The sequence below is a fragment of the Arvicanthis niloticus genome, chromosome 6, assembly GCF_011762505.2.
Source record: "Arvicanthis niloticus isolate mArvNil1 chromosome 6, mArvNil1.pat.X, whole genome shotgun sequence".
In the NCBI taxonomy this organism is placed as follows: Eukaryota; Metazoa; Chordata; class Mammalia; order Rodentia; family Muridae; genus Arvicanthis; species Arvicanthis niloticus.
Genome location: NC_047663.1, coordinates 47,802,525 through 47,874,613, shown reverse-complemented (window position 1 = coordinate 47,874,613; position 72,089 = coordinate 47,802,525). Strand labels below are relative to the sequence as shown.

The 72,089-nt window shown below is 39.0% G+C and overlaps 3 protein-coding genes and 2 pseudogenes across 4 annotated transcripts; 2 read left to right on the top strand and 3 right to left on the bottom strand.

Annotated features, from left to right (window-relative positions):
- The first annotated feature begins 2,227 nt into the window (after positions 1-2,227).
- Positions 2,228-3,154, top strand: LOC117710947 (olfactory receptor 1468-like; annotated as a pseudogene).
- A 6,410-nt stretch (positions 3,155-9,564) lies between these two features.
- LOC117710272 (olfactory receptor 1468-like) lies at positions 9,565-10,189 on the bottom strand (annotated as a pseudogene).
- Positions 10,190-25,258: 15,069 nt separating this feature from the next.
- LOC117710910 (olfactory receptor 1468-like) lies at positions 25,259-30,209 on the bottom strand. Its single transcript, XM_076936351.1, has 2 exons — positions 30,053-30,209; positions 25,259-27,676 (listed from the first exon to the last, which is right to left on the bottom strand). Exons 1-2 carry the CDS (start codon positions 30,085-30,087, stop codon positions 26,704-26,706), a joined length of 1,008 nt encoding a protein of 335 aa, XP_076792466.1. The 5' UTR covers positions 30,088-30,209; the 3' UTR covers positions 25,259-26,703.
- Positions 30,210-48,474: 18,265 nt separating this feature from the next.
- On the top strand, positions 48,475-54,554 carry LOC117710897 (olfactory receptor 1496-like). The gene is made up of 2 exons (XM_076935238.1): positions 48,475-48,632; positions 52,300-54,554. The coding sequence occupies exon 2, from the start codon at positions 52,320-52,322 to the stop codon at positions 53,250-53,252; it is 933 nt and encodes a 310-aa protein (XP_076791353.1). The 5' UTR covers positions 48,475-48,632; positions 52,300-52,319; the 3' UTR covers positions 53,253-54,554.
- Positions 54,555-57,505: 2,951 nt separating this feature from the next.
- Positions 57,506-62,818, bottom strand: LOC117710917 (olfactory receptor 1500). Of its 2 annotated transcripts, none has more exons than XM_076936349.1 (2): positions 62,665-62,818; positions 57,506-59,920 (listed from the first exon to the last, which is right to left on the bottom strand). In XM_076936349.1, exon 2 carries the CDS (start codon positions 59,902-59,904, stop codon positions 58,966-58,968), a length of 939 nt encoding a protein of 312 aa, XP_076792464.1. In that variant the 5' UTR covers positions 59,905-59,920; positions 62,665-62,818; the 3' UTR covers positions 57,506-58,965. The 2 variants fall into 2 exon arrangements, with proteins under 2 accessions (XP_076792464.1, XP_076792465.1); XM_076936350.1 differs by having other exon boundaries at positions 57,506-59,840.
- Between the last annotated feature and the right edge of the window lie 9,271 nt (positions 62,819-72,089).

Here is a 72,089-nt window from a genome sequence, read left to right as displayed (position 1 = left end):
CACTAGGTTGTAGCATTTTTGAGAAAGTTGTTTAGATCCCTTGATGTTTATTCTGTTTTGTCAGCTTTGAGACCTGTGATAGATTCAATAGCCAGTGATATCCAGAATCACAGGATGATGATGGTGATGATGATGATAGTGTGTGTGTGTGTGTGTGTGTGTGTGTGTGTGTGTGTGTGTGTACCTTCCCATACAAGTGACTAGGATACAGACTGCCCAGTGTTACAGACTGAACAGGGGAATATTTGAAGAACTGCCTAGAATATTGGAGACACTTAGAAGAGTAGATATTATACAATTATATTTAAGGCAGGAAATGCAACCTTTTCTATACTGAATTGTCCTTTCTCCCAAATTCCTTCATCTGAATGCATAAAGCTCACTCTGTGGTATAATGTTAGTTACTTACTGAAAGTCTACAGATTTTGATGACATTTAGAGAATATCTACATAGCAGCTAGTATGATCAAAATCAGTATCAGAGTTTCACCCACTTGATGCATAAGTTAACTATCAGATACAGCATAGTCATATAAGAAATAACTGATGTGATTTTTCCAAAGTAACTGTTCCTTTTAAAAATCATTTATAACATTCTTCATCCTCTCTGTTTTCTGTACCAACATCAATGACATTTTTGAGTATTAAAGCATGTGGATATGATTTGGAAACATCATTATCACTGTGGAGTGATACAGATGATTAATGCTAACAGTGCAGAAATACAGCATTAGATCTCTGATTAACACTGTAGAGTTTAAAGCTTAGTGCTAAGTGTTTAAATCTTCTATTTAAATGGGATTTTTCTACCTTTGATAATAAAGAAATATGATTCATTTTGAGCAACAAGTAGAAAACATCCATCAGCCAAATTAGTGTATCATAACATTTATTGGCCCTACTTGGTAAATAGGAATACTTTTAAACTCCCAAAGAAAATGAAGAAATATGTGACCTTTTCTATATATACTTTCCAAATGATGAGAATATAGATTAAGGCAGTGATCAAATATTAAGTGCATGGGATATGAATATGATGCTATAAAACATAGCTGAAGGTATCAGTTAGCATGGGAAGATGGAGTAAATTTAGCTGAGTATGTGATAATCACTATCCCTGACTTATAAGTGAGGATGAACCAGATGAAGGGGAAACAGAGATGTGATAGGAAAGAGAATGAGCAACTCTAAACTGAAGGAGGTGAAGAGTCCTAATCCCCACATTGATGAAGAAAGACATCAAAGTGTCACTATGAGATGATGGGATGTGACACTGGCGCATGTGAGATAAGGAAACAACATTTATGTCCTTGGAGGAGTTTTGTACATATCATTAGAGCAATAGTGGTAATCTGAAAAATAAATTAAAAATGTTATGGAACTATACTGTTAGAATGGAACAGTGTAAAAGAAGCATGTTGAAAGAGAAGAGAAAGGTAAAAAGACACTAGAACATGGACAGGAAATAAGTCTGCATCTGTATTCTAGACAAGAGAAGCAGTGGTCCTGATACAATGATAAAAATCTCACAGAAAGAAATGGATAAAATACTAGGAGAATGAAGTAGAGACTGTGGATAATATATGACAGCAGGTCAATATAAAAATAATGGATATAAATTTACAGATACCAGACTAGAACCTGAATGTCTTCCTATGAAAGATGGGAAAGGTAGGAGAATGAGGAATGACACAACAAAAATTCACTTGGAGCTTTTGAGCTACTGATGCCTGTTATAAAGTAATAGAATGAAGATGATTAGTTTATAGTGAAGGAAAAAAATCTCTATGTAACACAGTCATTTGGGTAATTTAATATGTAAGAGTATGTGAGTTTTTCTGGACATATATATATTATGATAAAGGTAGGCAAATTCTTCAAGAACATCAATATATGAAATAATATAGATCAAATTGCAAATAAACAAACACCAGTCACTCAGGATGAGCAGGTAGCAGGAGAGAGAAGCATTAATTCATTTTTTATTTCAGTAGAAACAGCATATAAATGCCTAGGAAAAACAAGGAGATTGAGACCTATTAAAGAGAAGTTGAGAAAGAATATTAATAACTGTAATGATTAGAGACAGTTGGAGTTTTGAAGTTGTAATTACCATGATGACTATAAGAGCAATTGGTGTACAATATATTTCCTGGATATATATTCATTTTTATTTTGAATTTTCAGTGACCCTGATGTATTCTCATTAGAATACTGGAGAGTCAGAATGGTAATGAACAACCAAACTATCATCTCCCAGTTCCTACTCCTGGGACTACCCATCCCCCCAGAGCACCAGCACCTGTTCTATGCCCTGTTCCTGGCCATGTACCTCACCACTGTTGTGGGAAACCTCCTCCTCATCATCCTCATTATACTGGACTCCCATCTCCACACACCCATGTATTTGTTTCTCAGCAACTTGTCCTTCACTGACCTCTGCTTTTCCTCTGTCACCATGCCCAAGTTGCTGCTGAACATGCATAGCCAGGACACATCCATCTCATATGTTGGTTGTCTGACACAAATGTACTTTTTAATGGCTTTTTCAAACATGGAGAACTTTCTTCTTGTTGTCATGGCCTATGACCGCTATGTGGCCATCTGCTTCCCTCTGCATTACACCAGCATCATGAGTTCCAGGCTCTGTGTGTGTCTGGTGCTGCTGTCCTGGGTATTTACTGTGCTGTATTCTATGTTGCACACCCTACTCTTGGCTAGATTGTCATTCTGTGAGGACAACGTGATCACCCATTTTTTCTGTGACATATCTGCTCTGCTCAAGTTGGCATGCTCTGACATTTATATTAATGAACTAATGATATTTATCTTGGGAGGACTCGATATTATCATCCCATTCTTACTAATTGTTGTATCCTATGTATGAATTGTCTCTTCCATCCTAAAGGTTTCATCTACTCAGGGCATACACAAGGTCTTTTCCACCTGTGGCTCCCATTTATCTGTAGTTTCACTGTTTTATGGGACAATTATTGGTATCTACATATGTCCATCAGCCAATAACTCTACAGTGAGGGAGACTGTCATGGCCCTGATGTACACAGTGGTGACTCCCATGTTGAACCCTTTCATCTACAGCCTGAGGAACAGAGACATGAAGGGGGCCCTGATCAGAGTCTCTTGCAAGAAGTAAATCTCTTTATAATGGCAATGGTGGAGTTTTAAACTTAAAATTATCTAGTAATATATAGATATTACCCTTACTAAATGTATTGTTACAATGAAACATACGACATAACACTTTCATCTATAAACTCATTGTTGGAGTCCCATTAAAACACAAAGCTCAAATCCCTAATCTGTACTCAAAGGACCTGGTGCAGAAACATGCAAACCAAGTGAATGCCATTTTAGTCTTGTGAAACTATGTGAGTTTTGCTTAGTTGATATGGCAGGCTATATTCTTCTGATGTTCTCTCCCTTCTCTGACTCCTAGGAGTCCTCACTTGGGTCACCCTCATAGATTACTGGAAGTTTTCAGTGTACTAGTTTCCCACCAATCCCCAAATATTTCAACCTAATTCAAGCTGTATTTTTCTGTACTCTATCCCTCCATTTCTCCCTTGCCACTAGATCCTTCTCACTTCTATCTACATCTGTCCCAAGTCTACTCTCATAATAAATTCTAATCCCCCTTTCCATGGAGATCTATGCTTCCCCAGTATAACCATCCTCTTTACGTATCCTCTTGGACTTTGTGGATTATAGCTTGATTATGACATACTTAAGAGATAATATACCCTTACAAATAAATGCATACCATATTTGTCTTTCTGGATCTGGGTTACCTCACTCAGGATGATTTAATTTTCTATTTACACCCATTCGTCTGTAACTTTCACAGTGTCATTTTTAATAGCTGAGTACTATTCAATTGCACTAATGTACTACATTTTCTTTATCTTTTCTTTGACTGAGGGACATCTAGGTTATTTCCATTTCCCATTATAAAAAAAAAAACACAATAAATACTGTTGAGCAAGTATCATTTTGGTAGGATGGAATATCCTTTAAATATATACCTAGGAGTGGTATATCTGGTCTTGAAGTAGATTAATGGACACATTTTTCAATATTTTTTATTTTATCCAAATTTCTGCACTTACTAAAGTATAATTTTAAATATATGTAAATAATACATTACAATTCTAGGCCGATGATCTATAACATCCAAATATCTCAAACCCAATCTTTTTCTAATGTCTCCTACACATTACTAGAGGAGAAAAGTAAATACCAACTCATTTTTAAAGACTTTGTCTACAATGGTGACATGCTCACATGATACACTGCTCCAACAGTGGCACAAAACCTGTGGAAGTAACAAACCTGATAGGATTTAAGGTCCACTCCATGAGATGGATCACATGTCTGACACTACTCAGGTGAAAAAGAACCTGGAACTAGATAGGCCATGGGCTAGGAGAAAAATCAAATACTATTGTTCTGCTAAAGAAATGTAGCAATATAATGACTCTTAATGGCATGCTTTTATATCCATAGAGCATGGTCATACTCAGTCATCATCAGAGAAGCTTCCTCCTTCAGTAGATGGAAACAATACAGAGGGCCACAACTGAAAGATGTACAGAAGGCAAAAGACCTTGGAATACCCAGTCCTATGTGGAATGTTTACATCAAACCCCTCTCCTCATGGGTCCAGGAAATTTGTGGAAGAGGGAGAGAAAAAATTATAAGAATCAGTAGGAACGGAAGGCTCCAAGGAAGCAATGCTTCCAGACTCAATGGGACTGGTGTACATATCAACTCCCAGATATGGTGGCTGCATGCTCAGGACCTGCTCACGTCCAGGATGGTGTCCCAGTATTGAGAAGGGGAAGTGGACATGTTCTCCCATCCCTAACCCAGAAACTACCTCTAATTGACCACTCACAAAGGAGAATTTCTTTTTCTCCAAACAGTCTCACTGGGCATACAAATTACATCAATGGGCAGGCCCCATGCCCAGTCACAGACAACAAATTGAAACTCAGTGGTATTTTTTGGAGATTTTTTTCTCTTATAGTACTTTCTCCAAACATTTTTATATTATTGGTCTTCTGCTTATATTTTATGGTTTCATATTTTGTCTTTTTATGGTTTTATGTATGTATTTTTGTGTGATTTTTGTAATTAGTGTAGGGAAAATAGTAGGAGACATTATAAAATGTGTTTGAGATAACTGGATGATATGAAGCATGAGCTTAGGATCATGATATATCATTTATTAACAGTTTAATATTATACTATAGTCAACACAGAAATTTGGATAAAATAAAATAATTCTCAGGAAAATTGAGAATCAATATAGCCCAAGACCTAGCTACATCAGTTTTGGGCATATTCCCAAAGGATACTCTATTCTACATCAAGGACACTTGCTCAACTATGTTCATTGCGGCTTTATTCACAATAGCCAGAAACTAGAAATAACCTAAATGTCCCTAAGCTGAAGAATAAATGAAGAAAACACAGTACATTTATACAATGGAGTATAAGTCAACATTTAAAAAAGACTGACATCATGAAATTTGCATGCAAATGATTGCAACTAGAAAATTTCATCCTCAGTGAGGTATCCCAGTCCAGAAAGACAAATGTGGCATGCATTTACTTATGAATAAATATTAACTGTTAAATAAACAAAAAACAAACCATAATCTGCAGACCCAGAGAGGTTATGTAAAGAGGAGTGCTATATGGGGGAGGATAGATTTCCCTGCATAGGGGAAATAAAAAACTGACTCTGTAGGTAGACTGGGGACTGTTAGTATAAATTTATGTGTTGCAATTTTTCTCTTAACCTAGCTAGCTCCCAAATAATTGATACTGGAATATTGTATTTATTTAACAACAACTTAACAATTTAACAACAATTTAAGATACAACAACTGAGTAGCATTAATCTATTCTAATCCTCCAAGCTTAGTTGGCTACCTCCCTGCCCACAAGCCCACAGGTAGAGGGCATGACTACAGGCAATGGAGCCCCAAGACAGATATCCATATTAATGAGGTACCTAAAGGCCAGGGGGCATAGCCAATTAAACATTCCTTCCCAGACCCTCCTCCTTGCAAAAGGTATTTAACTTCAGGCCTGCCCCGGGGGAACTTGAGTATAGTTTTCATCTACTTTCCACCATTGACAATGAATATCTTAAGGCCATGGACTGTTTCTCTTCTTTGGGACCTGCCATGGGGAACAGTGGAGAACGTTTTCAGCTACACAGCTGCTGTCTAATGCCCCGCAGATGACCTCTCTGAGTTCCCAGCCATGGAGACCCAGTCACCCAAGAAAGCAGCCTAACCCAGCCAAGCAAGACTCTCATCCCTGTGGGACCAGCCAGAGCACTGTCTCCCGCTCCCCCTTCCACTGTGGGCAAATCTAGCCCCATTTCCTTCTCAGTCATTCCATGACCCTCCAGTGGCATCTGGGGGCCCAAAAACCTGAGAACTAGCTGGTTCTAGGCTGCCTTTTGGCCCAGGGACCCCCAAGCCAAGAGCTTCAGCTCCCCATGGGACTTCAGATTGCACTCCCCCAACCCGAGCAGGGTCCCCCAGCTTTTCATAGCCCAATGCCTGCCATGCACCATCATGGGGAGAGCACAGTCAACTTCTCTTATCCTGCCTCTGTCCTTCACTGGTCGCCCTAGCCCCGTTGGGGTGGGGGGTAGGGCAGATGGGAGACCCACACATCAAACCATGCACACCACAACCCAACATTTTCTCATGTTGTCTTCTGGACCTTCATCCCTATTGTGAACCCCCACTTCCTCTCTCCCACTCTGCCTCTGCTGGCTGGGAGAAAGCTTATCCCTATTCATTCCTCTGTTCAGACATTGGCTGATCAGCTTCTTTATAGACCAGTCAGGGAATAAATTAGAAGAAATGTTTCCACAACATTGAGATGGGAGATTCTCAGAATAAGGATTGCAACCAGATATAGAAGCACAAAAATCAGCATTAGAATAATGCCTTACATTATTCTACAAAAGTTACAAGGATAACTTTTACACCATGCATAATAGCATGCCTACAGGGGACAGGTGAGTACAGGAGCAGGAGGAATGAGGTAGAGGGGAAGCAATTGAAGGAGAAAGTAGAGGAAGAAATAGCTGGAAATAAGGGAGCATTTTGGGAGCTGTGAGAGAAAGGGCAGTGGAAACTTTCTGGAATCTGTGTGGGTGACCTTAGTGAGGACTTCTACCACTGGGAGATGCAGGGTCTGAAGTGGCCATCTTTTCTAGCCAGATAAGGATGCCAGTGATGATATTTCATTACATTGGGTTGAGTTGTTAGCCTAGGAGTTCCCACAGAGATTCCTAAATAACCCAGGCTGATGCTAGGACAGAGGTTAGCTCTCTGATAACTACTGACAGTATTGAGGACATCTATACATCTCATTGAACATAGAGAGGTCAAACTAGTGTGGGCTTGGAGATTTCAACCCTATATTCTAATCTCCTTGACAAGGAGAGGTAATCTGAAGGTCTCAGAAAATAAAACCTGGCCACCTATCCAGCCATGAAACCCTCATCTACAATCTCTTCTGCTTTCAAGATGTGCCAGGGCAATGGTGATGTGGCCATGTGGGAGTGGCCAACTAATATTTAGTTTAACCTGAGGCCCAGTTCAAAAGATGGACCCCATGTGCTACACTGCCTGAGTTGGCCGAGACTAGGGATTGGATGGCCCAAAGACCTAAGTTAGAACCAACCACAACAGGGAAAAAATTTTTAAAAATCCAAATGATATTCTGCTATAATTATAAATAGATTTCCTGCCCAGTAATCAAAAAAGTTCCATTGGGCAGAGGATTGGAGCAGTTGTAGAAACCAAAACCCAAACTTTATGTAGAAAGGAGTCTATTTTGGAGGTCTCATTCAGTGTACCATCTTAGATATTAGCGAAGGGGACAGGGGAAACAGATTGTAGGTATCAGAAGGAACACACCAGGAGAACACTGGCTGGAGAACATCTGATTGACTAAGCAAGACTCACTTGGGCTTACAGAGATCTAAATGGCAAGCACACGGCTTTTATAGGTCTATACCAGGTCCTCTGAGTATACAATAGGACAGTTAGATTGGTTTTAGTGTGTGTGTGTGTGTGTGTGTGTGTGTGTGTGTGTGTGTGTATACTCCTAACACTTGGAATGGGCATATCTCTGATGCTTTTTCCTGCTCTTCAGACTCCTTTCTTTCTACAAGGTTGCTTTGTCTCAATATGAGAGGTTTGTTCATGTCTTACTGTATCTTGTTCTCTCCTGTTTGGCTGTTATTACTTGGAGGCCTGCCCTTCTCTAAAGAGCAAATGAAAGGAAAGTAGCTCTCAAGGAGGAGCATTGTTGGGAGCTAAAAGGAGTAGAGGGAGGGGAATCTGAACACTCTATTTTCAATACCAAAAGAACTATAAGGGATGGAACTGTGATAAGGTAGTGGCTCTTACCTAATGATTTTCTAAACTTACATGTCCAAAGCAGAGGATGGCACCACAAAATTACTAAGGGTTTCTTCTCTTACTGAACTACTTTGCAAAACTCTCTTTTGAAATGTGTTGTGGCCCTAGCTGCCCCACGCTTGGGGGCCAGAAATGTTGAGAACTGCACTACCCCACATTTGGGGTCCAAAATGTCTTGGACTGTTCTGTCAATATTAGAACCCGCACTGCCAAAAGCCTTGGGGGCTAAGTTGTTAGAGCTCACACTGCCCCAAGCTTTTCCAGTCTATGGGTCGGGGGTTCAGCAAGAGAGAGAGTGAGGATGGACCTGAGGAATGGAGACCAGACAGAGTGTGATTCAATCCCATTTATTCTTCAGTCTGTCTTCTTAGTCTAAGTCCCAGTCTTGAGTCCCTAGTCCCTAGTCCTTAATCCTAGTTCCAGTTGCTAGTCTCTTTCCACGTTCCAAGTTCTTTCTCCAACTTGTACTGTAAATTGTACTTTTTTTCTTTTTCTTTTTCTTTTTTTTGGTTTTTCGAGACAGGGTTTCTCTGTATAGCCCGGGCTGTCCTGGAACTCACTCTGTAGACCAGGCTGGTCTCAAACTCAGAAATCCACCTGCCTCTGCCTCCCAAGTGCTGGGATTAAAGGTGTGTGCCACCACTGCCCGGCATAAATTGTACTTTTAATGCCTAATTCCTACTGATTTCTTCTGTCTGCCTCTCGCTTTTATATGTCTCACTTCTAAGCCACACCTTCAAGTCACGCCTTTAAGTCATGCCCTTAGGTCTTGTCTCTAAATCTGATCTCTAAATCATGCCCTTAAGTCACACACCTTTAAGACTCACACACCCAAGGAAAAATCCTGGCTATCTAAAACAAGATGTTATCAGAGTGTGCTCAGCTGTTGTAGGCTATTGTAATCAAATCTCTTATCAGGGTATATGGCTCAAGATGGCTGCAAGGATGATAGCCGCTTTCTGTCATCTCCCCACACAAATGGGAATATTATGTACTGTATTCCTGTATACCATACAGGGATACATCTTATAATATTACTATCAACATATTTACTAGATAAATTTAAGTAAATATCTCAATGTCATTATGATGTTATTTTCTTCTTGCAAAGGACTCTGATCAGGGCCTCTTTAATATCTCTGTTCCTCAGGCTGTAGATGAAGAGATTTAGCATGAGAGTCACCACAGTGCACATCACAGCCATGGAAGCCTCTTTCATTGTAGAGTTATTAGCTGATAGACATAAATACAGACCAATAATTGTCCCATAGAATAGTGAGACAACAGATAGGGGGAGCTACAAGTGGAGAAGACCTTGTGTATACCCCAAGTGGATGAAACCTTTAGGGTGGAAGAGACAATTCGTACATAGGACACAACAATGAGTAAGAATGGAATAACAATAACAAGTCTTCCCAAGATAAATATCATTAGTTCATTAATATAAATGTCAGAGCATGCCAATTTGAGCAGGGCAGACATGTCACAGAAAAAAATGGAGGCTCATGTTTTCCTCACAGAATGATAGTCTGACCAGGAGTAGAGCGTGTAACATGGAGCACAACACAGTAAGTACCTAGAATAGTACCACCACACACACAGAGCTTGGGGCTCATGGTACTCATGGAATGAAGAGGGAAGCAGATGGCCACATAGTGGTCATAGGCCATGGCCACAAGAAGAAAGTTTTCCATGTCTGCAAAAACCATGTTTGCAGATATTCTCTAAATGTCATTAAGATATGTATAATTTCAGTAGGTAACTAACACTCTACCACAGAGTGAGCTTCGTGCATTTAGATGAAGGAATTAGGAGAGGACAGGTCAGTGTAGAAAAATGTTGCATCTTCTGCCTTAGATAAAAGTTTGTAACATCCACTATTCTCAGTGACTCCAATGTTGTAGATAGTTCTCCAGATGTTCCCTTTGTCAGACTCTAACACTATGCAGTCTGTGTTCTAGTCACATGCATGGGCACACACACACACACACACACACACACACACACACACACATTACTGTGTGATTCTGGACAACAGTGCAACAGTGTCCAGAATCCAGTTTATTACATGTCTCAATGACAAAATATGGCAAACATCAAGAGATTTAAGCAAGTTTCTCTGAAATGCTATAACCTAGTCTCACTGCTTGTACCTTCCCAGACTTACAATGTTTACTACAGCTACATTCAAAGTTTTCTCACATAGACATTATGCATTACAGATTAACATTACAGAGGGAAAATCATGTAGGAAAAAAATCATGCATCATTTAAAAAGATATTCCCTTTATATATCTAAGACTGGTCTCAAACATACAATACTCCAGCATCTGTATCCTGAGCACTGGTATGACAGGCATGTGAAACCATGCCCATTTTTTTGCTCCTCCTGCAAATGAACAGTACTCTTTCTTTTATGGAGGCATATGTGGAAAGATCATAAACCAGAGAAATTACCATTAACCATTGCCAGTGACAGGTCAATGAACTTCCTACCTTCTCTAGGTTAAGACTGTAGTTCTCAAATTAAACAGCACATAAAAATCACAAGGGATACATTTCTTACATTTGGCACCTGCATATCACCTTGGATTCTGTAGTATCACTGTGTTTGATTGTGTAGCTCTCATTTTATGTTTACATGAGCATCTAGTTGATATTACTGCCACTCTTGATGGACTGCCCTTGGGAACAATCACATAGAATGTGAGTAAAACAGAGATTTGTGGACTTGTGCAAATAAAAATAGATCATCTTTTCAGAAAATACATTGTTCAAAGTTTTTAAGAGCTTACAAGTTAAAGTGTAGCAAACATCCCTTCAGCCCTACAACACTGAAGTGCATTTCACTGGGCTGCTCTTGTGTCAAGCTGTAAGATATTGAGAGAAAAATTACATAATGAGTAATTAGAATAAATCCGTCAATATGAAAAGGTTAAATGATGACCATGAAACAAATAATAGGAGAATATAGGGAAGTCTTGGAAATCAGAGAGAAGAAGAAAGTCATCATACCTAAAACACTGTGCTGCTGTAAAACCCAAATGAAAAGGACCTCACCGATCCGTGGAGAACTGCAGACGCACCCCAAATCACTCACGAGAAACACAACTTGATGCAATCGCAAGAGGTTTACTGGCTAGCCAGGGCTGTCTCTCCAAAAGCCCACGCAGGGGCAGAGCAATTCAGCCCAGAACAAAAGAAGTTTACAGCTTTTAAGGGTGAATCTACAAACCAGGTGGGGGTGGAGTTAGGGAAGGGGGAAGGAGGGGGAACAGGTCACTAGGTCATCGATACATTTGATCTCAAATTCCTAAGATGTGTCACTTTATAATTGGCTATTTCGAACTAGTTTCACACTATATATCATGAGCTCCAGTTCAAGGGGGTCAGGCTTATCTCAAACTTTTAGCATCCTGGCACCAACTGTCTCAGGGCTGTTAGTTCAAAGCCCGGCCAGGCTAATCTCGGGCCCATAGCATCCTGACACCATGAATCTTAAGGTTTGTTTAGTTAGGGCCATCTGTTCAAATGGTCAGCTAATTTCCTGGGACTGAGGCAACACAGTGTTTGACTTTGTCTTTTAAGAGTAGGGTTTTAATGTCTTTGCTTTTAAGAGTAGGGTTCAGGGGATCAACTTATGATTTTTCTATCTTTCACTGCATAACACAAGTATTTCAATTGACAGCAAGACACCAACATATTTTCTTGAATGTACCCAGCAAGCTGAGTCATAGTTTCTGGATCAAGATCCTGCTCATCTTCAATTCCCTTGCAGACATAAGAACTAGCAGCCTTGGTACTCATCCACTAACTGAACCATCTCTATTCACATTACCCCTGGTACCATCCCTGGCCCTTATGGGCTTTGCATCCCAGAGGACCTCAGATCCTGTATAACTCATTAAAGGCATAGTAGTTACCCAGGACCTTTCTAGGACAAATGTACTTCAGGGATCTCTAGTGGGGATCAATTATCGTCACCAATTACTATTCACTACAGTAAGGAGAAGGTAGAATTTAAAGAACAAGAACAAACAAAACTTGCCCCATCCAGCAGGACAGTGAACAGGGTCCAGGGTGTGGAGAGCCGTGCCCAGAAGATGGCACCTGGCAGGCAGCCAGGCAAAAGCTTGTACCTGTAAAAACAAGCCTTATTAGGAATATGTAAACAATTTGAAGCTTTCGATAGTAGAGTGCCCATAGTATTATGCCACGTGGCTGAGAATTGTTGGCTGGCCTTAAGGGGATATAAGCCGGACGCGGAAGGGGAGAGTATGCTATTTTTGTATCATAAAGTGTGAATAAACTGCTTGGAGAAGAAACTTGGTGTTGCCGTGATTTATTTCTGCTGGTCAGAGAGGAGCAACAGCGACATCTGGCGACATCCAATGTGGCCACGTATGGAGAACGTTCCGATACGGTCGAGTTTCAGAACTCCAAGTAGGCAGGCAGGAGAGTCCAGACTCAAGCAAGTAAGTGCCCGGGTATATAAAAATAAAATAAAGAAAAAAAGAAAGAAAAAGAAAAAAAAAGGGGGGGGGTCCAATAAGTTAAGTTCTCGGAAGAAGACAATATAAAGTCCGTGGTGTAATGGCGATTTGCAAGTCCATGGTATAACGGCAATTTATCTGTCAGCAGTAAAACGTCGGGGAAGAGATAAGATTTAGAAAAAAATAAAAAATAAAAAAAAAATGGGAAATTCTCAGTCTAACCCTGTTTTTGTAGCTCTCCAGGAGCTGCTGAAGGCAAAAGGGTTAAAAATGAAGAGGCAAGTGATTACAACCTTTTTGGAGGAAGTAGATACGGTTGCTCCCTGGTTTGCAGTCTCAGGCCATTTAACACTGGCGAGCTGGGATAAATTGGGAAAAGATTTGGATTTTGCTTGGGATCAAGGGAGTTTAAAAGGAGGTGTTCGGGGTGTTTGGAAACTAGTTAGAAGTTGTTTGGGTGATAAGAGATGCAGTCCAGCAATTGAAAAGGGGTCAGATGCCTTAGTACAATTAAGAGAAGAAAGATCAGTAAACTTGAGTAATCGAGAAACTTCTGAGAGTAACTCTGAGTCAGAGGAGGAGGAGCTAGAAAAGCTAGAAGAGGATTTGGAAGCTTTATTAGCCAAAATAAAATTTCTAACAGCTCAGAAGAAAAATAAGAAAGGGGGAGGGAAGAAGAAGGAGGAGGCTGTCTTGCGTGAAAAACTCTGCCCCCCCCCCCCCCCCCCGCCCCTCCTGCTCGGCTGCAGCTGCCTGCACCTCCTCTGTATGTCAAGCCTGGAGGAGGAGGAGGAGGGGGAGAGGGGAGAGGCGAGTCTTTTTGCCCAGGAGTATGGAAAGAAGTTCAAACAGCCTTTCCAGTTTTTCAGGACGCTAATGCTCAGAGGTATCATGAACCTTTGGATTTAAGGTCCTTAAAAACCTTGCTGAGTCAGTGAGAGCTTATGGCATTAATGCCTCCTTCACAGTGGCACAGCTTGGTATCTTAGCAGCCATTGTATGACTCTTAGTGGTTGGATGAGTACAGTAAGGGCTTGCCTGTCAACGGGGCAGTATTTGGATTGGAAAGTTTTTTATCAAGAGTACGCCCAGCAGCAAGCAAATCTAAATAGACAAACAGGCAGTGCTGTTTGGGATGTAGATATACTTATGGGACATGGGCATTTTGCAGGAAATCAGACAGGGTATCCTATCCAGGTGTATGAGCAAATTAATAACCTGGCCATATGTGCCTGGAAAGCTCTCCCAAATAAAGGGGAGGTGAATGGAAATTTAACCAAAATAATTCAGGGTCCTACTGATCCATTTTCAAACTTCGTAGCAAGAATGATGGAAGCTGCTGGAAGAATTTTTGGTGATCCAGATGCAGCAATGCCTTTAATTCAGCAATTAGTTTTTGAGCAATGTACCAAGGAATATCACAATGCCATCATTCCTTACAAGTCTAGTGGCACTGAGGCATGGATGAAGGCCTGTAGAGAAATTGGAGGGCCTCTTTCAAATGCTGGCCTTGCTGCTGCAGTTATGCAAATGACTAGGGGAAAAGGAAACACCCCTGGGGCTTGCTTCCAGTTGTGGCAGAATGGGCACTTTAGAAAGCGGTGCCCTGAAAAGGGGAAGAAAGAAGGACCAGGCCTGTGCCCTAGATGTAAAAAGGGGAACCATTGGGCACATGAGTGTAGATCAGTAAAGGACATTAATGGACAACCCTTGACTCCAAATTATGGTGGCACCCATCCAAAAAATGGACAGAGGGGCCCCGTCCCCAGGGCCCGCAAATATATGGGGCAGTAGAGAGTCAGATAGAGACTGGGCCAAGTCTTCACCCTCCGAGCAACCACGGAGGAAGACTCAGGGATTCGCAGGGTTGGACTTCTGCTGCACCTCCAGACTGGTATTAACCCTACAAATGGGAGTGCAGAAATTAGGTACAGATTTCCGAGGTCCACTGCCCCCCAATACAGTGGGATTGTTGATTGGCCGTTCATCATCTGCATTAAAAGGATTGATTATTCATCCTGGGATAATTGACTCAGACTATGAGGGGGAAGTTAAAATTATGTCTTCCTCCCCCCCCTAACTCTTGAGTTTATGCCCCAACATAAAGTTGACACATAGTAGGGCTATGTAAACCCCCTGCACTAAGTTTGCAGCAAAGCATGATAAAAGAGGAAGCAGGGGTTTTGGCTCCTCAGGAAATGAGGCAATGTTTCTTTCCCTTGATCTTGATCAGCGTCCTTTAATAGAGTTGAAAATTAATGGAAAACTTATTTTAGGTCTTTTAGATACAGGAGCTGATCGAAGTATACTTGCACTTAAAGATTGGCCACCTGATTGGCCTATTCAGACTTCTTCACAGATATTACAAGGTCTTGGCTATGCCAAATCACCTGATATGAGTGCTAGAGAATTACCTTGGACAGATTCAGAAGGGCATAAAGGAGTAATACAGCCCTATGTCTTGGAATTGCCCATTAGTCTGTGGGGAAGAGATCTCTTGTAGGCTATGCAATTGAAATTGACTAATGAAAGGAATTATTCACAAAAGTCTAAGAAAATGATGAAGGACATGGGGTGGCACCCCTCTCATGGCCTTGGTAAATATTTACAGGGTCGTGGAAGCCCAATCCAAGCCTCCCCTAGACCATATTGACAAGGTCTGGGTTTTTCCTAGGGGCCACTGAGGAAGGTATACCCATTAACTGGAAGACTGAGGACCCGGTGTGGGTTCCTCAGTGGCCATTGTCCTCAGAAAAATTAGCAGCTGCTCAAGAGTTAGTGAAAGAACAATTAGAGATAGGACATATTAGACCTTTAGTTTCACCATGGAATACTCCAATATTTGTAATTAAAAAGAAATCAGGAAAATGGAGACTGTTACACAATTTGCGTGCCATTAATGCTCAAATGCAAATCATGGGGCCTGTTCAACGTGGACTTCCACTATTAACGACATTACCTCAAGAATGGCCCATAATTGTAATTGACATAAAAGATTGTTTCTTTTCCATTCCCTTGCATTGTAGGGATTGTGAGCGATTTGCCTTCACTTTACCTTCCATTAATCAAGAGGATCCCGATAAGCGTTTTGAACGGATTGTGCTTCTTCAAGGAATGGCTAATATCCCTACTATGTGTCAACTTTATGTTGGGGCAGCCATTAAACCAGTGAGAGAAAAATTTTCCAATCTTAAATGCTTGCATTACATGGATGATATTCTTTTATCAGAAAAAGATGAAAAATTGTTACTTGATGCATATCATATGTTGATTAAAAGTTTGCAAGCACAGGGATTATTTATAGCACCTGAAAAAGTCCAGCAGGATCAAATAGTATCCAATTTGGGTGCTAGGATTGGACCTCTTGAGGTCAAGCCTCAAAAAAATGAGATTAGGATGGATCATTTAAAAACCTTGAATGATTTCCAGAAATTATTAGGAGATATCAATTGGATTAGACCATACTTAAAAATTCCTAATTATCAGCTTCAACTCTTATACAATGTTTTATGTGGAGATCCTGCTTTAGATTCGCCCAGAGCATTAACCACCGAGGGGCGAGAAGCCTTAAAGATAGTAGAAAAGGAGCTAGCAAAGTCATCCCTGCGGCGGTGTCAACCCATGGATATTATTTTATTAATATTTTTTAAGACAAAATTTCAACCCACTGCTGTGTTGTGGCAGCATGGGCCATTAAAGTGGATTCATCCTAAAATATCAATAACCAGAACTATTGAATATTATCCTACTGCTGTTGCAATATTAGCTTTGGAAGGTGTGCAACAGTGTTTGCAACATTTTGGTATGGAGCCATCTAAAATTATAATACCTTTTAATAGTAATCAATTGCAGGTTCTGTGTGCTACAATAGACAATTGGGCAGTATTAAAATGTGGATATGCTGGAGAATTTGATAATCATTATCCTCAGCATCCATTGATACAATTTTTTGAATCCCATCCTATTGTTTTTCCAAAAATGACTAAAAGTAACCCTTTAATTGGTGCTGCTGTCATATATACTGATGGTTCTAAAACTGGATATGGATCATATAAATTTAATACTGATGATCCTGTGGTGATTCAATTTGTTCCTGCCTCTCTTCAAATTATAGAGTTAAAAATTGTAATAGAAGTTTTTGATTAAATGTAAAGAACCTTTTAATTTAGTATCAGATTCTCTGTATGTAGTAAATGTTTTAAAGATGTTAGAAGCTACTGGTAAGATAAAATTAAACAGTCCTATTTATAATTTGTTAACAATATTGCAAAAATTGATATAGGAACATAAGTTTCCTTTCTTTGTGCAGCATGTGAGAGCCCATACAGGCTTGCCTTGGCCTGTTAGTGCTGCTAATAATGAAGTTGATATGGCTATGCACAGAGAGTTTATTTTTACTAGTATTCTTGATTCCCCAGTAGCGCTGGCCACCCAATTTCATAAGACTTTTCATGTTAATGCTAAAACATTGCAAATGAAGTATAAAATTTCCAAAGAAGCAGCTAGACAAATAGTGATCCATTGCCCAGATTGTAACATTTATACTCACCCCCCTGGGGTGAGAGTGAATCCAAAGGGATTGCTGCCTTTATGGTTATGGCAAATGGATGTAACACATTTTTCAGAATTTGGAAAACTAAAATATGTTCATGTATCTGTGGATACTTGTTCAGGTCTTATTTTTGCTTCCCCCTTGTCAGGGGAAAAAGCAAAGAATGTCAATCTTCATTGCTTAGACGCATGGGCAGCGTGGGGAAAACCCCAAGTAATAAAAACTGATAATGGCCCTGGCTATACAGCTGCCTCCTTTAAATCCTTTTGTCAACAAATGCAAGTGTCTATAAGACATGGATTACCATATAATCCACAAGGTCAGGGTATGGTAGAAAGAGCCCATCGTACTCTTAAAGAATGCTTATTAAAACAAAAAGGGGGAATAGGCCATAGCCATACCCCGAGAGAACGTATTTCTCTTGCTCTTTTTACTTTAAATTTTTTACAACTTGATGTAATTGGTTGCTCTGCAGCGGAGCGTCATACTTATTGGCATAAAACAAAAAAGGGCTATGTTAAATGGAAAGATGTGTTGACTGGGAATTAGTGTGGACCGGATCCAGTCTTAGCATGGGCAAGAGGCTCTGTTTGTGTGTTTCCCCAGGACCAACATGATCCTATTTGGGTTCCTGAAAGGCTGGTGCGGAAATGTGTGCAGGTTGAAGACCCTCCTTGTGATGATGCTGGGAGTGAGGATGCTGGGAGTGAGGATGCTGGGAGTGAGGCTGGTTCAGACAGAGCTACAATGGGGGATACTGTCTGTGTTCCCGAGGCCAATACCGATATGTCATAATGCTCAAGTTTTTCCTTGCTTTTTCATTACTAATAAAAGTTTAGATTTCCCTTTTTTGCCCAAAGATGTTGGAATTGCAAGTATTAATGAAAATAGAAGTATTGGCTTATTAGGCAATTTATGTTTTATCATAGTTAGGAATATTAGTGAGAAAAGTGATTGTATTCAATTATATAATCAAACTGCAGCATGGTTTGATGAGCCAAATAATCCTATAGATGGAACTGTAAGTATGATGGGTACTTGGCTTTCAGGATGGTGGCCAGCTAATGATGGTACAGATTTGCTTGCTGGCTTGTGGAAAAATGCTCCTTGGCCACCAAAGCAGCCACATTGGGCCCCCTTTTGCTTTGGTTATAATGATAAGAGGTTAATGTTTCCATGGACAGGCTGTCAGTCTAGAGGAGTGCAGTGGGCAAAGAAGGATTTTTTTACCTTTTCACCAGATATTGGTACTAGTTTTAATGCCCACTATGCTGGCCTTAATTTTACTTGGCAGGATCCTTCTATAAATATGCCTGCTAATCCTTTTGATGTGTGGCTGCTTTGTGGAGTGAATGGTAGCTGCACAGATCTGTCACCCTTTGTTATGATTGGGGGCGGATCTCATGGAGTACAAAAATTTTCTTATTCTACCTCCTCGGGTGTGCAGGTGACTGCTGAAGACATTGATTATGAGCCATCCTTTTATGAGACAGTTGTCGGAGAGAAGTTTGGAAAAAACATTACCTTTAGTCCTATTCCTGTTTGTATTTGGGCACCTTTTGTGTTTATTGTTAGCAATTCTACTCGGCTTTATAAGAACCAACTATTTTGTAGTAATCTTGATTGCTTTTATAGCATGTGCTGGGAGAGTGATAAGTTTCCCATTGCTGTGGTTGCCCGCCTTCCTCGATGGGTCCCTATCCCAGTAGATGCCCCTAATACTTTGGCACAGTTTTGAGCCAAGAGAGATTTTGGTATAACAGCTGCCATTGTTACTGCTATTTCTATTGCAGCAGCTGGTGCAGTTGCTGCTGTTGTGGCTATGAGTCGCACAGTACAAACTGCTGCAGTCCTTAATGACTTATCCACCAATACAGCTGCTGCCCTTGAGTCGCAAGCATCCTTAAATGTCCAACTAAAAGGAGGACTCATGCTGGTCAATCAAAGAATTGACCTCGTCCAAGAGCAGGTGGATGCACTGTGGCAGTTGGGCCAAATTGGATGTGAATGGAAATATTCTGGGCTGTGTGTTACTGCTGTTCAATATCAAGACTATACTCAAGCTGCTAATCTGTCTCGTCATCTCTCTAGTTTTTTGACAGGTAATTGGTTGGCAGACTTTGAAAGTTTGATGAGGAGGTTGCGGATAGCCGTTGTGACAGTGAACTCCACTCACTTAGACTCTAGTCTCACCGGTGGACTTGCTACATGGATTGCTGAACCTGTATTTCATCTTAAAGAGTGGGCGGGAATTGGCGTCTTTGCTTTAATATTTGTGGCCACCAGCGTTTTTTGCCTGTGGTGTATTTGTAAAATGCGGATTACTCAAAAAAGAGAGCTAGCTATGATTATTCATGCTTTTGCAGCCTTCAAAGAATGCAGCTCCCCCCAAGCTTGGCTTGGAATTATCAAACAGTAGCAGGGTGCTAGGTGAAGCACTGCACTCAGAGTCTCCCGCCAATTAGGAGACTGAGAAAGGCATGTTTGATTGCATGTAGGTTGCATTCTAAAATCCTACCTCTGCGAAAAGAATGCGGGATGGGTCTGCTGATCCCCTGGTAATGAGCCAGGCGGATGAAGCAGTACAATCTTCCCTTTTGCTTAGCAGAGATCAGACCTCTACCTTTCCCTGAAAAACTATTAAAACAAAAAGGGGAAACTGTGGAGAGCTGTGCCCAGAAGATGGCACCTGGCAGGCAGCCAGGCAAAAGCTTGTACCTGTAAAAACAAGCCTTATTAGGAATATGTAAACAATTTGAAGCTTTCGATAGCAGAGTGCCCATAGTATTATGCCACGTGGCTGAGAATTGTTGGCTGGCCTTAAGGGGATATAAGCTGGACGTGGAAGGGGAGAATGTGCTATTTTTGTATCATAAAGTGTGAATAAACTGCTTGGAGAAGGAACTTGGTGTTGCCGTGCTTTATTTCTGCTGGTCAGAGAGGAGCAATGGCGACACCAGGGAGGTCACCCAAAAAAGAAAATGGGAGAAACAGGTGAACACAAAGAACCACAGCTTGTCTATAGGTCAATCAAAACACAATTTTTACTTTTTCACACAGGGGTTATAAACACATAAAGGCAGGATGTGGGGAAGGGGATGACACAGGAGCGTAGATGTTCTCAGGGGGAGCACAGATATCTTTCAGAACAGGGTATTGGCTTGGTAAAGGTTCAGGGAACAGATCACTATGACTCTGTTTATGAATCACTTGTCCTTATCTAAGTTGGTACTATCCACCAAGGCTACCTATTCACAAGGTCTATGACTATCTAGGCTGGTAAATTTCCACCAAGGTTACTTGTTTACAAGATCTTATAGCCATCTGTTCACTGTTATTCCACAGAGACTAAGACTTTGTGCTAGCAGGCTGACTTAGGCCTATGGCTGATTTTAGGCCCTCAGTGTATAAACAAGGCTGCCCCTGACAAAAACTAATACTCAATATCTATAACAACAAAGCCAAAAAATCATGGAAAGCTCTATACACAGTCCCTATTCAGATAATCAACTGGGATTCTGTTGACTGGACCTCATTTTCTTAGGGAAAAAGTAAGGAAATGGGCTGGAAAACCACCCCATGTTATCAGGCATTATTCTGAATATTAATGATTTAAAGTCACACAAAAGAAGCCATGAGTAATTTATATATATTTGGTTATGACCCTAGCCTTTGACTGCTGAACCAGGTCTTTCTATGTGTGCCAATATGTGAAAGGGGTAGGAATATGGCAAGCAAGCAGCATGGTTAAGGCTTCCTCAAAGAAATAGATAAGCAATCCATGTTTCCTGTTCATTCATTTGTACTTCTTACCTCTCTATGAAAATAATGATTGTACCTACTACCACAATTAATCCAACTCCTCTCCATATATGTGAAACTATTTTATAATTTCATGTTGTATGAGTTCAGCATTGATAAAGAGAGTATATTTGCTATTTATATTTCTTTTCTTCAAGAAAATTTCCTGATCATGGCAGTCATCAATTGTATGAAGTAATGCACATAAGAATGAAATACAAACTTTCAACCTAAAGCAATCTTTATCCTTTTTGGTCTAGCCTTTATTGGTAACTTAAAGTTGATTAACTTTTGATTGTGAGTGTGGAAACACTAAGTGGAATCTAAGGATGTATGCAGGATGTTAGAGACAGGGCTGCCTGCCCTGGTTGTCTAGAACAACCACATTTTATTTGCTAATCAATAGGTTTCAATTATTCCAAGAAGAATTATTCTTTGTGTTTTAGTTGACATAAGAAGCAAAAGTGGTTGAATGGTAGGATCAAGTTTCAATTCAATCATTCCTAAGAACCCATAAATATCTATATTGGCTGCAACTGTTTATACTTTGGTCAATAGTGAATAAGAATCCTTGCTAAGATTTGATGAGCTTTCTTTTCTTGATGACGGACTTTCTTTCTGGAGCAGAATGGAATCTCAAGGTAATTTTCATTTAGATTGCCCTCATTATGAAGAATGTTGGATACTTTAAAAAGTGTAGATTGGCTGTTTTCATGTGATCTTTTGAGAGATCTTCATATATTCTTTTTGCCCATTTTATTAGGTTTATTGTTTTCATGTTCTTCATATTTTGAGTTCCTTGTGTATTCTAGGTATACATCATCTGTAAGATTTATATTTGAGTACCTTTCAAAGATTCCCTCACACCCTGCATGCTGTTTATTCACTCAGATCACTCTCTCTGATATGGTAAAGTACTTTTATTTTAGAATATCCTGTTTGCTGATTGTTGTCATTATTTACTAAGCCACTAGAGTTCCTTTCAGAGGTCATTACCTATTTTCATCTCTTAAACTGCTTTTTCTTTCTTCTTCCTCTATTGGAACAGTTTTAGAATTTGAAGACTGCTGCTCAAGTCTCAGAACTACTAGTAATTGATGTGTATGCAAATAGAGGAATGGGAGCTAGTTTCATGCTTCAGAACAGAGATATTCAGTTTCTCAGAACCATTTGTTATAGGCTTATGTTCAGTGAATATTTTTGCAATGTTTGTCAAATATTATGTGGCTGTATCTTCAGTGGTTTCTATCTGGATCTTTGTTCTGTTCCATGATGCAGTTGTTGCTCTTATAACTATGAAATATCACAGAATTTTAGGTGTGGTAATATCTTCAAATGAATTTTTATCATTTTGAAGAATTTTCTGACTTATATGGATATCAAAGGTCTTCAGTTCCTCTATACAAATATTAATTGTTTTGTATTTCAGTAAAGGGTGTCAGCAGATTTTGCAGGGATTGCATTGAATCTGTCTGTATATTGCTTACATTCATCTTCACACTATTAATCATTTCAACCCAGGAGCATTGGAAGTCTTTCCATATGTTTCTTTTGCAATCTCTTTTCAGTTTTCTAAAGTTTTATGATAAAGATATTTGACTTCACTCTTTATGGTTTTGTTGCTACTTGACGTTTTAGGGAATTTTATGCATAAGTAATGTATTTACATTATTTCTATCTCTATATCTCTAACTGTAATTCCTGACATGTTTCCCTATTCATTTTCAAATTCCTAATCAATTCTTCTTTATTATTGTTACCAACATATACCACACACACATGCACACACACACACACACACACACACACACACACACACACGTGCACAAGCACACCATAATGGATCTCTTTAGTTTTGGTAGTTTGTAGGTATGTTTTAAGATGACCATAATCTATCAGAGAATTAGATCCTAAAGAAACTGGTTTTTCTTCTCACAGCAGCTAATTATTGTTGTTTTCCTAAATTAATATAATTTCTAGTACATTTTAAATTCATTGAGGGGTTGATATTTCATAGGTGCTGCTTCCCTGTCATGTTTAGAAAACACTATCTTGCAGCAAGGTACTGGTTTTCTGGTGAATAAAATTTTTGTTCCCTTTTTCAAGATGGATGCATAGTCTTAAATGTAGTGGTTACTTTGTGGATGGAACAATTAGGACTATACATGCCATAGTCACATGTTCTTTGAATTCTGCTTCCATTTGGATCTCTGTAATATTGTCATATGCTGCATAAAGAAAAAAAAACTTTGATGAGGAATGAGAATTCAACTGATCTCTGAACATAAGGATAAATATTTAACATATGATTAAACTCTAAACAAAACGAATGTTTTCATTAATGTTGTTTTACCATGTTCTACTCTTCTACTACTGCCTAATCAATTCTAATTGCTTATGATATACAAAATACATTGGCAGTTCTCTTTTTTGCCTGATTGCTTATTCTATGTAACTGTAGTTATCACCCCATCCCTGATTCTATAAGATTTTTTTTTCTGTGAAGTTTCTTGAATGATTTTGTACACCCTAAAGTCATAAATCTATAGAAGCCCCAAGATAAAGTCATACACTTTAATGTGTTATATTACCATTTAAACATCAGATGCAGCTATCTCTCTATCCTATAGAATTCAATACCTCATTCTGACTATCTTCCTTGTTCCCACTGTATCCCACTGTCATCTAAGGCTCAGTGTATCCCAAGAGAAATTCACTCCTCTCTTTTGCAACACCTTTCTTTTGCTTCTCTTGTTTCTCATAATAAAAGGAATTCAAGACTCAGTATATGAGTTCTATTGCATTTTTTCATGAATTCCATGTAGCAAAACATATAGATTCTGATTTTCATCCTTTTGTTATCCAAGCATTTAAAACCATACAATCATATTCTTAGAAATGGATGTCAACATTTTTGGCGAAATATCCAATTCCATCACATGTCCCATGTATCAATATTGTTTTCTTCAACATTATTAGCCCACCATGGTTTACTGAGATGGTAATACAGTTCTGTCTTTCCTGATTTATTCTTCAGATGACCAGCTTTTTCTTAAAGACAAAAATATCTATCATTTTTACAAATAATACTTGCTTACCCAAATTGTACCAACTCTATAGCCCATTATGGCCTCACATGATGCTTGCATTCTTCTCTTTAACAATGATGTACTTCAAAGTTTGTACCTCCATCATTTCTGATTCAATAGTTTTCTTCCGTATCACATTCCCTCCTCTGTGCTGTGTCTTGTCCCACTTATGTTTCCACAATATAATATGCCCTATGGTAAGGCAACCCTTCCCTGTATCCCCACACATACTGTAAGAGGTGCTATCATGTATCACAGCATTTTGTACTTACATCCCAGCTACCAATGGCTCTGATCTCTGGTTCATAGCTATGTTACCAAAGACTAAATTTCATACAGGAAACACCATCCATGCCCTCATCCTTTATCAAGGCCATCCCTGTCTGAACATGACCTAGTATCCATGAAGATTTCCTGGCTGTGCTACAGCCTGAGACATCAACTTTGACAAATTTAAGGAAGAAATTTGCATTAAATCCAAAAATTACTCCTCATTATTCTCAGAATATAAAAATCACTAAATTTGATATTTAGCATGAAAATTTGATCACTGTGATCAGATTCACAGTTGCAAATGTAATTTTATGATAAATATTAGGGTAGAGAAATGCTATTCTGTTTCAATAATATTAATGACTCAAAATTTATTTTTCAATTTCTATGATCCAATTGATATGGATATAGAAAATATTACTAATAATTCATAATGTATCAGAAATACAAATGCATGAGAAGCAGTAGTTATTTTTAATTTTTAAGTTCATACTCAGATATCCATTCCTGGTGTGATAATTATTGTAAGAAGAAATATAGGTCATAATAGATGTTTTGGTCAAAACATAGTTCTGGGTATTTTATAATTTTATTAACTCTAAAATTAGTAATTAACATTAGATCACAGTAAAGTAATTATAACCCTTTATAATGTGATGAGATCCATGAAAACAGTTGCAAAATACATAGTAAGTTGAGAAACTATATCTAGACTTCCTTGGATTTGAGAGTATAACTTTTATTCTTCCTAGGGACTCCAATCTATATCTAATGGACTTATCAATTTCCAACTATCTGAGCTATATCTTTAAGATAATTCTTTGTCAAGTTCTGTTTTCTTCTAGACAGCTGCCTAATGAACCTAGTGTATATCAAAACTGGTAGACAAGTCAAGGAGAAGCATAAATATATCTGGGGATGGGGTGGACATTTAGCTCAGTGATAAGGTAGCTATTTAATATACTCAGGGGCCTGAATTCCACTTCTAACTGAAAAAAGAAGAGAATGAAAGGCACACAGTGAGGTGGGAAATCTTCCACTAACATGATCTGACTGTTTCCAGCTGCTGGTGTCTCTATTCTGCAGCTGCACTAACAGTTTAATACTTGGATATTTTGTTTGGTAACAAAGGAAAGAACACTATATGTTCAATTGTACAGATCATCTCAGAGTTATTATTACTTTGTGCATACATTTGAGTGGGAGTCATTGTAGGTCCAGTCACAGGCCACAAAAGCTGCTGTGCACTAAAAGCCATCAAAATGTGGGCAGGCCCTTCCTTCCTAACCCAGCCTATGGACGCCACAGTAAAATGTGGGACAGGAGCTGTCCAAAATGGCAGCTCCTTTCAAAATGGCAGCACCACAACATCTCTTCATCCTGCTTCTGTTACAGGAGCTGTTCACTGTAGTAAACAATATTAATTAATCCTGGCACTGGGATTCTTCCTGCCTTGCCAAGCTAGTGTTTGATGTAACTTGAAGCCCCCTCTACAAGCCAAACCTGACTGAAAATATCAATTAAATACTCTTATGATATTCTGTTATACTCATAGTTTGGTGTCTTGTCCAGGTATTATCAAAAACAATTCTGGCAACAGATGGGAGCAGACATACAGACCTCAGCCAAACATTATACAGAGAAAGAGATTAATTTTGAGATCTTCACTGAGTCCCTCCACTCAGTGATGGATGAACCCCGGGGGAGAGGAGGAAGAAAGACTGTAGGTATCAGAGGGATGAAAGATACTAGGAAAATGGGCTCCCACCAAATCAACTAAACAATGGCTCACAGAGATCCCAAAGTCTGAAAAATCAAGCATGGTGCTGCAGGACTTTGTATCAGGTGCTCTGCTTATACATTAGGGCTGTTATGGGACTCTGAACAGTAAAAACAGTTTTGAAGATGGGATATTATGTAGAATATTCTTTTATGTGGGCCCTTTAGTAGGGATACACTAGACAATAATAGTATAAATATTTTCATAAGAAATTTAAGAAAAAATATTTTTGTCATTATAAAGAGATTTTCTTCTTGCAAAGGACTCTGATCAGGGCTGCTTTCATATCTCTGTTCCTCAGGCTGTAGATGAAGGGATTCAGCATGGGAGTCACCACTGTGTACATCATGGCCATGGCAATCTTTGTCACAGTAGAGTTATTGGCTGATGGACATAAGTAGAGACCAATAATTGTCCCATAGAACAGTGAGACCACAGACAGGTGAGAGCCACAAGTGGAGAAGATCTTGTGGATAACCCTAGTAGGTGAAATTGTTAGGATGGAAAAGACAATTTGTACATATGACACAACAATGAGTAAAAATGGGAGGACAATGACAAGTCCTCCCAAGATAAATATCATAAGTTCATTTATATAAATATCAGAGCATGCCAACTTGAGCAGATCAGAAATGTCACAGAAAAAATGGGGGATTACATTGTCCTCACAGAATGACAATCTAGCCAAGAATAGAGTGTGCAACATGGAATACAGCATGGTAATCACCCAAGACAGCAGCAACAGACACATACAGAGCTTGGGACTCATGATGCTGGTGTAATGCAGAGGAAAGCAGATGGCCACATAGCGGTCATAGGCCATGACCACAAGAAGAAAGCTCTCCATATCTCCAAAAACCATTAAAAAGTACATTTGTGTCAGACAGCCAGTATAGGAGATGTACGTGTCCTGGCTCTGCATGTTCTGCAGCAACTTGGGCATTGTGACAGAGGAAAAGCAGAGGTCAGAGAAGGACAAGTTGCTGAGAAACAAGTACATGGGTGTGTGGAGATGGGAGTCCAGACGAATGAGGATGATGATGATGAGGTTCCCCAGGACAGTGGTGAGGTACATGACCAGGAACAGGGCGTAGAACAGGTGCTGGTGCTCTGGGGGGATGGGCAGTCCCAGGAGGAGGAAGTGGGTGATGACTGTTTGGTTGTCTGTTATCATTCTTCTACAGTATCCCAATGAGAAAATATTGTCCCTTAAATTTAAAATAAATCAAACATATATCCAGGTTATATATTTTACAGCAACTAATCTGACAACCAATATAGTAATTATAATCTCAAACTCCAAGTAGCTATAATCATTACAATCATTTGCTTTTCTCAACTTATCTTTAACTGGTTTCTATATCCCATCCTTTTGTAGACACTTCTCTGATATTTCTCCGAAGAAACAAAATGGACTAATGGTTTTCTTCCTACTTCCTGCCCATCCTGGGTAACTAGTGTGTTCATTTATAATTTGTTCTATGTTATTTTGTGTATTGATGTTCTTGAAGAATTTGTATAACCTTTATTATCATATTTTTATATAAATTTCAAGGCAAACTTTCATACTATAAAGCATTAGATTACCATTCCAAAATCAGACATCTATGTCCTTATAACATATATATTTCTGCTATTCTGTTAACTAATTATGTTTTATCTGCTGCATGTATGACAGTCATCAGAAGATCAAAGTCCTCAAGTGAAATGCATGTCTTCACTTTATTGTCTACCAAAGCATTCCTCCATCTCCTACCTCTCCACTCCACCACAGTATTAAAAAGAAATTGAGTTTTGAGTTAAAGCTATATGAATTTCCATCCATTCTTTTTCTCTTACATTGAACTGCTGTCATGCATTATTCAGAGTCTCTCCTCCAGTCTTTTCTGATTTCTTCTCTGATTTGATCTTTCTATGAGATTGTATCGATATATGAGAACCACATCTTGTCTTACTGGAATACAGAAGCAGACTCAGCTTATGTCCATGTTTTCATGTCTCCTGGGCCATTTTTCTCCTTCACTATGCTTCATTTACATTATGGAATTCTAACAGAGGAAGTCCTACACAGATTTTCTGGTTCGTTTTTCAGATTACCACTGTTGCTTTGAGGGTAAGGACAAAGCTCCTAACAGGGACACAAATTATGTTTCATTATCTCACAGGTACCAGTGTTATATCATCATACATTCTCACATGTCTTTCTCTCATAATTAGTGCGTGGATAAATCTATTCTTCTTCTTCTTCTTCTTCTTCTTCTTCTTCTTCTTCTTCTTCTTCTTCTTCTTCTTCTTCTTCTTCTTCTTCTTCTTCTTCTTCTTCTATATTTTAGAGTTGCTCTTTCTCTTGCCTACCACTTTCCCCCTGCATTTCTCTTTCATCTGGCCATTTTCATATGCCAGACATATTGCTTATTACATAGTCAACTAAATTTAATCAGTCTCTGTGAGACATTGAGTCAGGTTCCCTAGCATCCTAAAAATATCTCATGGACATAATTTTCATCAACTATTTAATCTATCTTACCATCAATTATAAACTACATGCTAGAAAAGTCACATACCTTCATTCTGTTTGCTTATTTACAATCATTCTGTATCTCCAGCTAGGGTCAGCACCAGTTATGATGTAGTGTATCCTAGTAACATATACACTTCACACCTCCCCCCATACAATGTTATGAACAACACTGAATAATGAATCAATTACATGTCTCAAAGCTGACAATACAGGAGAAATGTCAAGAGATCTTAGCAACTGTCTTAGAAATGCTAAAACTAAGCCTGACTGTTTGAACCTTCACAGACTTATAAAGTTTAATTCAGCTGAATTCAGAGTTTGCACACTTACACATTGTGCATTAGAAATTAGCACAAAGGAAGGGAAATCATATAGGAAAATATCATGCAATATTTAAAAAGATACTCTCTTTATGTATTCAAAACTTTCACTGAAATAATGGGCATGTGTCACCATGCCCTATTTCTGCTTCTCCTGTAAATTAATAGAAACTTTGTATTATTTATGCATGTGTGAAAACATCAGATTCCAGAAAAATCACTATCAACGGTTACCACTTATGAAGTCATGCCTTCTTTACATGGTAAGCCCTCAGTTCACAAATGAAACAGCACATAAAACTCACAAGGGACATGCCTCTAAAATTTAGTACAACTGAAAAATAATTGTGGATTTTGTAGATTCAGAGTTTGATTGAAGAGTTGTCATTGTATATTTACATAAACACATAGATGATATCAATTTCACTCTCTTAGGCACAATCACATACAATAATACCAGTAACATGAAAATTTGTGAAGTTTTACAAATAAAATGAATCAGGATCTTTTGGTCCACATTGTATAGACTTTGTGAAGTCCCCACAGGTGAAAGTATAGTAAACTATAGCAATGAACTACATCTCCTAGGGATGCTCTTGTGTTGAAATGGTAGGGTATTAAGAGGAAAGGGGGATATAATGAGTAATTTTCATCAATATGAAAATTGTTACATGATGACAATAAAACAAATATTTGCATAGTGAGGTGAAGTCTTGGAGACAGAGAAAAGAATGTTAGCATACCTGGAAAACCATCCCACACCACACTGGAGATTCATATGGATTCATAGCAACACACATGCTTACTTTCCTGATTGTAAAAAGTTCACCAAGGCTGAGTCATAGTTTCTGGTTCAAGATACTGCTCATCTTCATTTTATTTGTGTGAGCAGAATCTAGCAGCTTCTGTACTCATCACCTATCTGCATCATCCCAACTCATATTGTCCTGCTACTATCCCTGGCCCTTATGGGCCCTGCATCCCAGAGGAGTCCAGGTCCTCTGTAACTCATTAATGATAAAGTAAATACTCAGGACTTTCAAGAACCAATTTACCCCAGGAGACCAATTATAGTCACGGATCCCTCTTTCCTACACGTAGGAGAAGGAAGAATTTAAATGAATATAGGCAACAAAACAAAGAAATAAGTAGCAAAATATATGAAAAGAAAGCTAAATATATGGAAAGGTGCATGCTCATTGAATCTTCAGGTATTGAACAGAGCTTCTATTTGACTGGAGCACAATCTGTTAGGTGGAAAGTGAGAGACTGTAACTAGAAAACCACTCCATGATTCAGGCATTATTCTGATTGTTAGTGACTTAAAGTATCTCATACAACAAAAAATTTACACACGTTTTTATATCTTTGATTGTGAGCCTAGCTTTTGACTGTTGAGCTATCTCTCCAGCCCACCCAACAGTAGTATTTCAGCAGATGATACCATACAAAAACCACATAGTCTGGAAGGCTTCCAAGGACAGCATCTCAATTCCATATGACTGCCTACTTGCAAAACAACTTGGGGAAGATATACAGACTTCTTGAACTTTAAAACTTTAATCATCCAACTTTATCATCCAACTTCCTATGTGTGCCAATATGTGAAAAGGGCTGGAATATGGCAAGCAGATGGTATGTTTAAGGCTTCCTTATGCCAATAGAAAAGCAGTCATTTCTGCACACTCATTTTGTCTTCTTACCTCTCTAAAAATGTTTATTTTACCTACCACCATTATCCAAACTATCTTCTTGTATGTAAGAGAGGATTTCATAATTCCATTTTCTCTAAGTTCACTATTAACCATGAAGCAATAGATGGCATTTATAATTCCTTCCTTGTGGTAGATAATTTCATAGACTTTGCAGTCTTAAATTTGATGGAGTTCTTCCATACATAAAAATAAAATGCAAACTTTCAACCCAAGGGAATCTTTATCCTTATTTATGGTCTAACTTTTGTTGGGTTCTTAAAGATAATTAACTTTTGTCATTGTGTGTGGCAATAATAAGTAGAATCTAAGGATGTGTCCAGGACAGTGCTACCTCCTCTGGTTATATACAACAAACACATTTTACTTTCTAATTGGTTTCAATTACTCCAAGAAGAATGATGTATCTATTTGCTGTTTTGGTTGACATGAGAAGCAAAAGTGGTTGTATGTGGGCTCAAGTTTACATTCCCTCACTTTGAAGAACTGTAAAATTCACTTATATAAGTATAATTAAATAGCCTTAGTATTTTCAATGTCATTCAAAACATTTACATTGGCTTTTAGAACCCACTGTCCCTCAAAGAATTCCTGTGCCTATTCACACATACTCTCATCTCCAACCATCCACAGGTAATTCCACTGTACTTTAGGTTCTTTCAGCTTTTCCTATTCTTGAAATTTTATGTGAGTATGAGCTCTTTATTCCTGGTTTCTGTCTTTGAGCTTTTTCTCAAGGCATGTCTATATAGTTCTATATAACAATAATTGTTTTTTGTGTTCAAATAATATGGCATTGTACAAATATGACATGGTTATTTACTTAGTCATTGATAGATAGGTTTTCCACTTTCAAACAACAATATGTATGCATTCAGTCATATGGTAATTCTCCATTTAAAAGAAGGTTTCCTTTTTAACTTTATCTGAATTTAAAAGAAAAGCTATTCTTATTTATATTAGGTGGCTAGTTAGTTGGATTCCTGGTGGCATCTTCATTTTTTACTTAGTTTGTTAACCATCTGTTCAACACCATTTTTACCCCCAACATTCTGCCCAGTACTTTGTTTAACCCTATGAATCTCAGTAACCCCTCATGTACTTTAATAACATGTATTCTTCCTTCTACGTTACTTCCTTAAGGTCTCCATTTTTCTTCTCTCACAAGTCATTTTTAGTATTATATCAACTATACACAATTACACATACCTACTAATATATAAAAAATATTAATTGGGATGGAGAAATGGCTCATTAAGGGGTTACAAGAATTTTCTGCTCTTGCAGAGGATCAAGATTCCTTGCCCATAGGAGAACTGTTTTGGACTCCATGTGCAACAGGCAAAGCATTTGTTTCTCTATTTATGAAGGTGTAGGCAAAACACTTAGCATGTAGCTCATTTTTTTTTTTTTACAAATTCATTGAAATATTGAGAGTTTATGGATGCTCCTTTCCTGTCACTTCTAGTAGATACTATCTTGCAGCAAGGTACAGGCTCTATAATTTTTATAATTTTTATCCCTTTTTCTATGATGGTGCCCTAGCCTTGGGTGTGTTGGTTGTGTTTAAGATGCAGCAACTGGTGTTGGACATGCTACTATTATATAATCTCTGCATTTTGGTTAGTTTTGGATTCCTGTATATTCTTCATGTATTAGGGGGGGGAGGTTCTTTGATGAGGGTTTAGAGCTACACCTATCTCTGGGTATAAGTGTTAATACAATTAGAAACTATATTAGTTTATGAAAATGGCAGTGGTAACTTCTCCTATGGGCACTGTGACTAGACAGGATTAAGTGCCAGGTATGATTTTTTTTCCTCTTAATTAGTCTTAAGTCTAATTATACAGCTGTTGGTTACTCCCAAGATGACACTGCCACTATTGTAACACTAAGAAAACATTCCCATGGTGGTCATTTTTGTGATTCATAAACTTTACAGAGGGGTATAACTATTTATTGATTTTTACCCCTGGCATCTTTTATGCCATCTTCCAATACTGAGGGCTAGTCCCCAAAAAGGGGCTTCTAAGCCAGTTCTAGCTCAATTCTTCCAAGTCCTGTGTCTGAAATATGTGGTATCTTTAGCAATAGATCTTATCTTCAATTTTGAGGAGAAAATCAAGAGTAAGGACAATAGCCCCTATTTCTTGGGAGGCTTTTGGACACAGCAGAGCAACAATTGGAAGTGAGGTTTGTTATTTGGGGCATTGAGATTTTTGTTAGGAACCCCATGGTTCTTGAAAAGAGTATTCTCCCCCCCCCTCTCTCTCTCTCTCACACACACACACACACTCATATATAGTATATGTATTTCTAAGTGTGACTATGAAATAATCTATTTACCTATGACCTTTCCAAACATCTTGACTTTTATTTATCTGTGCTTCTTCTTTCTCTGTATTACCCACCTTCCTCCATAGTTAAAGCCCTTCCCCTGTTTTTCATCTTTCCCCTTCATGTCCCACTATTCCAGAAAATACATGACATCAAATACTAGTAAGTTTTCAGGTTCAAGGGAAACCCTCATTCTCAATTGGTAGGATTGCAAACTGATGTAGCTACAATTTAAACTAGTATGAAGCATTACCCAAATATAACAATTTCCTCCATGACACAGCCATACACTCATTGGCATGTACCTAAAGGAATCAATACACTCTTCTAGAAATAATTGTTGTCTTAGTTAGGGTTCTATTGCTGTGAAGAGACACCATGACTATGGCAACTGTCATAAAGGAAAACATTTAATTGAGGCTGGCTTACAGTTTCATTGGTTTAGTCCACTATTGTCAGGTGGGAAGCATATCAGAATGCAGGAAGACATGGTGCTGACAGAGCTGAGAGTTCTATATCTAGATCCTCAAGCAGCAAGAAAAGACTGTGAACCACTAGTCCTGTTTTGAGTTTCTGAAAACTCAAAACCCACCCATAGTGACACACTTCCTCCCAGATGTTGACATCTACTCCAAGAAGGCCCCTCTCCTAGTAGGGGCACTACCTATGAGCCTATGAGGCCATTTTGTTTCAAACCAGGAGACTTGCTTACCCATGTTCATTGCATTTCTATACACTGTAGCTGTAAAGAATCATCCTAGATGTCCTTAAAATGATGGATGGACAAGAAAAATGAAGTGCATACATGTGATTCTATTCAGCTGTAAAAAAAAAAAAAAACCAAAAAGGAAATAATGAAATTTTAGATAAATAGTTGGAAATGAAAAATATTACACAGGATTGTAACTAGATGCAGAAAGATAAATGCTTCATGTACTTTCTTATTTATGAAACTTAGCTCCAAGTATTTATATTTGAGTACACAATGTCAAGAACCAGCATATGCCAGGCATGCAAGGGTTAGAGAAGGGGTATAAAAAGGTTCACTGTTTAAATTTTTGCCACTGTATTATTTTTGGTGACAGTTGTAAATTTGTATTATTGCCATTATTTTTCTTCAGCATGGCTGTTGTTGGGCTACAGGAAAGCTACTGGGTATTTTTTTAAATATATAATTAGTTTGTATCCTGCCACTTTATTGAAGATTCTTATGTGTTCTAAGAGTTTTCTGATGAATTCTTTAAAGTCTTTTATGTATAAAATTACAAATAAAGATACTTTCACTTCCATTGTAGTTGATGATTTTGGTTTTGTTGTTGTTGAGATTGTGTTTCTTGGTGTAGCTTTGGTGGTCCTAGAACTCACTTTGCAGAGGAATCTGGCTTCAAATTCACAGAGATCCACCTGCCTCTCCATGCTGAGTGTTGGGATTAAAGATGTGAGCCACCACCACTGTGCTGACTGTCTTTTTCCTCCAATCCATTCTTTTCATTTTTTTTAATTTTATTTACATTATATTTACATTTCAGATTTTATTCCCTTACCCCATTCCCCCCTCCACCCAGAAAGCCCTCATCCCATCCCTCCTCCTGTTTCTATGGTGGTGTGCCCCCACATGCCCCCCACTCCCACCTCCCCACCCTCAAATTCCTCCACGATTGCTGTTCAGCCTTCATGGGACCAAGGATCTCCTCTCCAACCTATGCCCAATAAGGCCATCCTCCCATACATATATATAGCTGGAGTCATGGGTCCCTCCTTGTGTGCTCCTAGGCTGGTGGTTTAGATCCTGTGGAGCTCTGGTTGGTTAGTATTGTTGGTCTCCTCTTGGTGCCACCAACCCGTTCAGCTCCTTCAGTCTTCTAATTCTCTTTTGGGAACCGTTAATCAGAACAATGGTTAGCTGTGAGCATCTTCCTCTGGATATGTCAGACTCTGGTAGACCTCTGAGGAGATAGCTATATCAGGCTCCTGTCAGCATGCACTTCCTGACATCCATATCAGTGTCTATCTTTGGTGACTGCACCTGGGATGGATACCAAGGTAGAATGGTCTCCAGACAGCCCCTCCTTGAGTTTCTGTCCACACTTTGTCTTCATATTTTCTCCCTTGAGTATTTTGTTGCTCCTTCTAAGTAGGACCAAGGCATCCACACTTGGTCTTCCTTCTTCATAAGTTTCATGTGGGCTGTTAGATGAATCTTGGCTATTTTAAGCTTTTGGGCTAATATCTGCTTATCAGTGAGTAAATACCATGCGTGTTCTTTTGTGATTGGGTTACCTCACTCAGGATTATATTTTCTAGTTCCATCCATTTACCTAAGTTGTCAAGATGTCCATTTTTACTAAGTTAATCCTGCCAATCCATGAGTATGGGACATCTTTCCATCTTGTGGGATCTTCTTCTTTGGGGAGCTGACAGAAGGCGGCTATCATTCTTGCAGCCATCTTGAGCCATATACCCTGACAAGAGACTTGCTTACAATAGCCTACAACAGCTGAGCACACTCTGATAACATCTTGTTTTAGATACCCAGGATTTTCCCTTGGGTGTGTGAGACTTAAAGGTGTATGACTTAAGGGTGTCACTTAGAGATCAGATTTATAGACAAGACTTAAAGGTGTGCTTTAAGGGCTTGACTAAAGTCATGGCTTAGAAGTGAGACATATAAAAGGTGAGAGGCAGACAGAAGAAATTATTAGGCATTAGGCAGAAGAACTTGAGACTTGAGACCTGGAAGAGAAACTAGGAATTAGACACTTGAGATTCGCATCTAGGTATTAGACACTTGAGACTTGAGACTAGAACTTGGAACTGGAAACTTGAAACTGGGAGGCACTAGGGACTAGGAACTAGGAACTAGGGATTAGGAATACAAGACTTGGGACTTGGAGAGAAGAAGAGAGACTGAAGAATAAACAGGATTGAATCACTCTGTCTGGTCTCCATTCGTCATGTCCATACTCTCTCTTTTGATGAACCCTGATCCTTGGACTGGAGCAGCTCGGGGCAGTGCAGGCTCTAACAGTTTAGCCCCCAAGGCTTTTGGCAGTGTGGGTTCCAACATTAATAGTGCGGTCCCCAACATTTTGGCCCCCAAACATGGGGCAGAGCGGTTCTCAACATTTTGGTGCCCAATGTGGGGCAGCTCAGTCCACAACATTCTTCAATTTCTTTCTTCAGAGACTTGAAGTTCTTGTCATACAGATCATTTACTTGCTTGGTTAGATTCACTCTAAGATACTTTATATTGTTTGTGACTATTGTGAAGGGTGTCATTTCCCTAATTTCTTTCACAGCCTGTTTATCCTTTTAGCAGAGGAAGGCTACTGATTTGTTTGAGTTGATTTTATATCCAGCCACTTTGCTAAAGTTGTTTATCAGGTTTAGTTCTTTGGTGGAAGTTTTAGGGTCACTAAAGTATATTATCATATTATCTGCAAGTTTGACTTTTTCTTTTCCTATTTGTAGTCTTTTGACTTCCTTTTGATGTCTAATTGCTCTGGCTAGAACTTCCAGTACTATATTGAATAGGTAGGGAGAGAGTGGGCAGCCTTGTCTAGTCCCTGATCTTAGTGGGATTGCTTCAAGTTTCTCTCCATTTAGTTTGATGTTGGCTACTGGCTTGCTGTATATTGCTTTTACTATGTTTAGGTACGGGCCTTGAATTCCTGTTCTTTCCAAGACTTTTAACATGAAGGGATTTTGAATTTTGTCAAATGCTTTCTCAGCATCTAGTAAGATGATCATGTGTTTTTTTCTTTGAGTTTATTTATGTATTGGATTACATTGATGAATTTCTGAATATTGAACCATCCCTGCATTTCTGGGATAAAGCCTATTTAATCATGGTGGATGATTGTTTTGATATGTTCTTGGATTCAGTCTGTGAGAATTTTATTGAGTATTTTTGCATGAATATTCATAAGTGAGATTGGTCTGTAGTTCTCTTTCTTTGTTAGTTATGTCTTTGTGAGGTTTAGGTATGAGCATAATTGTAGCTTCATAGAACAAATCGGGTATTGTTCCATCTGTTTCTATTTTGTGGAATAGTTTGAAGAGAATGGGTATTAGGTCTTCCTGGAAGGTCTGATAGAATTCTGCACTAAAACTATTTGGTCCTGGACTTCTTTTGGTGGAGAGACTTTTAATGACTGCTTCTATTTCTTTAGGGGTTATGGGCCTGTTTAGATGTTTTCTCTGCTCCCCGTTTAACTTTGGTACCAGGTATCTTTCTAGAAAATTGTCAATTTCATCCAGACTTTCCAATTTTGTTGAGTATAGGCCTTTGTAGTAGGATCTGATTTTTTTTTTTTAATTTCCTCAGTTTCTGTTGTTATGGCTCCCTTTTCAGTTCTGATTTTATTAATTTGAGTACTGTCTCTGTGCCCTTTGGTTAGTCTGGCTAAGAATTTATCTATCTTGTTGATTTTCTCAAAGAACCAGCTCCTGGTTTTGTTGATATTTTGTAGAGTTCTTTCTGTTTCTACTTGGTTGATTTCATCCCTGAGTTTGATTATTTCCTGGCATCTACTCCTCTTGGGTATATTAGCTTCTTTTTGTTCTAAAGATTTCGGGTGTGCTGTAAGGTTGTTAGTGTATGCTCTCTCCAGTTTCTTTTTGTAGGCACTTAGAGCTATGAGTTTTCCTCTCAGTACTGCTTTCATGGAGTCCCACATGTTTTGGTATGATGTGTCCTTATTTTTATTAAATTCTAAAAAGTCTTTAGTTTCTTTCTGTATTTCTTCCTTGACCAAGTCATCATTGAGTAGACCATTGATCAGTTTCCACGTGTATGTGGGCCTTTCATTGTTTTTGTCATTATTAAAGACCAGCCTTAATCCATGGTGGTCTGATAGGGTACAAGGGATTATTTCAATCTTTTTGTATCTGTTGAGGACTGGTTTTGACCAATTATATGGTGAGCTTTAGTAAAGTTTCTTTTATATATGTGGGTGCCCTTGCATTTGTGGCATAGATGTTCAGAATTGCAAGTTCCTCTTGGTACATTTTTCCTTTGCCAAGTATGAAGTGTCCTTCCTTATCTTTTTTGATTACTTTTAGTTGAAAATCAGTTTTATTTTATATTAGAATTGCTACTCCAGCTTGTTTCTTGGGGCCATTTGCTTGGAAAATTGTTTTCCATCCTTTCACTTTGAGGTAGTGTCTGTCTTTGTCACAGAGGTGTGTTTCCTGTATGCAGCAAAATTTTGGGTCCCGTTTATGTATCCAGTATGATAGTCTATGTCTTTTTATTGGAGAATTGAGTCCATTGATACTAAGAAATATTAAGGAAAAATGATTGTTGCTTCTTGTTGTTTTTGTTATTAGATGTGGATTTATGTTTGTGTAACTATCTTCTTTTGGGGTTGTTGGAAGACTACTTTCTTGCTTTTTCTAGGCTGTAGTTTCCCTCCTTGTGTTGGAGTTTTCCATCCATTATCCTTTGAAGTGCTGGATTTGTGGGAAGATATTGTGTAAATTTGGTTTCGTCATGGAATATCTTGGTTTCTCAATCAATAGTGATTGAGAGTTTTTCTGGGTATAGTAGTCTGGGCTGGCATTTGTGTTCTTTTAGGATCTATATGATATCAGTCCAGGATCTTCTGGCTTTTATCATCTCTGGTGAGAATTCTGGTGTAATATAGGTCTGCCTTCATATGTTACTTTAACCTTTTCCCTTACTGCTTTTAGTATTTTTTTCTTTTTTTGTACATTTGATGTTTTGATTATTATGTGATGAGAGGTATTTCTTTTTTGGTCTAGTCTATTTGGAGTTTTATAGGCTTCTTGTATATTTAAGGACATCTCTTTCTTTAGGTTAGGAAAGTTTTCCTCTATAATTTTGTTGAAGATATTTACTGGCCCTTTAAGTTGGGAGTTGTAGGAAGCTGCTGTTAGCAGTGGCTATACAATTATCTGCGCAGTTGCTAGGCTGATAGGCGGGCCATTAGTCACTGCCAATCCCGAGGCATATTGGGTGGTGAACGAACAGCCAACCAAAAGTGAATACGTCACTCTAGGGTGTATTTAAGGGAGCCTCTTCCGGTTTCTTCCGTCTTTCCGCTTTTGCTGTTACAAGAAGTAAAGCCTCGTCTGTAGTGATACCCGATTACTGCCTCCGTGTCCTTATTCGCGGGCGAAAAGGGATTTTGGGGGCGCGCGTTACAGGGAGTCTTCACCCTTATCTATACCTATTATCCTTAGGTTTGGCCTTCTCATTGTATACTGGATGTCCTGGATGTTTTGGGCTAGGAGCTTTTTGCATTTTGCATTTTCTTTGACAGTTGTGTCAATGTTTTCCATGGTATCCTCTGCACATGAGATTTTCTCTTCTATCTCTTGTATTCTGTTAGTGATGCTTGGGTCTATGACTCCTGATCTCTTTTCTAGGTTTTTCTATCTCAGGGTAGTCTCCCTTTGAGATTTCTTTATTGTTTCTACTTCCATTAGATCCTGGATGGTTTTGTTTAATTCTTTCACCTGTTTGGTTGTGTTTTCTTGAAATTCTTTAAGAGCTTCTATCTGTTTACCTGTGTTCTTAAATTCTATGAGTGTTATTTATGTCCTTTTAAAAGTCCTCTATCATCATCATAAGAAGCTACTTTAATTCTGAATCCCACTTTTTCATTGTGATATGGTGTTCAGGACTTGCTGTGGTAGGAGAACTGGGTTCTGTTGATGCCAAGTAACTTTGGTTTCTTTTGTTTATGTTCTTGTGCTTGCCTTTTGCCATCTGGTTAGCTCTAGTGCTACCTGCACTCACTGTCTCTGACTGGATCCTGCCTTTCCAGTTATCTTGCTTGTGTCAGAACTCCTCAGGGTCTACATGTCTCTGTGATCCTGTGATCCTGATCTCCAGCTGCTCTAGGTACATCCTCTAGATGTCTCAGGATATGGTGTCTCCACAGTAGCAGACCAGCTAGGTGCCTGCTGCTGTAAATGCAGTGTCTCCTCTAGGATGTCTCTGGATAAGATGTCTTCATGGGAGCAGACTGGCTAGGTGTTCACTGTTCTGAGTGTAGTCTCTCTTCTAGGATGTCTCAGGATATGGTGTCTGCTGCTTTGAGTTCATTGGCTCCTCTTGGATGCCTCAGGATGTGGCATCCCCTGCTCTGTGGTCAGTGGCCTCTCTATGATGTCTTGGGATGCTCCCAGGGGAGCAGACCAGCTGGGTGTCTTCTCCAGCCACAGAGATCCGGGCAAGGTGAAGAAGGGGAGTGGTGTTCTGCAGGGGCAGGGTTTTGGTACCTGGCGGTCCCTGTGGGGTAGCTGCTCCCAGATGTAGCTCTGGGTTGTAGGGCGGTGGGCGAATGATCATCCTGCAGCTCTGAGGTCAGTGGCCTCTCTAGGATGTCTTGGGATGCAGTTTCCACAGGGGAGCAGACCAGCTGGATGTCTGCTCAAGCCACAGGGATCCCCTTTTCATTTTTTAAAATCTCTAATATTAGTTTTTCCCAGCTTCCTATTCCAATGAAACTTTAATAGAGTTCCTCAATGTGTGGTGAACCCCAACCAAAAACTCATTATAGTTCTAATTCACCACTATATTTTTCCAATATTATGAATATAATATAAAAATTTTATATGCATGACATGTGATATGTGACACCCCCCCAATGGTTCAGGACCCACAGGTTGAGAAACACTGCTCTAATTGCTCTATGACTCCCTGGGCTGTATTGTATAGGAGTGAAGAAAATAGATGTCCTTACTTTATTCCTGATTTCAGTGGAAATGTTTTGAATTTTTACCCAGTAAGCATAACATTGCCCATATCTTGGCCATTTGTAGTATATATCATGTTGATATATATTCTCATCAAGACTTTTATAGCACAAAGGAATCTTGTATCTAATTAACAAGCTTTCTTCTGTATCTGCTGGATCATATGGCCTCTGTCCCTGGACCCCTTTTGTGTGACCTAGTATATACTGATTTTTATATGTTGAACTTAAAGAATAAGTATTGGGTTAGAAATCTCAAGACCAATTTCTCACACTAAGTTCTCGATGCAAGGGATTTATTCACCCCACATGGACACAGGACAGGTTTAAGAGACAAAGCTAGCAAATAAAACAAGATAGAGAAGAGGACGGGAACAAGGAACAAAGGAGAATGGAGAAAGGGGGCAAGGAAGATAGTTAACTGGTATTTGTACTGGAGGAAAATGGGACAAAGAACTGCTGTTGGATAGAGAGGAGACAGACATCAACCCTTGACTTCACCTGCATCACCACCTAGTAACAGCTGGAAGTACAACTTCCTGTAATAAATTCAACAACAGAAAAAGAAAGTCCTTTGGTTTCAAAACTTATAGTGGCAACTGAGCTTTTCAGACAAGAATGTAGTCAAAAATCTAAAATATACATTAACTAAAATGATTCAGATATTCCATGCCTGAGTACATGTTCAAAGAAACATAAAGCAGCATTTAAGAAACATAAAGCAGCTTTTTGTGTGAGTTCCTGTCTCTGGATACCATGTGTCACTTTGTCTTAAGGGGGTTAGGGGTTGCTCTACAACCTGTCTTCGGTTATCTCAGTTCAGGTGGAAAGCTGAGGAGTGGTGTTCACAGGCAGAGGGATATGTAGAAACACACATACCCATACTTCTTGTCACACAAGTGGTAGTTTCCAAACCAGGGGGGCTCATCTAAGTGCTCTTAGGCAATTAGTAAATAAAGAATATCTTATATATACACCCTGTGGAATTTATTCTATAATTAAAAACAATAAAGTCATGCCATTATCCTTGAGATGGAATGAAGAATATTATGTCAAATCAAGTATGACAGTTCTAGAAAGACAAGCATCAGCTGTTTCACCTTGAGTGTGTAACAAGAACAAAACATGACATTAAATTGTAATTATTAGAGAGTATGACAGAAAACACACTTATAAAGTGGGGGAAGATAGATAGTGAGAGAACATAAGAGAAATAGTATGTTAAATAAGATCAATGCAATATATATATACATATATATATGTATATATATATATGATAATGAAATCTATTCTGTGAACTATTAATATATACGAATAAAGTGACATACATGTACTTTAAGTTTCCTTATAATTGAGTCAACTCCCTAGCTTTTTGTGTGAGTTCCTGTCTCTGGATACCATGTGTCACTTTGTCTTAAGGGGGTTAGGGGATGCTCTACAACCTGTCTTCGGTTATCTCAGTTCAGGTGGAAAGCTGAGGAGTGGTGTTCACAGGCAGAGGGATATGTAGAGCCTGGCTCAGAAGAGACAAGTCTTTGATAATGAATCTCAACTTGGTGAAGCTGGATTTCAACTTGGTGAAGCCGGGTCTCCTCTAACCTCTGATGGATAAATTGAGTGAGCTCATTGAGCACACATGGCTCAACAGTGAAGATAAGGCGGAGAAGAAAGGGGCCAAGGATGGGGAGAAAATAGTGTAATAGGACAAGAAATCCAGTCCACAACATTTGTCTTGGAGCTCTTGTCACCTTCATTACAGTCACAGGGATCACCTGACTATTTTTTGATCCCTCTTGCTCCTGGGGGGTCACAGAGACCTCCCTCAGTCAAGATGGAGAGCAGCATCCATGTTAGCAGCAGGATCATTTTTTTGATCATCTTGGTCTCCTGAAGGAGAAGCATAGTGGGGTTTCTTAGGGCAGGGGGACTCCCTGGAAATGTCATTGTCAGACTTTCTTTGTTGAGGCATATAATTTATCTCTCTGGCTGGTATCCAGATTGGTATTTTTTTCACTTTGGGTAAATATGCAGCCGAATCCTCTCCGGGCTGTCAGGAGTGGGTCTGGTCCTCTTCATGCTCTCATATAGCTCATATCAAGCTATAGGAGATGGAGGGGGTCCAATGTCTTTGAAATGGGGACAACTGAGGATTTTCATTTGAAAAATTTAAAATATTTAAAGTGAATAATGCCTTTTTTAGCTGATCATGTAGGGGTAAACTCTCCCCCTTTTGTTTTTGTAACTGAGACTTTAAGGTTTGATTTTGTCTTTCAACAATTGCCTGTCCTCTTGGGTTGTAAGGGATCCCCATAGTGTGGGAGATCTACGTATGGAGAAACTCTGAAAAGAGTTTGCTTGTAAAACACTGGCCATTAACTGTTTTAATTTGATCTGGAAGTCAGAAAATGGCAAAACATTGAAGCATAGTTAATAGCATGTTTAGATTTTTCTCCAGCATGGGCCAATGCCCAGCATGCATGGAAGAAGGTATCAACAGTCACAAATATATATTTTAGCTTTCCAAATGGGGAATAGTGAATAACATCAAAATTATTTGCCATAAATTATTAGGGCAGAGTCCTCAAGGATTGCTCCCCATGGGCTGAAAGAATGGCTGACAAGACCTACAGGTACAAATGATCTTTTAAAGGTCTTTTATTAGGACCTGAGGATATTTATGTCTGAGGCCCCTCCAGTTGACATGAGTTAATGAGTAGAACTGAGTCACCTTGCCAACAGTATGGCATTGGAAGCCCGAGAGAAGTTGATCTGCCAGGCAGTTTCTGGAAGATAGGAGCTCTGGGAGGTCTTGATGACCTTGAAGGTGTTGGAGAAAAATAGGATATTTGTTTTAGTAGGGTATGAGCCTGAATCATGGGATGGAAGGGGTGATATGGTTAGAATCAAGCCTAATATGAACCTCTACCAAATTAGGCAGTAAATTTACTACATAGAGACTGTCAGAAAACAAATGAAAGGAATCAGAAATCATATCTAACACCATAACCACGGCAAACAATTCTTTAAATTGAGCAGAGCCCTCAATTTTTGGAGGTCTGACTTTATAGGCAGTAGACTTTTATCTGATGAGGAAGGGTGGGGGACAACAATGGAGGACCCCAGGCTCCCACCATCAGTAAAGATAGGGACTATGTGAACCTTGGGGAGTGGGATGGAATTTTTGGGATTAATATATTCTATTGGCTGAAGCTCAGATGCTGGTGGTACTGTATTTGCATGAGAAAGAATTCCAGGTTCTGCGTTATGTGACTTGTGATCACCTAGTTGAGAGTCATGGTTAAGTACCCCAAAGCAGGCATGGAAACAGGAATGGAGTTAGCTCTACTGCTGGCAATCTTAAAGTCTGGGATTTCTGGAGTTTGAGCATCCTCAACCTCATCAGTACCATGTTCATTCCTCTGGTGGCATGGTCAACATGCCCTACATAAGGAAATCTTTGTCAGGAGCACATCTGACAGAAGACTAATATCCAGAAAATATGAAGAACTTAAAAATGAAGCAATCAAGACAACCAATATAATCAGACAAAAGGATCTACATGGAGAGTTCTTGAAAAAAGACATTACAAATGCCAATATATACTTTTTCAAGTATTCAACATACCTTACCACCAGGGCAATCAAAATGAAAACTAACTTGAGAATCTCTACTACTCCAGTAAGAAAGGCCATTATCAAGAAAACAAATGTCACTAAATATTGGGAAGAGACTTTTTCACTGTTGACCAACATGTAAACAGTTACATACAACACATATTTTAGTATTGGCATTTCTTAAGACCCAAAATAAAATAACATATTATCCTGTACCCCTCAGCATACATTCTAAGTACTCATATCTTCTCTAGGGATGCTTGCATGGCAATGTTTATTGATGCTCTACTTTCAATTGAAAGGAAATTAATTTGTCTTAGATGCCTAAAGATCATGAATGAAAAGTGAAAATATGTACCTATATACAGTTTGATTAATTCAGGTGCAAATGTTGTGATGTACACATATTTGTTGAGCCAAATACCCAGAGGTAGCAAAGTTATAGATCTTGGAGAAGAACCTATTATTAAAATAGCATAAATCAAATCAGTAATATGAAAGGGTTTTAAATTTTCATTTTACATGCATAAGCCTTTTTGCTTTTATATATCTTAATAGTGCAACACTGAATGACCGTTGCTAACAGCAACCAAAAGAGGGTGTTGGATTTTCCATAATTAGAGTTACAAATATTGTAAGCTGCCTTATTAGTGCTGGGAAAGGAACCTTGATCAGCAAGTACTCTTAAGCACTGAGCTATCTCTCTAGCCCCACTAATAACTGGTATATATTTGTATTTATGTGCAATTGTATATAAAGTACACTAAAAATGATGACTTATGAGGAGGGAAAAATGGAGGCCATTGGGGAGAGATAGACAAGGGTAACAGAATATATATGATTTGAAAGTCTGTGTGAATACCTAATTCCAGCAGGGTTAATGCAGAAACAGGGAGCAAAGCATTGGGATAAAAAAGGTATTGAGCAGAGGGCTAACAAACTAAGTGTAAATAAAAATGCCCTAAAGAATTGAATTTGAAGGGTAATATACATAAAAATGGTTTTTCATTTAAATTAAGCTAAAAATTAAAAAGCAAAAAACCTAATTTTTAATGTATAATTGCCATATGAGTGAGTACATACCTACATTGATTCAAAAAATGGTTGAATATTAATATTCACAGAATGGTTACTTCTCTTTGTCCCTAAGTGGAAAGAACCATCACCAAATGATTATGTAAATAATTATGGCATATCTATACAATGACATGCTATTCAATAATAAAAAGTCAATTATTATGATGTAGAATTATACAGACATACCCTGAAAACATGCAAATAGGAAGAAGCCAAACGTGAGGAGCTTATATTCAAAGAAATATCAAAAATAGAAAAATCTCTAAGAACATTAAGTAGAGTGGAATTGCCTGTGGATGTTTGGAGGTGACACTATGTGTGGGTGGTCACTGGAATCCTTTGGGGAATTATGGCTTCAAAGTTAAGAAGAAGTGAAGAATATTAGTGAAGATCTCAGTACTTAGGAATGGTTGAACTAGAGCTTGGGCTTACCATCCAATCACCTTGTTTATCATGTCATCCAATACTTAGAGAATAGATGGCATTATTCTTCTTCAGATAATTAAAACTAATTGATTGGCCAGCAAAATTCAGTTGTTCTAAACAACCAGAGCAGTTAGCACTGTGTCTAACCCTGAACACATACTTACTATTTCCACATTTACAAACAAAATTTAATCACTCATAAATAAATTAATCAACTGAAAATAATTTAAAAGCATTGTTAATTATCTCTAAGATCCCAAATAAAAGTAAGATCAATAAGGACCAATATTACCTGGAGGTTGAATGTTGAGACCCATGCACCAAAATGTCAAGGCCTGTACTCTGATCCACGCTTAGAGCTACTGTGTTGCAAACCCTTCTGCCCCACGCTTTGGGGCCAAAATGTTGAGGACTGCTCTGCCACTCCGGTCCATGGGTCAGGGTCTAGCAAGAGATGTGAAGAATGGAGACAAGACAGAGGTTCTGATCAAGTCTCATTTATTATCTCTCTTATTGTCTCAATGACTGTCTCTCCTTGAAGGGAAGTCTGGGGTATTTATACACTTTGTCACATGCCTTGTAGGCTCGTGGATACCACGTGCCTTGTAGGTGTGGATATGATGTATGCCTTACAGGCATGTATAGCATAGATAGCATGTGCACCATGCGCCTTGCAGGAGTGGATATCACGTGTGCCTTGCAGCTGGGGGCACTAAACAGCAAAACAAGATATGTGGAATAAACAAGATGTTTATCAGAGTGTGCTTCAGCTGTTGTAGGCTGTTGAAACCAAGTCTCTTGTCAGGGTATATGGCTAGAGATGGCTGCAAAGCTGATAGTGAAGACCCCCATACTTGGAAGACCCTTCCTCAAGTCTCAGGAAATTGCGACCACCCAAAGATCACAAGAAACCATACCTGGATGCAATCAGCAGAGGTTTATTAGGGAAGAGCTGGCAGCCAGCGGTCTGACTACATACTCATGCAGGAGTAGAGTTTGACCCCACCCGCCAGTCTGAGGAGAGTTTTAAAGGGAAAAACCACACAACAGGGGAGTGGGAAGGGGGTGAGGGGTTGCCAAGGATACAAAACATAAAAATAGTGGAACATTTCAGAGGTACTCACCCTAAATGATTAGAGTCATGTGAAAATCACTCTGCACACTCATTCCTCTCAAAAATGTAGTCCTACCATGTCATTATCAATTATTTCATGTTAACTATTTTCACTTCTTCAGGCTATAGCCCCACCTAGATGGCTTGCATCTTTCTCTGTGGTCAGGAATGTGTCTTCCTGCCTTGGGCCTTTCCCACCCATAGGTGGGCCTACTGCCTGAGGCTTGAGGAATGTAATCCATAATGTCCTTCACCCGGAATGTGTCCTGGGGTAGTGAAAATCGTACATTCAGTTCTGCTTTCTGGAACTTGCATTTTTCTGCCCAGGTCTAAGGGCAAAGAAAAAGTCTACATATATTTTATAAAATGGTCTTTATAATTTTTCACTCTACAATAGTTGTTTTCTAGCCACTTTCTGCTAAAAGTCGGCTCCCGACAGTTCAATGTTTGTGTTTCCTGCCCTTTTCACACATTGGTACAAATAGAATGTTGGACAATGAAGTTTAAATTTTTTCAGAAAGTTGTATATCTTCTCCAATTCTTCTTACAAGTAGTCAGTCATGTTGAATTGAGATGCTGTTATTGGAAGGTTCCCAGTGTGTGTGGTTTTCTGTGGTCTCATTGTGCTTAAAAACTACTGTTAGGCTGAAAAGATGGCTCAGCAGTTAAAGGTTAGGCTCACATCTAAAACCATAAAAACTACTGATGGGTTCTTATGCAAATTTTTGATGTATAAAACACTTTAAATCATTAATAATCAGAAAATTCCTGATAATATGGCATTCTTTGCAGTTACCCTTTCCCCTATCCCTGTTAAGAAAGTGGGTTCCGGTCAACAGAAGTCATGCTGATTACCTGTTCAGGGAATGTGTATGCATCTTTACATGTTTTATTGACTTTCTTCTTGCTGCTATTTATGTATTAGTTTTTTGTTGTTATTAAATTCTACATTTGCCTATGTGTAGCAAACAGTGATCAGTGACTAAAACTGGTTTCCACTAGAGATCTCTGAGGTTAATTGGTCCCAGAAAGGTCCTGAGTAATTCTTATGTCTTTAATTACTTATATAGGATCTGGACTCCTTTGGGATGCTGGGAACCTAATTCTCATGGATGGCAGGAGGGATATGGGTAGGGATGATGCAGATAGATGATTACATCGGGTGCTATTCCTGTGTCCACAAATAAAATTACAGTGATCAGGGTCACGAAGCAGAAAATATTACTCAGCTTTAGCAGAGTTGGGTACAGTCAGAAAAAGAAGCAGATGTCTCGCTGTCAATTCAAATTCCTGTGTTATTCATGACAGTTTCCCAGGTATGACAGATTTCTTCTTTGCTCTGTCTCCCAAGACCTCCAAATCCTGTGCTAGTATTTGTTTCATGGTCATCATGTATCCCATTCATATTAATGCATTCATTAGAATTACTCATTATGAACTTTTCTATCTATAGCACACCATTTCAACACAGCTCTGTGAGGTAGAGTTCAGTGCTGTAGTACTAAAGCATTGTTTAATATACTTACACCTGTAGGGTCTTAACAATATCTGAACTTTGTCCTCCCCAGGTAATGATTATTTTGTCTGTACATGTTCACAAGTATTTGTTTTAATGGTAATGTATGTGATTGGTCCTAAGTGCAGTCTATCAAGAATGGCATTATCATCTAGGTGTCCGTGTAAATATATAATTAAATGTATGCAACCAAAGTCAGTGCTTCTGCATATTCCAAACATATATGCAGGTGCACAAAATGTTAGAAACATATCCCTTATCATTTGCATGTGTTGTTTTATTTGAGAACTGTGGGCTTAACAACTAAAGAATTTTCTGAAGTTCATCCATCCATCAGTGGTAATAGTTGCTGGTGGTTTCTCTGGGTACTGATTTTTCAAAACTTGCCTCCATAAAACAAAAGGACTGTTCAAATACAGGGAAGGAGAAACTTGGGCATTGTGTCACCTGCCTGTCATCCCAATGCTCATGAATCAGAGGCAGTAGAGTTAAAGGTTTGAAGCCAGTCCAGAATATATAAGGAAATCATATTCAATGGTGCTTGACTTTTTCCCTTCACAGTTTCCCTTTTGTAATGCTAGTCCATAATATCTAAGTGTGCAAACTATGATGTCAGCTGCAATAAATATGTCTGTGAAGATGCAAGCAGTCAGACTAGGTTGTAGCATTTCAGATAAAGCTGGCTAGATTTCTTGAAGTTTCTCCTGTTTTGTCAGCTTTCAGAGATGCAATAAATTAATTAGCCAGAGCTGTCCAGAATTATAGAATGACAAACGTGTTTCTATGTGTGTTTGTGTGTGTCTGTGTGTACACTCAGCAATTTCACTAGGGTACAGACTGCCCAGTATTATAGACTAATAAGAACATTTGAATAACTGCCTAGAACATTGGAGTACCTGATAAGAGTAGGCATTATCTATTTAGCCATGTATCTAAGGCAAAATATGCAACATTTTCTACACTTAAATGTCTTTGCCAGCCTAGGTACTTCATGTGAATGCATGAAACTCACCATGTGGTATAGTGTGAGTTACTTTACCCAAAGTCTAGAGATTTAAATGACATTTAGAGACTATCTGCTTAGCAACCAGGATTTTTCCAAATAGGCATCACTGTTTAAAACACTTGATGTATAAATTCAACATCATATACAGTATAGACATTGCAGAATAACTCAAGTGAAAATTCCAAAGTAACTTGTTACTTCTCTTTTTATAATTTATAAAAGTTTTCATTTTATCTGTGTTCTACACCAATATATATGATATTCTGTGGATTAAAACATATAGATATTATATGTAGTCACTAGTATTACTGAGATTGCAAATGATTAACCCTAAAACCAAAGAAGTACAACATTAGATCTCTGACAAACAGTATAGAGTTTAGAATTTATTGCTAAGTATTCAAGACTTTCTATTTAAATAGGAATGTTTCTACATTTGAAGTTAAAGCAATCTGTACTAGTTTGAGAAGCAGGTAAGAAACATTCATTGTCCAAATTTATGCATCATGACTGGCACTGGTCCTAGTTGGAGATTAAGAAAAACTTTAAAAAACCAAACAGAATGAAGGCACATGTGGCCTTTCCTGTGTATAGTTTACAACTGGTGAAGATAGCTTAAAGCAGTGACCAAAGTATTGATTGTGAGGTATATGTATAGGTTTCTAGGGAGAATGTCTTATGTAGTATAGTGATACAGAATACATTTAGCTGAATCAATAATCTTAATATATTAGAATGATCAGATGAAGAGAAAAATAGTGGGATTTAAAGGCAAGAGAAGGATGAAGCAAATAAAAAATTGTGGGACATGAAGAGATTGACTGCAGCATTGAACGAGGAGAGAAACTCATATGGGACCCTGTAGGATGTATGACTGGTACCTATGAGATAATGAAAGAGCATCTGTGTACCTGATAGGAACTTTATCTTTACCCTCAGAGCAACAATGGTAATCTGAAAAATAAATCAGAAATAGGTGAAGGAACTCCTCTGTTAGAATTCCACAGTGTAAATGAAGCATGTTGAAGGAGAAGAGAAGGGTCAGGAGACATGAGAACAAGGACATGTTTGAGTCTGCCTCTGTTTTTCAGTAAAGACAAGATGTGTTAGGAGCCACAATATAATCTGCCACCCCAAGTTGGCGCTACATTGATCTGCGCAGTTGCTAGACAGAGAGGCGTGCCATAGTCACTGAATGTTGGGTGGTGAGCGAACAGCCAATCAGAAGTGAATACGTCACTCTAGACTGTATTTAAGCCAAGCCCCTTCCTCAGCTCACCCCTTCCGCGCTTCTCCGCGTTTTCCCACGTGTGTGAGACAGATTAAAGCCTCGTTTTGCAGTAACTACCTGATCTCTGCGTCTCGTGCTTTCTTTCCCACAGATGCAAGGCTCAGGGGGGCGCGTTAGAAAGATGTGGTCCTCATATATTGATATAAGCTCACAGAGAGGAAAGAGTGAAATAAGAAGAGAACAGAGAAGAGACTCTGGATAATGCATGACAGCAGTTTAATTCTTTTTTAAAGTATAGGGACGGAAATTCACATAGATCTGACTTGAACCTGAATTTCTTTGGTTACACTACAATAGAACAGAGATGTAGGAGAATGGGGAATGCTTTTAGAAAAACAGGAATTTAACTTAGGGCTTTTGAGCTTCTGCTGCCTGTCATACATGCAATAGACAGAAGATGATAGTTAACAGTAGAGCAAAAAGCTGTATGATGCAGGGACATTCAGGTCTGAGTTTGAAGTGGTAGTATAACATATTGGAGCATTTGAGTTTTTTTGAAATTTATCTAAAGTATGATGATAAAGTCTTTTGTAAATTAAATTAAATTAAATTAAATTAAATTTTTTTACTTATTCACTTTATATCCCCCCTTCTGGTCAATACTTCCCACAATCCTTCACCCATCCCTTCTCCTCTAAGTAGGTTGGGGTCACCCTGGATATTCCCCCCCCTCATCCCCTGCTCTTGCACTTGAAGTCTTTGTGATGATAGTCGATTATATCCCATGGACAGGTAACAACTTTTGGGTTAGCCCATATTCCAGTTGTTCAAGATCCACATGAAGACCAAACTGCACATCTGATACATAAGTGTGGGGAGTCCTAGGTCCAGCTTGTGTATGTCCTTTTAAATTCTTCAAGAACATTAATATACAAAATAACATAAAAAATACACATGTAAAAACTAGTTACTCAGGATGTTCAGGAATAAAAAGTGAAAAGCATTCATATCTTATTAGACATGGCATAGTCTTATCTATGAAATGATGAGAGATAGAAACCTGCAAAAGGTAGTTGGAGAAAAATCATTAATGATTGTAATGTTCACAGACATTGGTTCTGAGATTATAATTACTGTGATGCCTCTCACATCACATCTATTTTTGTAGAATATAGACCTTAGATATATATTTATTTAAAAATTTAAGAGATCCTGATATTTTCTCATTAGGATACTGGTCAAGAAGAATAATGAACAACAAAACTGTCATCTCTCAGTTCCTCCTACTGGGCCTGCCCATCTCCACAAAGCACCAGCACCTATTCTATGCCTTGTTCCTGGCCATGTACCTTACCACCGTTTTGGGAAACCTGATAATCATTATCCTTGTTCGACTGGACTCTCATCTCCACACACCCATGTACTTGTTTCTCAGCAACTTGTCCTTTGCTGATCTCTGCTTTTCCTCTGTCACAATGCCCAAGTTGCTGCAGAACATGCAGAGCAAGGACCCATCCATCCCCTATGCAGGCTGCCTGGCACAAATATTCTTCTTCCTGTTATTTGGATACCTTGGGAACTTCCTCCTTGTGGCCATGGCCTATGACCGCTATGTGGCCATCTGCTTACCTCTGCATTACACCAGCATCATGAGCCCCAAGCTCTGTACTTGTCTAGTGCTGCTATTTTGGATACTGACATCATCTCATGCCATGATGCACACCCTCCTCGCAGCAAGATTGTCTTTTTGTGAGAACAATGTGCTCCTCAACTTTTTCTGTGACCTGTTTGCTCTCCTAAAGCTGGCCTGCTCAGACACTTATGTTAATGAGTTGATGATACTTATCATGGGAGGGCTTGTTGTTATTATTCCATTCCTGCTCATTGTTATGTCCTATGCCAGGATCATCTCCTCCATTCTTAAGGTTCCATCTACCCAAGGCATCTACAAGGTCTTCTCCACCTGTGGTTCCCATCTGTCTGTGGTCTCACTGTTCTATGGGACAGTCATTGGTCTGTATTTATGTCCATCAGCTAATAACTCTACTGTGAAAGAGACTGTCATGGCCCTGATGTACACAGTGGTGACTCCCATGCTGAATCCCTTCATCTACAGCCTGAGGAACAGAGACATGAAGAGGGCCCTAATAAGAGTTATCTGCAGTAAGAAAATCTCTCTGTAGCACTTGTGATTGTTACCTGCTTTTAAACAATAAATATATTGATGTTAATATTTCATATCAGATATTGTCCCCTATTATAGGACCTACATGAAAGGTCATAATATATAACTGTTCAATACACAAGAGAGAATGTTTACCATAATAGGCAAAGTAAAGAAGATTGTCTTTGATATCTGGCTACATTTTCCTTCTTACCTTGGATTAAATGATCCTGGAAATGCACAGTGGAGGAGGTAATGTCTGATATAATCTCTATTCCTCTTAAGTTACTACAACTTTTTATTATTTTACCTTGACTTCAATGTTCACTGATGTTTCAGTTAAAATAATTTAAGTAATCGATTTATTATACTCAATAACAATAAAATATCTTACCACCTACCTTCCTTCTACAGATTTTCCCACACTTACATTGACATATTTTTTTCTCTTAACTCCTTTAATTCTTTTCAAATACATGTTATTCTTTGTGACTAGTCTTAACCCCAAACAAATCTGGAGGAATTGCTTTGTACAATAGTGTCACTGTTATAATTTTTTGACTTAATATGAAATTGATTACCATTCAATTGCATTTACTTCTCTAAGATGAAGGAAAGAGGAAAGAAAGAGAGAAGCTGGTAATGATTCATGGATGTTTCTTATTTTACTTTATAAACCATCTGTTTATAGTAGATGGCCCTTTTGTCCTTATGTCAATCTCATGGAGATAAAGAAGATTTCAAAGTCTGAAGAATTTGACATGTAGTGACTTCCCATCTCACATGGAGGGGCAATAGGCAAGCACATATGAGATTGTAGACCAATTTTACTATTTTACCTCACTTTTATAGAATGAAGAGATTTTCTTTATTTTTTTATTCTTTGTTTCACTGTGACATGGAATAACCCTCGTTCATTTATTTTCTCAGTTGTCCTTGGTAGGTGATGACCCATAAACCCAGTTCATTATATTCTGCTGAGCCCTAAACAAATACATCATCTCCATGTGAAGCCAATCTTGCCTCTAGGTCGTTTCAGGGAATGGAAAATATTTCCACTTGAGTTTTTGTGTAATTTTCAATAGGAGCACACACACACTGAATTCTTTTTGTTTCCACATAATCTTTCTTGTGTCTTTTAGCTTTTTTCTTTGATTATGATGTCATCTCCCACACAGTAATATATGTAAGCATGTCTACATTCTCCAACGTTTTGTAGTATAGGGAGTGTCCAGGTGTTCAGCGGTCTCTATAAATTGGCTAAGTTTTAGAAGCTATGCTTTGTGCTTCCCATAATTGTAGTTAACTCAGCCATTCTGGATTTCTGATGGGGTTGAAAACTTATAGTCTCATAGACAATCCTGGGTATTTACCTTGAGAAAAAAGATTTGAGTGGATGGTTTTCATCTGACATTCATTCTAAAGCCAAGGAAAAAGCCAGGTTCAGAACTAAGTGTTTTAGTTAGGAGAGATGACAGAGGTTCTGGTTAGTCAACAAAATGATGGACTGGGTATTAGGACTATCTTGTACCTCACTGGTACAAATTGGCATAATTATGCTCCAATTGTATTTTGAGAGAAAAGTTTTATTTTACCAGGAAGGGTGATATGTAGGAGGAGCTAAGGGGGAAGGAGTACTGAGAGGAAGAAAAGGAGTAAGGAGAGGAGGAGAAGAAGGAGAGGAGAAGCTAGGTGATGAGAGAGAGAAAGAGAGAGAAGGGGGGGCATCGAGGCAGATGTTTATGTGTTTCCACCAGTCAAAGATAGTTGATATATCTAGGTTAGGTATTGGGTTACACGTGTGATTGAGCATTACCAAACTTATAAAGCCTTTGATTAACATTTCAAAAAAGTGTATAAAGCAAAAAGGAAAAGGGGGCATGGGATAGGAGTTTTCTAGGGAGTGGGAAATGGGGAAAGGGGATGGCATCGGAAATGTAAATAAAATATCCAACAAAAAGAATACTCCCTATCTCTGCAATTGTCAGTTACCCATAGCTCTTCCTCTAGTGGTGGAATGTCAACTGCTGTTGGAATTGTTCAAAATGGAAATTTTAACTGGATTGATCTTGTGCATTCAAATGACCACAGTCCCTGAAACTTATGATTGCTCTGTCATCATGAGATTAGCATCTCACAGTCCTTGTCCCCTGTTGGGTAAAATGTTGGGGGGGGGGGTCTCACATCTACCCTGCCATGGAGCTATGGCCACTGCTCCGGAAGGCAGGCTGCAGGATGCAGAAAGTTTGACTGCCTTCACCACACATCAGCTCCAGGTGGGTGTCAGGCTGTAAGAAGCTGCTGCAGTGACATCGCTCCAGGGATTGGGGAAAGCAGTCTGAGGTCCCATGGGAGTCAAAGCTAGCTGGGGGTGGTGGGCAGTAGGGGGGCCCTGGGCCTGTAGCATGGCCAGAGACCATTTAGTTCTCAGGCTCTTGGGAACCCAAGCACTGCTGGAAGCTGCAGAAGATCTGAGAACCAAGTAGGGGCCACAGGAGATGGATTGGCCAGCAGCCAAAGGGGGAGGGGAGAAGCTCTGGCTGCGGCCCATGGTGAGAGTCCTTAGCTTGTTGCAGTAATTTGGCTTGGCTTGGTTGTGGGTGGTAGGCTTGGATTGGTGGTCGCTGTGCCTGGGAAAGCAGAGGTCTTCTGTGTGAGATTAGATGACAGCTCTGTAGGTGAAAGCCTTCTCCATTGCTCCCCAAGGTGGATCCCAAAGAAAAGAAGCAGTCCATGGTTTTAAGATGTTTATTGTCATGGCAAAAATTAGATGAGAAACTGTACCCCCCTTTCTCAGGGCGGAACTGAAGTTTAAATACCTCTTGCAGGGAGGAGGGTCTGGGAAGGAAAGCTTAACTGGCTAAGCTCTTCTGGCCTTTAGATACCTCATGAATATAGAAATCTGTCTTGAGGCTATATGACCTGTAGTCATGCCCTCTACCTGTGGAGGTGCTAGGGGCATTGCCTTACATCACTGAAGAATACAAATCTATGGAGGGCTGCGGACTCATGTCAGGAGCCTAGTGTCTGGGGGTGTGGTGAAATGCCTGCCATTCCCTAGAGTCACCTGCGGTCCCACCTGGGGACCCTCAGGATTACCTGGGGTCTCCAGGGTTTTCTAGCCTGTGCTAGACCAAAATCCAGGCTGCCTTTAAAGGTCCTACAGTTCACATCCCCTGGCTCTTCCAATCTTTGTACCTCTGCCCCCTGACACTTGGAGGAGGGATGGTCCAGATAAGAGCCCATCTATGGATGCGTATCATAGTCAAGTATTCTCAGCCATTAAACCTTTATTTCACTCAGTGTTAACCAATACCCATTAGGATAATGAGCTTCTCTGCCCAAGGCTGCGAGCAACACAAATCTATGGGTAAAAACATAAATATGCAGAAGTACATGACCTTTTTGCATGATCATTGGCATATGGCTTTTTAAGATATCTAAATGAAATTCACTCATTCAGTATCTGCTCTTTACATTTGCCTTCCCTTTCTCTACAGAAACTCCACACATTTGAATACATCAAAAATTATTCATTTTTGTTGTTGGGTAATGTCTTATTTTATGAGAATAATATATTTTATTTATCTGATCATCATTTGAATGCTCCTGCTCTCTGACAATTATAAATTGTAATTGCCTGCATAATAAAAGCAAAACTGATTTTTTTAATCCCAACTTATTTTAGGTACATGAAAATTTTCTCATTCATATTGTAACTTTATGCTTGTTATTCCACTGGCCTAAATTGATGTTTGGGAGTACGATTTCCCAAGGGCCTCACTATACACTTCAGGTTGACTTCACAGGGTCCTACTTTGCAGTGAGTTAGGCAAACATCATAGGGTCTCATTGTGCAGTGAAGCTGATTTTACAGGGTCACACTGAGCAGCTTGGCTGACCTCACATTTGTGTTGATGCTTCTGTTTAGCTGCATGTGTGCTGAGATCACAGGAATATGATCACATCTGGCTTGATTTCTAATTTATTTGTTCAATATTTTTTTAAAGTCTCTTGTTCCTTACCTCCTCTGCTCCTTAAACCACTTCCACTCTCACACAGTCCATCTTCTACATTACATGTGGCATTCATCACACCATATTTTCTTAACGCACTTTTATTAATTTAGGTGTCAGTTGAATTTTTAAAAACATGTTTAAAATCTGCATATTCTAGGCTATATTTTTGCACTGTGGTATTTCTTTGTATTCTTCAGTAGAACTCTTCATTACATTCTACAGATATTAAAAATAATGTCATTGCCATTGAATATTTCTGTCTTTTAAACTTTATTTTTCACATGAGGAGGAAACAGACTTAATTTACATATTGTCTGTGATGTCCCTGATAATTCTGTTATACTGTGCCAATGAGATTTCAGGGTTTAGCTATAACAGAAGGTACAATCTTAAGTGCATGAGAACTACAGTACATCATATTTTAAAACAATATTCAATAAAAAGATACAAGACAAAATTCTATGAGTGATTATTCACTTTTTAAGTGTGTATGTGAATGTGTGTACATAGGAGTGATCACATAGATCACCGGTTGGGAGACAACATCATACTTCAAGAAACAGAACAAAGTGCAAAGAGAAGATTGTGTGGAGACAGAAGAGATCAAGGTGTGCATATTTCTATAGATGATTACACAGAGGCTCAAGTGAATATGTTCCCCAGGCAGTGAGAAGCCCATAGATGCATGATTGGCTTCACATGGAGATGATGAGGCAGGGGTACTGATCAGTGGAGTATAAACAATTGGATTTGTGTGTCATCACCTACCAAAAAAAAAAAAACAACTGAGGAAATAAATAGACAAAGGTTATTCTATGCTATAGTTAAACAAAGAATATAAAAAATAAAGAAAATCATCTTTCTACAGAAATCAGACAAACAAATAGAAGTGGTCTATGGTCTCATACATATTCACACATTGTTGCTTTGTGAAAGATGGGAAGTCAATGAACTTCATATCCTTCAGTCTATGAAACAGAACCTTCTCTATCTCTTTTAGATTGTCACAAGTGTTAAAAAAGCTCCCCACTTAAAATAGATGTTTTACAAAGTGAAATATGGATGACCATGAGGAATTTGGAGATTCTAGCTTTCTTTCTTCTTTCCTTCATCTTAGAGAAATAAATTGAATGATCCCTATTTATTAATTAATTCCAAATTAAAACAAATTATATAAATGACAATTGTATGTAATGATTCCAATAAATTTATTAAGGGTCAAGACAAATCAGAAAATATAAGATGGGTAGAAAGAATATGGGGAGCTAAGAGGGGAAAATAATATCAAAACCAGTATGGGGGAACCTGAAGACTAGAAGGAAGTAGGCTAGTGTAGAAATTTCACTGTAATCCAGTATCATAACTCCATTATGTAAACTATTTCACTGATGTATCCATGAACACAAAAATCATGGTAACATGATAAAATTTTCCAGTATCATAAGGGGAACAGAGATCATATTAGACAGTATCTCATCCACCGTGAATTTTCAGGATTGTTTATCCAAGGTGAGGAGGAAGTTGTAGCCAGGTATCAAAGAAAACCTTTCTTCCTTTGACTACTTCACCAAGTCTCTGCCCTTACATGTATTAAACAGTTATGTAGTATGCCCTTTCCTTGTAGGTCCTATGATGAGGGACAATATCTGATATACAATATTAATATCAATACATGCATTACATGAAATTAGGTATCAATTAAAAGTACTTCCATTACAGAGAGATTTTCTTGCTGCAGATAACTCTTATTAGAGCCTTCTTTATGTCTTTGTTCCTCAGGCTGTAGATGAAGGGGTTCAGCATGGGAGTCACAACTGTGTACATCATAGCCATGGTATTTTCCTTTAGAGTTGAATTATTACCTGATGGACATAGGTAGAGACCAATAATTGTCCCATAGAACAGAGACACCACAGACAGATGGGAACCACAAGTGGAGAAGATCTTGTGGATGCCCTGGGTAGATGAAATCTTAAGAATGGAGAAGAAAATCTTTACATAGGACATAACAATGAATAAGAATGGAATAATACTGATGAGCCCGCCCATGATAAATATCATCAATTCATTAACATAAGTGTCTGAGCAGGACAACTTCAGAAGAGCAGAAATGTCACAGAAAAAGTGGAGAATCACATTCTTCTCACAAAAAGACAATCTAGCCATGAGTAGGGTGTGCAGCAGGGCATGAGATGTTGTCAGCATCCACAGGAGCAGCACTAGTGAAGCACAGAGCTTGGTGCTCATGATGCTGGTGTAATGCAGAGGAAAGCAAATGGCCACATAGCGGTCATAGGCCATGACCACAAGAAGGAAGCTCTCCATGTCTCCAAAAACCATAAAGAAGTACAGCTGTGTCAGGCAGCCTGCATAGGATATAGATGGTACTTGACTCTGCATGTTCTGCAGGAACTTGGGCATTGTGACAGAGGAGAAGCAGAGGTCAGAGAAGGACAAGTTGCTGAGAAACAAGTACATGGGTGTGTGGAGATGGGAGTCCAGTTGAACAAGGACAATGATTAGCAGGTTTCCCAGGACGGTGGTGAGGTACATGGCCAGGAACAGAGCATAGAACAGGAGATGATACTCTGATGGGATTGGCAGACCCAGGAGGAGAAAGTTCGATACCAAAGTTTGATTGTTTACATTCATGTTCTTTCTCTAATGACTTTAGGAAAAAATTACATTTTCTTAAAATCCCAGTGGTTGTGCCTTTATGAGATCATAGATCAATTCCACTCTTTTGTCTCATTTGTTTACTTACAAAGAATTTTCCTTTATTTTTTATATTCTTTAATTTTTATATTCTTTACCTCACTATGACATAGAATAATCTTGGCCTATTTATTTCCTCAATTGTCTTTGGTAGATGATGACATACAAACCAAATCCTGTACACTCTGCTGATACCTACCCCCAACATCCATATCCACATTTCATTGAAAAGGGACATGGTTTGTGACATACAAGGTGTGTTGTATACTATTCAATAATTAATCTATTCTCTTCAAAAATAACTCTAGTTCTTACGTCTAAATCTGTTCAGTCTTTGTAGCCACATTGCCCTAGCATGTTCTACTTCTCTAGTATTGCCTGGTCACATCTAATTCCTTCTCATATGGAAAATGTATTGGCATTTTTCTTTCTTGCATTCCTGTTAAAGAATGGTGTAAACTGCAGTTTACAACATTCTGTAGTTTATTTCTGTGAAGTTTCTTGAAGAATTTTTGTATGCTTAATCCTCATAATTCAAAATGAGTCCCAAGAAAAACCATATACTTTGATGCATTAGATTACCATTGAAATTCAGGTGCAGTTGTCCTTGTGATCTACAGAATTAGCTACCTGCTGCTGACTAATCATCTTTCACAGGCACATGTGGCTCAATTCATCCCCAAAGAAATTCATTCTTCTCCCACAACTTGTTCTTTCTCCCATTTCTTTACTTTTTCATAATATTTAATAATTAATTCATTATCCTGTGTGAGAGTTCTACTGCATTTTTTCTTTTACTTCCCCTGGACACCAACCCAGGACCTCATACAGTTTCTCATCTTCATTCTCTTCTTATCCAGTTATTCAACATCATCTAATTGCATTCTTAGAAATGGATGCTATTGTTTCTTAAATGAAATATTGAAGTCAACATTCAATTTCAACCTCTGTCCAAAGTCTCAATACTATTTTATTCAATAGATTTAACCTACATTGGCATTATGACATATACACTTCTCTCTTTCCAAATTCATTCCTTAGATGACCATATTCTTTTTAAGGATGCAATTTTTATAACATACCCAAACATTGGTTGTTCACCCAACTTCTATCATGCATTAAAGCCAAATATGGCCTCACATGGCACACATGCATTTGACTCTTCAGCAATGCTGTCCTCTGAGTTAAAGTTTGTGACTCTATCATTTCTAAATTAATATTCTCCTTGCCTATCATATCTTCTCCTCTGTGGTATATCTTGTCCCTTTTATATTTCCACAATATAACATATCATAGATTAAGTTATAATTTCTTTGTGTCCTTATATAGTAAGACCTGTTACCATGGTCTCATACCATCTTATACTCATCTCAGAGCTTGTCATACAATCACAGCTATTATTGACAGACTGTAAACTTCATGCAGGAAAGGTCATGCCTGTCTTCACCCTGCAACAAGGTAAGCCCTGATGGTATTCATGAAGATTTCCTGGGTATGCTATAGCCTGAGACATAGGCTAAAATTTAAGGAAGAAATTTACATTAAATCCAAATAATTACTCTTTTATTCTCCTAAAAATATGAAGTCAACAAACTTACCCTTTTAACATTAAATTTTGATAGTCTGTGATTAGCTTTAAGATGTGAATATGTATTTATGGAAAGTATTGGGGTGTGCAAAATTTAATACTCTTTTTAATAACACTAACGACTAATATTTGTGCTTCATATGATTCTACTATATTCATATGACATTCATTTCCATATACAAATGGTTCCACTGATAATGATGTAGAAAAATATATACAATGAATATTTTATCAGTTAATTTTAATCCTACCCTTGAGTGCATAGGGAATAAAAAACCTAACATGACAGCTTTAATTGAAACTGCTCTAGAGTTTAAAATCCATTTTGGTCAAATTACAGTTCAAGGTATTTTTATGAAAGTGCTTTACTGTGCTTTTAACATTTCATTTAGTTATTAACATTATATCAGAGTGAAGTAACTCTGACCTTTCATAATGTAACAAGCCTCATGTGAGCAGTTAATAGAAAAAACAGAAAACTTAGAGTATTTTAAGTTTTCTTAGAGTAATATAAGAAAACTGTGCATGAAGCTTCTCAGCATTATTTGTATTCTGTGAATGAGTGGGGCCCAGGGTTTATGTAGGCTTACAAGAAGAGATTGAAAAGCAAAGATCACCTATGATGGTTGCTGCTGCTGATCTAATGGACCTTACTTCTTCAGTTGTAAAACTCACAATTTTTACCTGAATAGCAGAGAAGACTGTCCAAGGAAATAGTTCTAGCAGTTATTACACAATCAGTTCACTTGGACTTCTCTGAAAACTGACTCTGGTTTTCAAGCTGATACTCAGTCATATAAATGGACACTCAGGTGGTGTGAATACTCTTGGTGTTGTTGCTATCTGTGCTTTTGTGGATAGATCTCTTCAAACCTTACTAATCTTTAAGACTAAAGACTTACTAAAGAGGCTTAGGCCCTGCAGCATTGCCCTACCCTAAAGAGTTGTTATTGGGTTAAAATGGGAAAAATGCCCAATAAGTAATTGTAATAATCCCCATCTTATTATAATAATCTCCCAAATTATTATCAATATAATTGTGGAACAAGGTATTCATAAAATATTTCAAAGTGTTAAAAGTATAAAAATGGCAAAGAATAATATCATACCTGAAAACTGCTTGTCATGCTATCAGAAAACTGGAAGTGCAAGATTTGTACTTTGGAGGACAATAAAGTTCCTCCTGATAATTTGTCTAGGATGACTGAAGGTGTATTACAGTTCCTGCTCCAGATCCTGCTCAGTTTTATTCATTATAAGAACAGGAAGAACATCCTCTGAAGTCCACATCTTCTTACATGTCCCCTTCTATCCATCTATGCACCCCAAGGGCTCTGCATCCCTCAGGAATCCTGATCTTGAGCAATTACCTGGGACCTGCATACAACCAATTTTTCAAAGCCCTGAGGTAGGAGCAGTTGATGGTCACTGATCAGTTCTTAACATACTTAGTATGAAGGTGGAAATGAAGGGAAAATCAGATGCATACTTACCCTTTGTCTGTTAATGAAATTCACAGAATTTTTGTGTGATCCAACTTAGATCTCAGTAGACTAAGCCCAAGCTATTTAAAAACCAGTTAAATAATTGTGAATGCTGTTTTGAGCTATTCTATCAATTTATTGGAATGGAGTTGTTGAGAGCATTCTTTTGTAACTCTCTTCATTTTCTAAGCATGTATAGCATAAATCGTCTTTCATTTCTTATTTATATGACTTATGCAGACTTCATTTTTGGAATGACTAATGGCTTGTTACCATTTTAAAAATCAACAGCTTTTAAATCTCTTTTGATACTTGATTTTCGATTTCAATTGATTCCTACTTTGGTGTGTGTGTGTGTGTGTGTGTGTGTGTGTGTGTGTGTGTGTGGTCATTTTCTCTGCCTCTTTTGACTTTAAGGCATTCTTATTAAGTTCCTAAAACAATCACCTTTAGATCTTGTTTCTTCTCCAATGTTTGTATTATGTGGAATTAATTTTGCTACAATTTCTATGTTTGTTGTTTTCCCAAATTTCCATTAATTGTTATTTTTGTGGTGAAAATTTCATTACTTGTGTATTTTTACCTCTCCTGGGTGTACTTTTTTGAGGATATTTGAGATGCCTCTGGAGCTGCAGGGTCTTGGGGTCCTGGAAGGTGGGTGACAGGCTGATCTTTTTGTGTGGCTGAGGACACCTTTTAGCCCAGCCTTCTTAGTTTTCAAGGCCTTTGCTTTGGCTTCAGCTTTGGGAGGGGCAAGAACTTCCTTTTTCACAATTGGCACATCTTGGCAAAAAGAGTTGCTCCAGTTGTCTTTTTTATATATCAAGTTCGATGTATTTTTAAGTCTTAGAACATTAAGATATTTATCACGGTGTAGTAAAATAGAACAAGAAACAGAACTAAACTGTTTATATATTGGGTTATGTGATTGTGGTGGTTTTAATAGGTATGCCCCTCCCCCCATTAATTCATGTGTTTGAGTGCTTGGACCATAGAGAGTGACAGTATCAGGAGTTGTGGTCTTGATGGAGAAAGTATGTCACTGTGGATGCAGGATTTGAGGTCTCATACATATGCTCAAGCTTATGCCCCACTATGGAATCTAGTCTTAGTGAACTGCAGAAGACAATCTTCTCAAGGCTACCTTTGGACCAAGAAGGAGAACTCTTGTTTTTTTCCAGCACAAAGTCTGCTTGCATAATGTCATGATTTTCACTATGATGATAATGAACTAATCCTCTAAAACTATAAACCAGCCAAATTAAATATTGTGCTTTATAAGAGTTTCCTTGATCATGGTGTCTCTACATTGGAAAAAACCCTAAGACAGTGATTAAGCTATTTATGATCAACATAATTATTTGTACAGCACCCAAGAGATTCTGAAAAGGGTGTTTTAGCTACCAATCTAGTAACATCATAGGATACAAATATGAACGTACATATTTAATTATTGCCCAATCTCTAAATAGTTTATCAACTTTTCAAAATATATCAACTTTTCCCTCGTATAGGTGAATACATATCTCAGAAAATACCTGAAAACAAAAATAGAAACAAAATTCTATAGCCTGACACTTTCTTCTACAAATGTTTGTTTATATGAAAGTTTCACTTACAGATTAGGCACAGTCAATACTAACAATAACTAATAATGACAGTTATAATAATTTACCGTGAAAAACGTCATCTGATTGCTCTTTATTTCTATTTCTCAAAAATATTTTACTGTCATCCACTCACCCGACTACTTTTGATCATAAGAACTATTACAATGTCTAAGTATCAGGAAATAAAGTGAAGGACACAGCAATATGATATAGCTTTTGGTAGCTCTGTAAGTTTCTTTTGAAGGTTTGCCTGAAACTCCCTAAATGAGGCATTAGAGAACAAGGTTGAATTGTTTCTCAAGTTGGCTGAATTTTATTTTCAAATTTATCTCCAATTAATAACTTCTCACAAAGAAAAAAAATAGTTTTCCCATGAAATCCTAATAGATATAAAAACCACACAAAGTGTATTCCCCATATCCAGCCATTGATGGCCACTTCAAATCAAACCTAAAGATAAATTTTGGAGATTTTATTTTGACTGGGCGTATGTTACCTTATTAGTATTTTGCTCATACACTGTGTCTTAAGGTTTTGTGTATTTATGTATCTGTATGTATTTTTCATACTTTTCTTTGGTTTTCCTTTTTTTCTACTTACCCATTTGTTTTCTAAAGTGAGAAAGGAGACATAGAGTTGAATAGGGTGGGAGGATCTGAGAGAAGTTAAAGGGAAATAATAATTCAGATATATTATATAAAAATATTTTCAATAAGTAGGCTAAGCACAACAGAAAGGCAAAAAAACTTAATGTTTTCTGAGTTTTATATTTCTTTACATACGGATTTTATAAGTACACAATCAATAAGTACAAAATAATTCCTTTTGGGATAGGGTTAGGGTTAAGGTTAGGATTAGGGGTGAGGGTTTTGGAAAATTACTAAATACTGAAGTAAGTGGTTTAACAGATGACATCTTGACACAAGTTAATGTTACAGGCAAGAAAAATTGTATCATGAAATGGTTAGTTACTCTCACAACTTTTGTGACACTTTTACACAAGCATACCATGGTGTTGTTTTCAACAATAGGGCAGTATCATCAGTTTGTAAAGAGACTTCCACTGCCCTAACATGTTACATCTGATCAAGTTATTGGCCAAAAGAACACCATGGAAACCTGCAAACAATCCAGGCTATTGCCAAATCTATTGGTTGCTCTTTACAAATTGTGCTACAGATGTAAAATCTTACAATTATTGTGCAAAGGTATCCATATGCAGAAAAGAGCCCCAGTACACCTCTGTCACTGTCTTAAATAATTCTCTAAGAAGGAGCACAGAACTTAGTGTTTGTATGAATGTTAGGGAAATCTCCCATGACATCTTCCTCTGTGATCCAGATAGGTCTCAGTGCAAAACTGAAAGCATGTTCAGAAAGGTGGAGGTGAGGTGCTTTTAAGTTCACCTAATTGAAGTGTATAACTGATTGCACTGCTATGGATAAAATAAGTTTGAGGACAGAGGACAGACAGTAGCATATGAACTCTGCATAGTTCCCAAACTGTGTGCTACTCTGCTTGGGAATGTCTGCTTCTTTAGTCAATTCATCACCTCTGTGACTAAATAGCTCAGGTAAACTACTTAAAAGAAAGAGAGTGCCACTCTAATCATGTTTTCTAATGTTTGCCCATGGTCACTTGGCTTTACAATCCTGATCTCATATTAAAGTTATACATCAATAGAAGTATGCAATAGACAAACACACACACACACACACACACACACACACACACCCATGTAGGCCGCCAACCTTATGCGGCTGAATAAAACGGCACTGCAGAGTTGACATGGGTGACTAAAACAATGCTGTGCCACTTCAACTCTGCAGGCCAAGGGCGCAAATTGCGCGTGCCAGCAGCTCTGAGGCGGCAATCCAAGATGGCGGCCTGCCTAGGCTCTGGTAGGAACTACCAGAGGCCTGCACATGCACAGTTCAATTTGGATCCAGCCCCTCCCGAATGGGGCATGCAAATGAGGTACCACTAGGGTACCACGAACCTGACCAATCACCCCCTTCCGGGCGGGTATGCTAATGAGGCATTGCAAGTTGACCAATCGGACACCTCCATGCGCTTTGCCACTCCTAGGGCTGGGGGTATATAAGCAGCCCATTATGGGCATTTGAGGTCTCCTCCTGAAAACTAAAAGAGTGCTTCCAATAAAGGCTGTTGAGAAGGATCCGGTTTGTCGCGTCTTTCTTGATGATCTAGCGGGGGTGCAACAAAGTGGTGCCGAAACCCGGGAACGAAGAACGAAAAATGAAAAAAGAAGAAAGAAAAAAGAAGAAAGAAGAAGAAAGAAAGAAGAAAAAAGAAGAAAGAAAAAAGAAGAAAGAAAAAGAAGAAAGAAAAAAGAAGAAACCTGGGACAGAAGAAAGAAGAAACCCAGAAAAGAAGAAACCTGAGAACGGGGGACCAGAGGAGAAATTCTCATGGATCCAGAACTCTTTACCCTAGAGCAGCGGTACCGGTAAGTTCCCAGGTTGAATGGGATAACAAGAAAAGGTCCTCGGAAAGAGAGGATTTGAAAGTCTGCGGATTCAAAAGCCCTCAGAAAAGAGGCAACTCAAAAGCCCTCCATAAAGAGGTAATTCAAAAGTCCGAGGTATAGTGGCAATTTGTCCATCAGCAGTAAAAGCAACTGGGAAAGTTTTTGCGGGAACGGGACAATAATTAAAACAGTAGGACAGGGCTAGATAACTTCGCCTGTCCACCTGTGTGTAAACCTCACGTAGCTAAGTGAGTAACATGGGGAATACTCCCTCCAACCAATTTTTGAGCGCGCTGCAAGAGCTCCTTGAGCAGTGACACCTTGATATAAAGAGAAAAATCCTAGAGGGCTTTCTACATGAGATAGATCGAGTGGCCCCGTGGTTCGCTCTCACAGGGTCTCTAACCATTGGCTCATGGGAGAAATTGGGTAGAGATCTTGATAGGGAGGCTGAGGAAGGGTCAGTGGAACCCAGGGTGAGGCCCCTTTGGCGCATAATACGCACCTGCTGGGAGGATAAAAGATGTGTTGAGGGTGTGAAAGCAGGACAGAAATTGCTTCAAGAGCATCAGGAGAGCATGTCAGAAGAGGAAAGGGCCTTTAAGGAGAAAAAAGAGGATAAGGGGTACAAAAATAATGAAAAGGGAAAAGCTAGCAGAGCCAAAGACAGGCCTAAACGGCCTGAAAAGGATAAAAAGGAGAAAAGGGAAGAGGTATCCACAGGGATTTACCCCTCTTTGAAAGAATTAGAGACTTCAGATGAGTCAGGGTTAGCTTCTGAGGAAGAAGCAGAGCTCAAAAGGGGAGCCGCTAGCTAAGTATATACAAAAAAGATGTGATTTTGGTCGGGGAAACATCAGTAAGGCCAAGGATAAACAGGAAGAGGATAAGTTAGGCAAAATGGAGGAGGAGCTGAAAGAGTTCCTAGCCGAAATGAGATCTTTGACTCTTTCAAGAAAGAAACAGGAAGAGGGGAGAAAAGATGGGAGTGGGCTTAAGCCACCGCCCTGGGCGGCACCTAGTGCCCTGCCTGCAGGAACGCTGCCTCATGCGGAAGTTCCGCAGAGCCCACCATTAGAAAAGGGATCTTCCTTTTGCCCTCAGACGTGGAAGGAGGCCATGGGGGCCTTTCCTGTTTTTGAGGAGATAATCGGCAGAGAATTTATGAGCCTTTAGAGTTTAAGCAACTAAAGGCCTTGGCTGAGTCCATCCATCCAGGCGTATGGGATTAATGCATCTTTTAACCTTGCGTGCCATGACCCCATCCGATTGGATGAGCACAGTTAAAGCCTGCTTAAGTATGGGTCAGTATTTGAACTGGAAGGCCCTGTATATCTAGTACGCTCAAAGCCAGGCTCAGGCCAACCAAATCGATGGCCAAGATGCATGGTCCTTTGACATGTTAATGGGTCAGGGTCAATGGGCCGCAAATCAGACAGGTTATCCCATACCAGTTTACAGCCAGATTAATGCTATGGCCATAAAGGCATGGAGGTTCCTGCCCAACAAAGGAGAGGTATCAGGAAACCTAACAAAGGTCATCCAGGGGCCCACGGAGCCATTTTCTGACTTCATGGCAAGAATGATAGAGGCAGCAGAGAGGATTTTTGGTGACCCAGATACAGCCATGCCATTGATAGAACAGCTTATCTATGAGCAGTATACGAAGGAGTGTAGGAATGCTATCACTCCATGGAAGGCTAAAGGATTGCAGGCATGGATGAAGGCATGCAGGGAGATAGGAGGACCTTTGTCCAATGCAGGATTAGCAGCTGCCGTTCTACAAGCTGCAAGAGGAATAGAGAGAACCAAAGTATGATTTACTTGTGGGAAACCTGGGCATTTCAAAAGACAGTGCCCTGAGAGAACAACTTAATGTAATAACTGGTCGCTCTGCTGCGGAGTGTCATACTTATTAGCATAAAACAAAAAAGAATTTACCTTTCACCAGAGATTGGTACAAGTTTTTATGCCACCTATGCTGGCCTTAATTTTACTCGGCAGGATAGCTATGCCTGCTAATCCTTTTGATGTGTGGTTGCTTTGTGGAGTGACCATTTAATAAAACCCCACAGAAAAGGCAGGACCTCATTGTGACGTCCCAAAAGAAGCCACTGCTTTCCTAGGTGCTCCTTGAGTAAGAGCCCGGCTCATGGGTCCTCTGAAGCCATGGCAGGGAGAGATGTGCTAAGTGGCTACATGGGCAGGAGAAGAAATAGAAACAAATTCCCGGAGTATGTTTTTGGCCATCTCAATGTTGTGGGCAATGACCAAAGCTTTCTGAATGTCCTGGTAGGAATAGCCCTGACTCATGAGGCGCTCAATCTCACTTGAAAGCTGTGGTGAGGGCGCAGTGGCTGCAGGGTTAGCAGTGGCACCTCCACCTTGTTGATAGCTACTTGCTTTTCGTTCTGAGTTGATTCTCCGAGGGAATGGTTTGGGGGGCAGGTAAAGAGAGTTGTTCTCACTTCCACAAGCTATATAATCTCCATTGGAAGTTTCCCATTGCTGTTGTGGCAATGAGTCACACAGTACAAGCTGCCACAGTCCTTAATGACTTATCCACTAATACAGCTGCTGCCCTTGAGTTACAAGCATCCTTAAATGTCCAACTAAAAGGAGGACTCAGTCAAATAATTGACCTTGTCCAAGAGCAGGTGGATGCACTGTGGCAGTTGGGACAAATTGGATATGAAAGGAAATATGCTGTATTGTGTATTACTGCTATACTCAAGCTACTAATCTGTCTTGTCAGCTTTCTGGTTTTTTGACAGGTTTTTTGACTAGTTTTTTGGCAGACTTTGAAAGTTTGATGAGGCGGTTGCAGATAGCCGTTGTGACAGTGAACTCCACTCACTTAGACTCTAGTCTCACCAGCAGACTTGCTGCGTGTATTGCTGGAGCTGTTTCATCTTAAAGAGTGGGCGGGAGTCCTGGTTTGGGAGCCATGGTGTTGGCCAGTTGCGTCTTTTGCATGTGGCTTCTATGCAAACTAAAGAGAGACCATGCCAGGCACAAAACCGTAGTCTACCAAGCCTTAGCCACCATCGAGAATGGTGAACCGCCCCATGTTTGGCTAGCAACCCTAAAGGAAATATGAGCGGGTTTCATAGATATAAGCCCTTAAGTAGTGCACTACTGGCAGTTTGAGGTGTTTGTGAGTGGGTACTCGACAGGGAATGTTCCACGAGTTGATAGATTTCCCAAAAGTATGCCTGATTGCACAAAGGTTTGATGCCAAAAACCTCCTCTCCTGGTGGCGCCCCAGGGTGGAGGCTCCCTTTCCCAGTCAAAAGGCATCGAGATGGGTATGGGAAGTAAACCCATTACAATATCCCATCTTGCACAGGGGATCAGGCCTCTGCTTTCCCTCACTGTACAAGTACACTCATAGGGCAACTATCATGTACCCATTCTATTGACTCAGGATTTGCAATAAAACAAAAAAGGGAGAGATGTTGGCCGCCAACCTTATGCGGCTGAATAAAACGGCACCGCAGAGTTGATACGGCTGACTAAAACAATGCTGCACCGCTTCAACTCTGCGGGCCAAGGGCGCAAATTGCGCGCGCCAGCCGCTCTGAGGCGGCAATCCAAGATGGCGCCTGCCTAGGCTCTGGTAGGAACTACCAGAGGCCTGCGCATTCACAGTTCAATTTGGCTCCAGCCCCTCCCGAATGGGGCATGTAAATGAGGTACCACTAGGGTACCAGGAACCTGATCAATCACCCCCTCCCGGGCGGGACATGCTATTGAGTATGCTAATGAGGCATTGCAAATTGACCAATTGGACACCTCCATGCACTTTGCCATGCCCAGGGCTGGGGGTATATAAGCAGCCCGTTCTGGGCATTCGAGGCAGTCTCTCCCAAGAAATCTAAAAGAGCGCTTCCAATAAAGGCTGTTGAGAAGGATCCGGTTTGTCATGTCTTCCTTGCTGATCTAGCAGGGGCGCGACACACACACACACACACACACACACACACACACACACACTCACCTCATGGCAACCAGGAAGCAAAGAGAGAAAAAGATGGTGCAACAGAAACAAGTGTGCCCTTCAAAAGTATCTTTGTGCTCTACCTCCTCCATACATGTGCTTCATCTTAGTTTCTCCAATCTCTCCATAATGCTATCATATTGTGACTCATCACTAGATGGATCTCTTGACTGTGTCAGGGTTGTAAAGATACCATCATGTCTGCAAAGGCCTATGAACACTGAATTTGCAAGAAAACAATCCACACATTAGTTTAAGAAAACATATCACAACAAAGACATAATACTTCTATAAAATAATATACAAAGAGCAGGCTTGTCATTCAATGTTGGATAAATGATACACATCACTAAATAAGTCTTGAATTTTATACACAACTAGAACATACTGTTGAACTTATAGTACCACATATTATTTTCATATACAAATATTATATTATTTTCATATACAAATATTTGGTTCAAAACCAAATATTAGTATAATAAATAATATTCTAATGATTGTAAGACCAATAAGTATGTAGATTCTTTGGAATGAAAATATTCAGCATAACACTATATAAAGCATCTCTACAGCATGTGAACCAGATGATGAGAGCCAATTGCCACAGGCACTGAAAGCAGAAGTTAATGTGTTATCTATGATTCTGTGAACAAGGGTACAAATATGATGGTGGGAATACTGTTAAATTTCACCCAGAAAGGTAAGGAGCCATAGATTGTATAAGATATTTACTTGAAATTAATTGAACATGATTTGAAGGAGTTATTTTTTCTTACTTATTGACATATCTTTGTTAGTAGCATGTATATCTATCCTAGAGCCTATTTACACCAAGTTGTATCAAGAGTGGGTAATCTGTTAATCTTTCCAAAGCATGTGCTTCTCATTGTAGTTTACTGCCACAAAATCTGATGTATTCTAGTTTGAATTATCATAATTCTAATAT

Bases quoted from the DNA above. Each gene is read 5' to 3' on its own strand.
- LOC117710897 (XM_076935238.1), top strand. From the start codon at position 52,320: ATGAACAACAAAACTGTCATCTCTCAGTTCCTCCTACTGGGCCTGCCC.
- LOC117710910 (XM_076936351.1), bottom strand. From the start codon at position 30,087: ATGAATCTCCAGTGTGGTGTGGGATGGTTTTCCAG. The intron at 27,677-30,052 runs GTATGCTAACAT...TTTAAATTTAAG, and splicing joins GGTGTGGGATGGTTTTCCAG to GGACAATATTTTCTCATTGG.
- LOC117710917 (XM_076936349.1), bottom strand. From the start codon at position 59,904: ATGAATGTAAACAATCAAACTTTGGTATCGAACTTTCTCCTCCTGGGT.